Genomic DNA, 72089 nt, shown 5'->3' with positions numbered 1-72089 from the left:
GCTGCTGTGTTTAAGAAAGTAATCAAGGCTGGGAATGTGGTTTACTTTTTCACCTCCCATGAGTTGCTTGGGGTTCTGTCATTCTTGATGTAGCTGTGTTTTGATCAGAGGATATTTCCTGCTCAGTCCAGCATAAAAGACCCACAGGGACTCTGCGAGTTCAAAACCTTGGTCTCTTGATGAAAAGTTTCTATTAATTTTTCATAAAGCAATTTTAAAGTAATGAGTTTATGTTCAGAGAATAAGTAAAAATAACTCAGAGAAAAAGAAATATGTGTTGAAGGAATCATGAAAGTAGTTTAGCTTTTTCCTTTCTATGTCTTGGCTCTGATCTTTTCTCAGTGATCAAGATAGCTCCCCTCCACAGCACTGAATGTGTCAAGGGTTTGTAAAGCCCCCTTTCCCTTCTTGATCATAGGTTATTCTTGTATACTTTTTCTTTCTTTTTTTCTTTTTTTTTTCAGTTTACTCACTACTTATAGTTCCCACATTCAGCTATGGGAAGAAACTGAAGCCACATCCTTTTGCTACTCTGCAAGGACTTCAGGGTCTTTCTCAAAACAGAGAGTAGCTTGTGTTTTTCCAGTTAACATTTTCCTTTTTTAACATGGGACTTCCTGTTACTAAAGAATGACTTGTAGAAGGAAACACCAAAGCAAATGTTCAGCTCATTAAGACTGCAGTTTTTGTAGGGCTAAATTGATTTTGCTGTGGTTTGCTGTCCTTTGGGAGACTATTGACTAATCCATAAGAAATGAAAAATAACAGTAGTCTTATCTGGATAAGGTAGAAAGTGAGCTACATATGGAAATAACAATAAAAGTTTTTACATTCCTCTCACTTACCAACCTTACAATGTAATCTTAACACAATAGATGTATAAGAATTATGTTGCATTTGCAACTCCTTTACTGCTATCCTCTCAGCAGTGCACGCACGCAGAGGCACACACAGCTGCAGCAGTGGACGTGTGTTACCAGTTGATCCTGTAGACAGCATGAACACAGATAAGCCTAAGTTCTCAATGAGGAATTGGATCCAGAAATGTGGCCCAGACATTACAGGGTTGCTTCGTGGCTTTTTGGGTATATTTCTTTGTTGTTGTTCATTGTTTGTTTTTCATTGAGATTTTTGCTTCCTCCTCTGCCCACCAGAAAGTGCTGTGGAGTCTTTTTGAACTTCAAATATGGGGCATTCTGTATTTTCCTTACAATGATTGTACAATTCTGTATTTTCCTTACAATGACTTAAGACTGCCAAAAAGTTCAGTAGAGAACTATGCAAAGCAAAACCTCAGTGCTTGTGTTTGGTGGGTGCAGTTTTACTCATCCTTCAGCATTACAGGAAAAAATGTGGAGTGAATTGCACTGGAGACCAACTGGGTTGAGCAGGCTGACTGCGGCAGCAGGGTCTGTGCCATACTGCCCAGTCATGCAGCGGCGTGTGCCTGCGTCCTTGCTCTGTCCTCAGGTATGAAGCAGAAATGCACAAGGGATGTCACGTGGCCCACCTATCCAACAGCTGTGGTTGGGAAGTCTAGCTCCAAACTTCTGACAACACGGAGTAAAACCATACCAGTATGTTTGGCAGGGTCTGAGTTTCTCACCCTGTGGATTGTGATTCCTGAGGTGATGACAAAAGGCTTTGCAGAGGGTCACGCAGGATTTTATACCAGGTGACTCGGCAGCAGCCCAGCTCTTCCATGGCAGAAGAGTGAAAGCAAGCCTAACTACTGCCTAACTACTGGCAGTGAGTCCAATTTCCCCAGACAAAGCAATGCTGTAGCTGCTGGAGGCTGAGCAGCTCCTACAGGTATCTCCAAGGTTGCAGGGGCTGGAGAGAAAACCCCCAAAATTAGGCACAAGTTTTCTTGCCTCCTCCCTTAGTAGCTCATCTGATTCAGAGATGTCACTTTGGGTCCCAATGGTGACCCAAAAGAGGCTGTGCTTTCTAAAAAGTTTGAAAGCCCCTGATCTAGTGCAATCTCATCTGGCTGCCTCAGAAAGCTTGCCAATGCTTTTCTGCCTTTAATTCTGTTAATGTTTCCATTCAGAAATATTTGCATTAGACAAGGAATGTGAGATCAATCACGGCCTTTTAGCGTGGCAAACTCAGAGACAGGCAGCAGAGGTTTGTGAGCTCTTTGTTAGATAACATGAGCCAAAAGTAGAAAAAAAAATATTGTAAATGCTCTATTGAAAAACTAATATTTAAAACTTCTAAAAACCACTTATTTTAAGCACAAAAAGTTTATGTAGCTTGTGGGAAATCAGTTTTTGGGACACTAAATATCTGTTTCTATAGTTCTTTTATGTCATTTATGCCTTTTCCCCTACCAGCAATAAAACACAGAAATGCCTATAAATTAGCTGGTAGAACCAGTAAAATAACTTATTTCCTTACAGAATATGCTACATCCAAGTGTCTTTATTTTTTTTGTAACACGTACTGTACTGTCTGTCATGCGCTAGCGTGTCTTCTTCCCCTCGGTGGCAGGAAGATGTCTGATCCAATTCAGACAGATCATCAGTTAACTATTTTTAAGAGTGGCATTGTTTTCACATGGACAGCATTGAAACCATATGGTCTTTCCCTTTCTTGTCTCGTGCTTTCATCTAACAGATATTTATGTTTGAAAGTACTGGAAAGCATTTAGCTTTAGAATCTATCCCTACCTTCTGGCACTCTGCTTAATTTCCAAGTTTTAACAACAATGAAAGCAGTATTTCAGCATGAAGTATTTTTTTTTCTTTTTCTTTCTCCTTTCCACCTTCCAAGAGAAGTGATCTGTGCTATTGAGGAATTAAACAGCTGAGGACGCTGAAAATGGGCAGTTTTATTTAAAAGGTTTTAAGACCTTTTGTGTGAACTAGTATATCAAAATACTTTTTTCAAAATAATGCATTATTTTAATAAGTGCTATGCAGTAAAAATAATAATAATAAGATAATAAAATAAAAAAAGGAAGAAGAAGAAAATTAAATTGTGTACTGGATGGAAAAAGATCTAAAAATACAAATTTGTTTATCTGGAATAATTTTGTACTTGAAATAAATGAAAACATTTTTTATGAATAAGCACATGACAGAGTCTTATTCAGCAGACTACTTCAGTACATGTATGCACATAACTGCAATTAGTCTGAAGAATGAGAGTTACTCTGGGCTTGTTTACTTGCCAATCTGATGTGTCATCATCAGTGTTTTCTGAGGCTGAAACAAGGCTGATCACACCCCTCCTTCTCTGAGCCAGCAGCTCCTTGCATGATCTGTGCTGGGGATGTGGTGATTCGTGCTTGGGGTCACAAGGGGATGAAGCAGAGCCCTGTGCCCTAAACAGAATTTAATCTTGGTTCCACCCGCCTATTTGCCAGCCTGCAGGTTAAAAAAAGTTCAAGGCGTGGGCAGTGAATGAGCACATTTAGGGAAACACGAGTTGAACCATGATCCTTGTTGTGTCGATGAATGCTTAGCTATACGTTCTGCCATCTGCCTCTGATAATCATGGTCATGCATCATTAGGGATCTATGAAGGGGCAATCATGCAAGAATAAGTTAGTCCCTGCCTTCTTATCTTGTGCATTACATTTGCTTTGTTGAAATGTACACAGTCCAGCCCTGCAGGATCAAGCTCCAATTACTTCCTTGTCTTCAGAAACTTTTATTTCTTTTTTATAGATTTTGCACATGGGTTGCAAACATTTTTATGAATGTCGGTAGCTAAGTTTTGGGTGTTAAATACAGGAAATCCAGTACACAGTGGTGCACCTGAGATCTGAAGAGGCTGTGGGCCACCCAGGAGGAGGATGGAAGTTTGCAGGGGAAGTGAGGGACACCAGGCAAGCAAACCAAGAAGACCTGGCAAGGCATTTCTTGAGTGTCTTAGCTGACCACCGCATAGCAAGGAGAGTCTCTGGATAAATGAAAAGACATATAAAAGGAAGAGTATGCATGGAGGTACTATTCATCATCATTTCCAGCTTCAAAAGGGTTCAGGAAGCTACATTTTTGCATTATCTTTCCACACAGCTCTGACTTGTGACCTTTTAAGATGCTTACCCATCACCAGTTATATACTTTATTTATGTTTTAAATTGAATTCCCTTTCTTGACACCAGGAAAAGCTAGCTTCTTTCCTATGAAAGAGCAGCAGAAGCAAATTTTATGCAGAGGAAGTCCAGTTCATATGCACTGTCATTGTTACTGTCACTACCAGGCCACTTAGCTGGCAGGACGAGCCTGGCCAGCTCTCAGAGAACTTAGAGCTGGTGCTGGTGGCATGAAACAGGACTGCTGTACTGGAGCTGCCACAGCTTTGGGAAGAGACTCCTGCCTTAGCTTATCTAATATTGCAACTGGTTGGTTTCATGTAAATGCAAAAGGAGGGCATTTAAGTAAAATCAAGACCTTAACAACTAACTGCTCTATTTGGAAACATTGCACGCTGACCCCCAGAGAAAGAGAAGGATGCCAAAGAATCAAGCTCTAGAGAATCTTTTTTTTTTTTTTTTTCAAAGACTTGGTTTTAAAAGAGCTATACTGAGCACATTAATGGCAGAATACAGAAATAAATGAAAATAACGTACTACTAGCCTATTAGATATGCACAGATACATACAACACTAAGGAAGTGGAAGCATACTTCCAAATGCCCATTGGAAATAAATCTTAGCCATGCTGCAGAAGTTAAGATGCAGAGACTGAGAGTGTCTACACCTGCAGGCAGTAAACTCAGCATAAGCATGAGGTCAGTGTCAGAAAACACCAACCTATTTGTCACCGGTCTTTTGAGAGATTAGATCTGAGACACAGCCTACCTTTGTTACTCTGGGTTACTGAATCATGGGGGTCTCGTTCCCTGATGACAACTTTAACTATCCGTGGTTAAAAATACACTGCTGTTACATCCATGTCTCTGTTACCTTTTTCTTCAAGATCTCCCTTTGGTGCAACTAAGGATAAAAGCTCTCTCCTGTGTCATGGGAGCAAACCTCAGGGGAAAGACAAGAACAGCCTATGCTGCAGGCAGAGCAGCAGTGGGCTCTGGCTCACCAAGTGCACATGCGAATGGCTGGGTTTTGCGAGACCCTTTTTGATTATGCAGATTAAAGATTGTATTATATGTAATATGTAATATTTGATTATGCAGTTAAAGATTGTAGAGAGACTGACCTACTATACATTTCTTTCCAGGCTGACTCCTGTTTTTAAAGGTGACTAGAAGTGTCTAAATCTTGATTTTACAGATAAAATAACAGAGACTATGTGAAGATGTGAATGTTTGCGTGTTCAGGTGTTCCTTTCTGGAGTTTGCCCAAAGAGCTGCTAGAGCTTCCCCGTAGAATCACAGGGCTTGAAACTGGCTGAGTGATGCCAGAGGAAGATGCTACCTTGCAATGCAGAGCCAGAACGTTTCCACAGTGAGGAGAAAAAAATAAATAAATTGCTAACAGTTTGGGAGGCTTTTTGAAACTCTTTCCATATAAAGCTGTTTTTCAATCTGTCATCAATCTGCAGTAACTCAGTGAAGAAAAACAGAGCTGTGGTATCAGTTTGGATGTCAGATCCAGTTGTAAAAAGCTGCTAAAAACATGCAAAGCCAAATTTGGAAGATCTCAATTTCATATTCCTGGAAAAGGATACATTGGCAGAGACGTGAGCAGAAGTTTTAAGTTATACAAAGAGACTTCCCTAAAACATATTTATGCTCCTCATTTGACCAGTCTTTGGAGTTCAAATTATCCTGTCTTTTTGCCTGAGCAGCCAGGTTTGCTCTCACAGAGAATGAGAGCTCTTAATCTGCCACTGGCATGGTTAAACTCAGAAGCATTACACATCTTGGTTTAACATATCCTGACCGATCCTCTCATACAATTACAGAGAAACATTTCACAAAGTAAATACTGGGAAACTCTTATGACTAGTGATCAAAAAACTTCAAAAGATTTAAAAGCCCATCTTGGAGCCTGCTGTTATGGACACTTTTCAAAAGCTTCCATAAAAGCTTTTATAGACTCTTTCTACAGTAATTTTGTGTTGGCGTTGCCTGCCTGCAGTTTTGTCTTCTCAAATTAAATTGATTTTTCTTTATTTCCTGATCATATTTCCTTCTTCTTACAACTCTCCAGATAGCCCCTTCTTTTTCTTCCTATAGTACATCCTTTTTATTATTATTTATTTATGTTTTCCCTTGAGATCGTAGAAACTGGATCTCAAAGGAAAAAGGCTTTTTTGTCACATGGAATAGATCGTTAGAAATACAAATCGTTTTCACCGAGCTCCAGTAATTTCAGTGGCAGAAGAGGATAGGGCTTCCACTCCTTTTTCTTAGATACTACTCTTCCCCAGAACTTCCTCAGGTTGCTGGTAGCACCTCTGACCTAGCTGATGGCCCCAGACACAAACACACACTGTCAACAGGGGAAGAGCAGGAGAATGCCTCTGCACTGTTCCACAGATTCTTGTTCAACACTTGGTTACTGCCCCAAACCCATTTAGTGGCAATTTTTTGGTCTATGCTGACAGCTTCCTATCATCTCAACTAGGAACCTTATGTAATCATGAGTAAATACCTGGGCTCTGCTTATTCTGTACAGAGCATTAAAAACTTTTGCTTGTGTAAACTGCCATGTCTACTTGTGAATAACAAATTAATATTATGTTCCCTTGTTTGTGAAGCATTTCACAGTGTTTCCAGGTAAGTCAGAAGTTTATCAATTATGTTGCAATATGACCCTACTTATGCTGTATCATAGGGAACTCACATAGCATCAAATGCAGCAGTAAAAGATCATGCAGAAGTCTTCCTTTGGTGTTTCCATTAACACACTGAATTTCACACCCACGTGTAAGCCTTGGAATATCATAAAAGTGTCACAGCTGCTGTTAGACTTTAAGCTTAAACTTCAACATCTGAAGAATCACAAAGTCTACTGTAAGATGATAAACATAGATGCTTAGATGTTTGGGGCATATGGAAGATATGCATTTTTTCTTTTATGCAGTCCTAAATATACCATCTATTTAAAAGGTCATCGTGATGTTAGAAAACTATGTCTAAAAAGAATGAAATAAAGTGAATAAAATATATTTCTGGTTGCTCTTGGCTCTTTGAAACTGGACAGTAAGCCCAATTAGTAAGTCTTGGATAAAAGCAGTTGTTAAACATTTACAAGTGTTATATTTTGGATTCAAATCAGGTAACTGCATCTCCAGTTCCACTTTTAATTAAAGGATAAAGTTCATATTTTACTGCCACAAAAGGAGGATTTTCAGAAGGGTACATTTAACCAATTTTCTTGGTCTTATAGCTTTCAGAAGATAATATTTTTTCAGCCTTCTCTGAAGCTTCTGCATGTTAGAGAGGTCAAATGCAGATGTACAATGTGCTCTGGGCTGCTGATCCTGCTCGCAGGCTGTCCCCGACTCATCTCCACCTTGTAAACTGCCCGAAGGCTGAGTGTTTGCCACAGCAGCAGTTCTCTGGCAGACTGTAAGCCCTTCTGTCTTCGAGAAATGTCTCATGCAAAACAGCATTGGTCAGTGGATCTTGTTTTCAATTATATCACGAAAATGAAAATCTGGACAAGGTTTGGGATAAGCTATTTCTATGGATTTCTAAAATTGCAATGTAAAGAAACAATATTCAAGAATTTTGGAAGGATTATAAATCCTCATGTTTGCATAACAGGGTTCAAAAGAACTGTTGAACAACAATGGGAAAAATATTTCTAGCGAACTTTAGGAGGACTACAAATTTTCCTGTACATTTTCCTAAAGCAAGTGCTATAGTAATCTTGAAATTTATACTATTGTCTTTAATTATTTTTATTGCATTACTACTACAAAATTTTGTAAGAACTAGCATTAATAATTATACAGAGACAAAAGATAAGATTTCACTGGATTGCAAGTTTGCAGAGTGGCACCATCATCTCTGGCTCATTGTAAAAGGAAGTCAGTGGAAGTGAAGAAGCATAATTCAAGTATATTGGATTTCTTCCCAGTTCCTAATTTTCCATTTCTATTGAGTCTGTGAGAATTGGTCTCAATCCAATTCCCATGGTATTTAAAGAACTAGCTTAAATACAGATATATTTGTGAATACATATTATGATCAACTCACACACACAGAAAAGAAGGTGCCCCACAGGAGATTATAAAAACTGGTTTTCTGTGCCCTTCTTGAGATCAGAAGTGGGAGTCTTGGGAAGTCCAAACATTCAGCATCTGCTCTCCACATAGCAAACCCATGGAATTGTAACATTGGACAGTACTGTAGATTTATATAAACACTGAGAAACTCCCTACCTAGACCTGAAGAATTAGCAAAACTAATGAGAAGAGCAACTGTCTGTACAACAGCCAGAAGATAGAGGAATGGCCACAGTGTGCATTTGGTACTTCAAATTTGTTCTTGTTACAGTCTAAGTCTGTAGTGTATTTGTCATTCAGTGATGATTTTATGGAAACAGAAGCAGCAAGGAATCTTTGTAATAATCACTCTGGACCTTCAGTGCTGCCCTCTAAGCTGTGCTTACATCCATCCTTGGCTTTATTTGGATGGAATCACAGAGGCAACAGTGCCTTCAGGATCAGAAAGCTTTAAAAGCCTCATATGTGTGAAAGCACAAATCTTGCTCCTGTCACAAAAACCACCATGCTAGAATCGTGCAAGAGTAATATAAGACTCCTCTCAAATACCACATAAGAAAAGATCTAATAATTCTAAAATTGAAATTATTCTATATAATAAAATTATTCACTTTTACTATTAAAAAATGAAATTATTCTAAAAATGAAAATGCATAAAATATAAAACTTCTCCCTGTTCAGTTGAGAAGAAATCAGAAACTTATATCTGATGTTTCTGAATGAACTTTGACTCTGAGAATTTCCTCTGTATACGGTTGGCTAAAGGAAGAGCTATGAAACTGAGCACAAGAAATAGTGTCACACATACCAGTTTAAACTGATTATATTTTTGCTACACTTTTTTTTTTTTAATAAGCCACAGCAACTTGAATATGAGATGAGGACCTCAACGATATGACTGAAATTGGGACTTGAGGATGATGAGGTTAAAAGCAATTTCTTCTGTCTACCCAAAATGGGGAGGCAGACTCTCTGAGCTGTGCTCTTCCTTACCAGAGGTATTTATCATGAGAATCCGAGAGCAAAGTGAACATATGATAACTAATGAGCTGCAAAATACAGCATGCCAAGTAGAAGAAAGGAGAGAAGAAGCTATGTGAAGATCAGACTGCTTTTTTGGAACACTTCATGCTGTCTCAGTATCTCTTATTTTTATGCTGGTATATTAGATCTGACTGCATGAGTCAAAGTGTCTGGCAGCTCTCATGCCAAGAGAACTACAAGTGGTTTCATGGAAAAGAAAGAGATACTGATTCTGTTCCTTTCTCACTGGTACCGTTTATTTGCAATGGTAAAAGCAGCAGCAACGATACTATGAGATGCTCCCTTCGTACAAGGGAAGTGAAAGGTAACAGTGACAGGGGGAGGGACCTGAACATGCAGTCCTTACAGTGGCAAAAGCTGCAGCCCAAATGAGTGAGCCCTACCCTGCCCCGAAGGGATGGCAGAATGGTGCCAGCACAGTCCTTACTGCAGAACCACAGCGCTGCCTGCGAACAAGGAGCAGAGCCTTTGGAAAGCAGGCAGTTTTTACAAAGAGGCATGTCCCACAGCGCGGGAGCTTACATTTGGGTTGACAGTAACCCACCTGATTTACGGACACCCGCTGCTGTGGTGGTGTCTGTCAGTGGCAGTGGAGGAGTACCTGGGTTTCCAAGCAATTTATGGTAATAGAAATAACCTGTTTCTTGTGAGTACTCACCGCCCTTCCATCTGCTGAACATTTGGAAGAGAGAGTTTCCATCCAAATTGGATAAGACACTAACTGTGTTGGGCACAAATGAAATACTACAGCCAGCTATTCCTGCCTTGCAAAATTTGTCCCAGACAAAGCATGAAACCTTCCTCCACTTACAACATTTGACATGCTCTGTTTGTTCCAGCAAAATAGGTCCTGTGTAATGAAATAGAGGATTTTGTAAAGGCTATTTGTAACACCACTCAAAACCCACAGCTCTCCGTTTTCCTGAAGCTAAGAAAATCATGAAATTGCAAACACCTCCAGTGAGAAAACAATGCAAATATTACTGATAGTAACAAAGAAGTATTTACAGGATTGCAAAATATGCATTTTAGCCTATAACAAATTTAGATGTGCTCTAGGGAAATTTTCAACTGTCCCATTGTAATTTAGTCTCCGAAACTTACTTGTGGCAGCCAGGCTTTACAGTAACCCCCTGATTTTAAATGCAGGTTTTGCAGAATGCAAATAGTGCCAAGATGCTTCTCTACACTCTCCACACATTCAAGTTCATCTATCTTTTTTAAGTGCCAGTTTCCATCAATAAACTTCTGTTCATGAACTTTTGTGTTTCTGTCTAGGTTATGTAATAGCTTTCAAGCCTCCGACAATGTATATAAAAGTATAGCACGCTGGTTTTCTGAAAAATTGACCTTTTTAATTATTACTATTATTTTTTATTTATTTTTGCACCATATAACATAGCTCTGAGATCTATGTGAAGGGTGCAGTCTGTCACACTCTGGTATTCCTCAAGGTGAGAATCACAGCTTTTAAAACACATGGAGACTTTTAGTTTCTTTCATAAATAAAGATTCAGTAATAGCAGCTGATTTTTTTAGGTACTATAGTGAATGAAGATTAAAGCCTCTCCTAATAAAGATGCATATTTACTTTTTTTTCTTTCCTTCCCTGACATCCTTTTGTTTTCTAGTCCAACCTCTTGCTTTTCATTAAAACTTTGTAGAAAATGTGGTCCCATTATGCACCATTCACACACATTTTAGTATTTGTAGAAGTACAGCTCCAGATAGGCTCTCATGATTGTTTAAGTTGATGCTGGGACTTCAGAAAACAGTGTATTTTGTTCCAGTTATATTTTTGCTCTTTCATTGAGTTTTAATGCAAAACATGAGATTTTGAACATTAATACCTGATGCTGTTTGTGACCCAGCTGGCATATATCTGATGGAATGTATCTATTGTCCACTAATAACTAACATGTACAAATATTAGGTACTTTCTCATGATTCAGTACCTCAAGCAATCAAAACATGATACTATTTTTTTCTTTACATGGTAGAATCAGAAACTATTTGTAGGCTGGTGCTTTTTTTTCTATACTTGATGAAAAAAGTAGATTGATGAGGTTTGGGGGTGGCTCGGGAGACTTGGTTGGTTTTTTAGATAATTGGCACAGCATGTTTTCTGGGGCAAAGAGTTTTCTTTTCACTCTACTTTTATTTCCTTCCTTGCTGTCTTCGAGCAGATGTCATTAACAATGTCTAATTCCAGATGACTTTCTTAATGCTTCTTACTTTAATGACCAAAAAAATATACTTTGCCACTAAACATTCACAAGAGCACACAAACAAATACCCATGTTTTCACTTTTTGCAATTCTGTAGCACTCTCATTGATCTTGTACTAAATATTTAAATTCACTAACTTTTAACCTTGTCCCTACTCTGCTTCTGAACACAAAACTTTAGCTCTCTGGAAAAAGCAGTTTTTCAAGGATGCTTAAAATTAATTTAGACATTTACAGCTCACTCACTGCATTCAGCAGTGTTTGGTGATTTAACAGTATGGTTCCAGAATTCAAGTGCCAAGCTTGTTTTTCTTTTTTTTTTTTTTTTTGAGATAATGGAGATATGTGTTTCTACTTATTAATGAATGGCTTAAAATTTAAAACAAAATGTATTAATCTCTTAATCTGACTTACTTTAATAGTATTTTTAAAGGTTCCATAAGCCAACTAATTGTGGGAAAAGTTTATTGTTTGTTAGTCTCAAGAGATCACAAGAAGGTGGAGGTATAAAATTAACTTTTCACAGGGACACGAATAAGAGAACTCTTAGCAACTTAGGTCACCCACCAATCAGCAGTAAAATAGTATTCCTTTCTGATAAGTATTTCTTCAGCAACATCAGGCCTTCATTAAGAGTTTGATGATAACAAATGACCCTAAGGAGGACTCTATGGTTCAGCTCAAGATCTTTTCTAATAATCCACAGCTGTTTGAAGAGCGATGGTGGTGGGAGCTGTTGGGAGCTGCCCTGAAGGAGTTTAAATAGCTTTTCAGGTGGCTTCTATGGTTTCTTTGTGGTAAGCAGCCTGGTGCATCAGCTCAGCTGCAGAGGCCTGTTCCTGGTTTCTTCTCAGTTCTTGACTGTGTATTTTTCCCCATTACCCTCATGAAATTAACTCTTCCCATGGAAAGAAGGCAGGGAGGTAGGTAGGTGTACTGTTTCAAAATGATGCCAACATACTGCAAAGAAGATAAGTTTTGTGAAATCCAACAGTTATTTGTTTCCCTCTCTGTTATTGGTCTCTCCCTCTCAAAAGTAAATTTTTATCTAACTTCTGAGATAGAACAACTGTTTGATGCTGTTATGCTATCTTGTAAATTTATGTAGAGTATAAAAAGAGCGGAATGAAGCCTGCTAGTAATGATCCTTAAAGTGAATTAGGGATTTAGCTGGTGCATGTAATCTAAGAAGAAATGACAAGGAGTATACTGAAGTAAAAGAGTGAAGAATATGGTTAAAGATATGATTTTTTTCAGCTTAATGTAAGTGTTAAAAAGTTGGACTTAGTTATTGAGTCATAAAAATATAACAAGTGATACACAGTAATTTTTCCATATAATTATGTGAGAATAAGAACATGAATGATATGGTTTATACTAGAAAGACAATATTATAGATTCATGGTTACACATCACAGTGGAAAAGTGTTACTTAATTCATATTTCTGTACAAAATTAAATCCATGAACGCACACAAACTATGTGTTGTATACAGAGCCATAGAAAAAAAAAAAGGCCCAAATTCTAATTTAGACTCCTACTCCATAGCATGTTGTTTAACCTGATAGTGAATTCTTTTGATCTGTTTCTAAACTGGCCTGAAAAGGCAGTGCTATGAACAGGCTAGAACTTCTCAGTCTTTGGCTGACCCTGTTATGACATAACACGACCACACTGTTGCACGAAGATGACTTAATTGCATCAATATTCTCATATGTTGTCTATTTATTGTTACTTTAATATTGTTCTAAATGGATTTAACAAACTGCACAGCACTTATTAAAAAAAAAAAAAGCTAAAAAGCTGCCCCCCTGCCCCCTTTTTTTTGATTAAATTGTTAGCCAGCTCATATATCAACTGAGTGGTTTAAAATCCTGCCTGTATTGTAGTTAATGTAATTTCAGTTAGACCAAAACTTCACATTTATAGTAGCTCTTGCACTTCACTTCATATAAGTTATGATGGCTGGCAGGAGGCATATTCCAGATGTGGTTCAGGTTTGCCTCAAAAAAAAAAATCATCAGAAGAAGCTACCCACAGCATGGTTCCACATTTCCAAAGGACAAACTGGGGCCAAAGGCAATTTTTTCCACATTTACTTTAATCAACACAAAGAAACTTGTTTCTAATAGGAGAAGGATGAATACTTCTGCCTGAGATGTTATTTTTTTGCCCCAAATTACCAATTTGAGTTGAACAAAGCATTTCCTGAGTTCATTTCGATCATTTCCAGTGAAGAAAAACAGAACTCCAAGACCATCCAATGTTGAAACATCTTGTTGCAAAACTAAAAGCAAAGTATTTACACTATCAAAACAACTTTGTTTGTAGGAATTTAATTTCTTATGTAAAAATAGATCTATGTTGTTACCTTTTAGAGACCTAAAAATATTAAAAAAAAAAAAAGCATTCTGTGTAAACATCAGTGAGCATTTCACTGTTTAAAAAAGTTGAGTTTTCCTTTTATTTCTTAATTCCAGCTTGTCTTAAATTATTTATGTCCCAATTCACTCAAACACATTCAGCTATTCACAGGGCTCTGATTCTAGCCATTTGCAATTGTTTCTCATGTTGTTTGCAATTAGGGGATAGAAGCCAAATCATAGAGGAACAGAACAAGATGGAAAGAGGGGTTATAAAAAGGAAAAGGCAGGTTGGTGCAATGGAGGCAGAGGCCAAGGAATTCTCTTGTCAGATGATACATCAGCAAGTGTTACCGGAGAGCCTGAGAAAACTGCCAGGTTTATTAAGTAGTCCATTATTTAATGTACAGGTGCAACATGGAGAGATGAGCTGTCTGTAGAAGAGGTAAGGTCAGAATTCAGATCAGTGACTAAATCCCTTTTATTTTTTCCCCTTGTTCACAATTCATAATGTGTTACCCATGGGCCATTCTATATCATACAACTCCAACATCAGGTCAAATAGAGAGAGACTCTTTTGGCTCTGGTACCAGTTAGGCTAGTCAACGATACAAACTTTGTTTCAAGCTGCTTTAATGTGGAGATAAAGCAGCTATATGCAAGCAACAAAGGCGTCTCCATCCACTGATTTTGAGTGGCATGCAGCTAGGCTGGTGCTGCAGGGCCATGCAGAAGGACCTGTTGAATTTTCCAAAGAGCTGTGGCACCTCCAGCTTCTGGGCAAGCTGTAGTAAGTAAAGATGCTATCAAGAGGTGAGTAACAGCACCTCTTCTTTACTCCTCCTCCAAGTCCTGCTGGGCTCCCACAGTAACGTTTGGCTTGGAGGTGGTGGAAGAACAAAATATAGCAAGCACCTCACCCTGCCAAATTGTTGCCATTTTCCTCAGTCAGAGCAGGGTTCACTATCTCGTTGAGATGTCCTGTCCATTTGAGTTGCTCTGACTCTGGTCCTTGCCACCCTGAAATGCTCTTCCCCAGGAGAAAACAGAGACTGTAGCTACCCAACGAAGAGAGCTTTTTAGAAAATGAAGAGTGGAACAGGGCCAGGACCTGGCTGCTTACTTAAAGCTTTGACCAAGGTAGTGTCAGCATCTAGATTTTCCTTAAATTATGACATAAGGAAGTGTCCTTTCACAGCTTATTCAGCTGGGGGAAAAGAAGAAACAATAGTATGACATTTTCTAATCAGATTTTTTCCCACTTTTCCAAAAGACAGCGTCCATCTGTTTTAGCATCTGCTCAGTGTAGTTTAAAATCCTACTAAAAACAACAAATAAGTGAAATGGCTTCACTGCCTTCAAAATGTCAAGATCTAAGGATTTCCTGGGGGGAAAAAAGTTGCACATGTTGTCATTATTACTGCAATAAAGTGTTTCTGACCCCTGTCTCTTTAAATACAGTGTGCAATCTCACCTTATTTCAGCAAGTCTGAGAGATGTTCTTCATTCAGTTTTGATGTTTCTAAACACACCAAAAAAAAAAGTGCAAAAATTTGCCCTACTCTAGACTCATGATAAAGGTGCTGATCTTTCATTGTGCTTTCCTTGGAGCAATTACAGCAGTAATGAAGGAGCTGACTATGCCCTTGAAATGAAATACCACTTACAATACAAAACATCTGATAGAAAAACTTGAAGTCATAAATCAATCTGGACACATTTTGTTTCCACATGTCTTCAACAGAAGATGATGGGAAGGAGTTATCTGTAAAAGGCTCATGCTGGCCATCTTTCTCTCATTCTCTCTCAGTGCCCACTGGCCATACCCTGCTCTAGTGAGTTCTAGTTCCCCAGACATGCAAAGCAGATACCTTCACTCCTGCTGAACACTGAAAACATTATATTTTCCTGTCACTTTCACTAATACTCCTGGGAGGGCACTTTCAGGGTTACATTTTTGCCTTCAAGTGCGCTCATTCTGCAGTTCCAGTGATCTAGGGCACTGCACAGAAGTAATTTGATCTAGATATTCATAAAATAATTTTAGTTGGAAGGGACCTTTGGTGCTCATTCAGCAGTTAATCAACTCACATGCTATGTTCATAAAATAATTTTATCTCAGTGGTCATAACCTGGTGGCATATCAGATGCATGTCTAGCTGGCATATGAATTTCTGCTGAGTGCTACATTTATAAAATCATTTATGTTTTCATCCCCATTTTAGAATGTTCTGTCAGACTGAATTTATCTCTAAGTTGTAGTTCATTGAATAAGTATTGTCTCTGGATATGACAAAAAAATATTGCCAAAATGTATCGTTTCAGGCAAAAGAAGTAGAAAGGAATACGCTTAGAACAAAAAACACTTTAGTTTGGGATGTCTTTTATTCAGTGTGACTAATTCTAGGAAAATGTAAATATTTGTGTATGTACGCTTTATGCTCAACTTTTAACTGCATCTTACAAAGTTCCTTTAAGGAAAGGAGCATGCCTATCCTAGTGTGGCAAAAGACAGATGCAGCAAAATTTCTTATTGCATCTTATGTTCCCTAGTCTCCTTCCTATGTGTGCTGACCCATCTTCTGCCTCATACGTTATGGATTCCAAAAATGATCTTCCAGCTTGTGTTTCTATTGTTTCACGTTGTCAGTCTGATAGTACCTGCTTGAATGAGGAAGGGTGGCCCAGGTCCAGCTTTCCTGAAAGGATCAGCCAGTGTCTGACAGATATTACTTGAACGAGGTAATCAAACAGTAAACTACCAAGAGAATTGAAGGATTTCAGTTTCACAGATTCTCTGTGGGAGACAGACAAGGTTCCAATTGAACCAGACAATAATATGAAAGGATACTTATGAAAGAAAGAGATTTTTTTTCCTCAAAAAATGGAGCAAATAGATTTCCAATCAGAATAACCCTCACAGCCATGTTACCTGGGGGGTTTAGAATTAAGGAAAGAGATCTACTCCATTGCCTTTATTAATGCTGAGCTATCTGTCCATTTTGTTGAATATCAGTGGTCCACACTTAGCACATCACAGCAAAAGATAAAAGATTTGGTTTTGCTTATGTTTTTACCACTGAGCAGAATGAAAGGTCTGCAAGTAGGGAAAGTTGTTCATGCACATGTACTGACATCTGCATTATTAAGCAATGAAGTCTGACTTCTCCCACCTATTTCTGTTCCTTCCTTTCCCCTTTTACCCACAGTTAAAGTTCTTGCTGGTTCCACTTAGCATTTGTACATTTCCACGAAAATCAATATATTAGAAAACAAGGGGTTTGGAAATAGTAAGAGATAAAAACAACTGGTGACTGATAAATTAATTGTGTTAACATTGCTGACAAATGTCAGGGTGGATAGTAAAGCATGGTTAGAAGCAGCAAGAGAGATGAAATATCATGTAGAGGTTTCAAATAATACCTAGACATGGTAATTTCATATCGAAACAAATGCATCTAAATAGCTGACCTTATTTATAGAAGGAATGGCATTTATACGGCAAAAGCAATGGAATTTAAATTATTGTCTGTAAATGGCAGTAATTAAAGATTACAAGGCTACAGCAGTCTTCTGTAGAAATAGATGGATATCTGATAGCATGAATTAGTGATGGAAAAGCCTCTATTCATTGTATAATTCTCATCAGATTTTCTTTATATGAAAACAGTGTTATAGCTCTATCATCAGTGACTAAAATGGAACGAATTAAAATGTCATCTGGAATTAAGTCTATCCTTTTGTTGTTATTCATTTTATCTATCAGTGGAATTTTTGCATGAGGAAGGAAAATATCAGTTTATCTGATAAAGTCAGTTTTACTAGCAGTTTCAGCCTAAAATGATTATTGTTTTCAGTAACTTGATTAAAATATGAGCTGTGTTAAGGATTTCTGCTTTTTAACTATATGGATAAATTCATTGAATCAAAAGGATTATACTTGTTTTTGAAAGTGTACAAAAGGTAGTCTATACATAGGTTTTGGCGAGAAGTACAAGCAGCATACTTAGCTACAAATTTTAGTGCAGATTTAGTTTAAAATAATGTGAAAAACTTATTTACTGTGGTATATTAAGTATTCTTCTTCTTTCTCTTTTTGTACAATAAATTCTGTGGAAGCTGGGCTCCTTGGTTGGTTGCTTTGAAATTCACTTTGTAAGTAAATAATGAATTTGGGAGAACAGCCCATGGAAAAATGAAATGTCTTTTACAAATTATGTAAGTGTTGATATCAAACCAGGAAGCTGGGTTACAGCTGAAGTTGTGAGTGCAAAATGTATTCCCTATGCAGATAGCAAAAAGGATTTATCCGTAGATCAGATTCATATATGTATAGATTTTTAAAGAAACTCCCATTTCTGAATATTAGTGAAAGTAGAGATAATTCTTTCCCTTTTAACACAACTTTGTGACAACAGAAATATGAATAAACTCCCTTTTCTAGCTCAAGTTCTATGGTCACAGGAGCAGTTGTATTTATTTCTTATATCCTTTCATTGCTTTTTACCTTGGAGCACTCTGAAAGCCCTTGCTGTGAGTTTGCTAGCCCAGCAGAGGGTTTGCATTCAGAGGGGATTTGCAGCAGTGCGTGTCCTGGGGGTGGCTGCTCCCCTGTCACTGGCAGTGCGGAAGCAGGACACAGTGCTCTGGAAGTGCAGTAAGGACAGTGCTTTGCTCAGGGGATCCGACTAAGGAAGCGACTAAAGCTTTCCGTGTAAGGAAAAGGTTGCTTTTAAATTAAACTACCGATCTTCAGTGTGTTTAACTAATCTTATAACAGGAAGGAAGGAGGAAAGCAGGGAATATATTTGAATTTTTCTTTTACATTCCCACTAAGAATAAATCAAGGAAACTACAACAAGGTGCCAGTTTTGTACATCCTGGAGTGCTGTGCACTGTTCTTTAGAGCACCTGGGAACTGCTGCTTCTGGACCCCAAGTATGCAATCCCAAATATTCTGCATGAGTTGTTTTAGGGGACCTTATATACAGGAAAAGTATCCAATAGTGTATTTAAACCTAAGCATAGATGAAGTATAATGAACAATCTGTTAAATGTTAATGCAATTTATCCTTTCTTAATTTACAAACATGACATATTGCATGTATTTAGTGTTAATCTGTTTTAGACACTCATTTGTTTTGACCTATGTCCATAATATATTATGTACCTTGAGATATTTATCTTGTCACTTTGAAACAAGATTACAATTAATATGACACACATGAGTTTAAATTAGTACTCCAACTAGAGATGTGTGAGTAATGAATTAGCCACAGTCTTGAACTGTTGGCAGACAATTTAAATTGCCTGCCTCTTTCCGATGCACGATCTGGAATTGCTAAATATGTACATGGTCTTAAGTCAACATGTTTTTTAGATCATTGACTATTTAAACACTTTTTCTAGTAGAAATTGACAAAAAAAAAAAAAGTTAGTTTGGGACTGTATAGTCAGATGTCTGACCGTGAACAATTCTTCCACAGATTTATTTTGTCACACCACATTTGGTTTGCTATTGTAAGGTCAAGGCTAAAAAGTTAAGTGGTTGTCTATAGGAAGCAGGACTGTAATTGTGATATCATTAGAAATACTGAATTGTGGATAATACTTTATATTTGTACTTGTCACTTGTCTGGTTTTTGACAAGAGGAGGCAGTTTTGATGGGCTTCCTGTGGTCCTTGTGTTTTTTATCCTGTTATCCAATTTTCTGCTGCACTGCTTTCCTTCTGTCACACTGACTGCTAGCCAGCCTTGCCTCCTTTGCTGGAAGGGCATACAAAGCTTTTCGCTATAGTGGACAGAAATAAAGGGAGAGGCAATAACAGGGCTGAATTTTGATAAGTACCTTATGTCCCCTGCCCAGGGTAAGTCATACATGATCTATGCATCACCTGAAGGTCTTTCAAATATTATAGAAAAAGTAAAATTTATGGAATTTGTATAGATAACCCAATATATACCCAATATATACTTTTTGAAATTAAATAAGTCCTGAAGAGTGAGAAAACAGTATGTAACTTCAACAGCTATTTGTAGGTGACAGGGAAGTACTTGAGTGATCCTGTATTCTTTGAAAAAAACAGAAGGAAAAAAAAATCATAATGTAAATCCTAGTACATAAGTAAGTGAATACTACCCACTAAACCTTTACTCTTCATTCAATTTATAACATCCACTAGTCTTTTGGATATGAATTTCCACTAGGTTTCCATTGTTTATATTTGGAATTTAGCATGAACAAGATCAAACATATACAAGGCTTATACTCTTTGCTCATGCTTGCATGCTGATTTAGATGTATCTTGTACAAAACTGCCTTAGTCTTTGCTAACAGCCACATTTGCTCCTATTCACTGAAAACAAGTTCCCTAACATCGTCCTTTCCCAGGTTCAGCAGTTGATGGCACTTTCATGCTTTCACCTGTCCCTCTGAAAGGTCACACACAAATGTAGGCAGTTTGCATCAAGCTGAACAGCAGCCTCCTGAGTGTCCTGTAGTGTTGGCCCTGACTTTGCATGAACCCCTGGCTTTTTCTTATGCCTGTTGTATTTTAATACACTTATAAACCTCAGGACACAGGTGTAATTATATGAGCAAGATATTGAGGCTAAGTCTGAACTGGCAAAGCTTGGAGTGCTTCGCGTTCCTGCACTCAGATTCATGCTTCATTCGGCCTCTGCCATGAGGTGAGGCAGAGCTTGCAAGAGCTGCCACCTCCCACCACGCCTGTCTCCTTTGGTAGGGATCTGGTCAGCAGGGGAGTGGTGGCACACATCTGGATACCCTGGAGACAGGACAATTGGTGTGCCTTGGGATGCTTCTAAGCACAGCTCAGGAGAGCTATGTTTCCTTCCCAATGCACCTACTAGCCCAGTCTGTCTCCTCAGAAGGCTCCCAGGTACATTGTTTACTTTTGCATAGCTGAGGTAGGAATGCTCTTGCTACAGGCTATTTTGCCATATGCCATAGACTGCTAATACTCTAGCCACTGCTATAATACCATAATAGATAATGTAGTTGATATGAAAATTATGAATAACTTTTGTTTCCTTCTAATAAGGGTACAAGAGTAGACTCTTACATTTCTTAAAATACAACTTGATAGAGGGGTGTGAGCTACTGGAACATACTAGAATATACTGGAAAAAAAGGTCCCAGATTTTCTCCACTTTGAAAGAAATAACAGACAAACATTATTGTAGCTGGACAAGCTGTGGAAGTTTGAAATGCATGCTGCTGTTTGCACAGCCCAGGCATTCATGTTTTCAGTTAAGTGGTCGCACTTGCTACATTCTGCCTGCTGTGGGTGATACTTGCTAGAAAGATGTTAAATGGAAAAAAAATAGGTTCAGTAAGCTAGCAGCCATAGCTGTGTTACCGAAAGCAAGAACATCTATGTGCTCCCTTCATCATTGATATGTATTAAGAGAACACATTCCTCCTATACGTTTAATCATTAAAATACATTTTCAGCACAGGGAATTTCTGGCTTATGTAGAACATTTTTGTGTACGTTATTTTCTCTATTATTCCTCTTGTTATACTCAATATGAACATATACTGTGAAGGAAGAAATAATATCCCTGAACATTTGGGAAATCTTGACAATGCTGTTTTTGGAAAACAAGGCAGTGTCCCAAAGAAGCATCTGAATCCTTGATAGTCAGTACTTTTAAAACTAGTTTGAATAATGCAATAAGTTATAGAATTATAAATGAAAACACTACTTTAATCAGAGGTTGAGCTATGAGTTCGTAGATCCCTTTATAACTTTGTTTTAAAAAGTGTTTTGGTTTTTTTTTTAATGTGCCATATGGGGTGTAGGATGGAGCTGGAACAGATTGGTACTCATTAATCAGTAATTCATACTTCATACAGAGCAGAATTAGTGTTAAAAGTAATGAACTCTCTAAGTTAACATTCTCAGTCAGGGACAGCGAACACAAGAATAATGGTTACTGTCCTTACAGGGTTTCTTCCACAACCTCCTCCTTCATTCCCACAGTACGGCAGGGGTGTATGCAGTTTTAGGCTTGGAAATGAGTGGCTGCAGGAGCCAACATTCATGCTGAGGTATTAAGAGGCAAAGGTGATACAGAGAACCATGGACTGAGAACAGTCAGTCACACCACAAGCAAATCTGGGATGAGACGGCAGGAGTTACATGATATCATAAGAAAACTGACCACATGAAAGAAACTTTAAGGGCATCAACAAGATCTGATAAGCCAAGAAAAAGGAAATCAGATCAATTTAATGCTCAAAGGTTTGGTTAAAAAAAGAAAAAAGTTGGATCATATACTGGAACTAGAACTAGAATGGACTGCCCAATATATTAGCAAGGTATTTATATATATTTTTATCTTATTTTATACTACTGGTGGTCTTAAGAAATCTTGCTTCTTGTTAGACCACTTAATGAAGGGATGCCATCTGGTACCTCCCATGCCCAGGACTGCAGTCAGTAGAGCATGCACAATGGAGTCCTCTGCAAGGTATGGAAGATGCCCAGGAAGTGCCTTCAGGCAATAAACTGGAAAGTCTCTGAATTCTTAATTACTGCTGTGACTTTCTTCCCTACTGGTTTTATCCTTACATATAATAAGGCACCATCCTATTGACCTGGTTGTAGTGGTACATCTCTTTTACTTTTATTCGATTCCTTCATATATTTTGTGTGTTTCTTCTCATGGGAAATAAGCATTAGGGTCTTTTAAATATTTTTGTTTTACTCCAGGCATAAATTTGTGTGCAGACCTGTGCTAAAATGTGTTCTTTGTGTTCAGGTACAGTATCACAAATCCTACTAACTGGAAAAGCTAAAGAAGATGAACTTAAGACAAAATAGGTGCTCTTATCCTTAGTGTGCTGCAGAATAGCTCTGCATCCATGCCTGTGAAAGAGCTCTTATGAATTCTTAGATTCAGTTAAGTACAGGCTGGATGTCCTGTATTTATTTCTTTTTATATCAACAGGCAACATAAACAGGCATAAACATAACACAGGCGACATAAAGGTCTACTCTGTTCAAAAGCTCACCTATATTAAGACCATGTTTTCTGTTTTAATGTTTCTCATTTTAAGCTGGCTTTTATAGACTCCCACGGTTCAGTGCTGGTAAGTCATATCTGACTGTGGTACACGTCTGAACTTCTGGATACTTATTCATACTGAAACTCCAGATGTCTCATGTCTTGTGGTTTTGTGCCACAGTAAGATGGTGCAAGGCACTTCATGTTGTCACAGCTCACCTGGGATGTGAGCAAAATGTTACGTATCTGGATTTGAACAGCCCAGTTCACAAATAATCAGGGCTTTTTTTGGCCCAGTGACTACGGTCTAGTAATTTCAGTAGCATTATAACTGTACACTCCCTGGACTCAACCACCATAATAAGGTTTTGAGTTTCCTTAGGAGTAAATGATTGCAAGAGACAATTCCTCTTCTAAACAACAATTAGAGCATTAGCTGAACAAAGAGCTTCATCTGGCAATTAGTATTCCTGTGGTGAACAGGGAGAGAATTAGTCAGAGATGCAAGAGGCTCAGGCTGCAAGAGCTGGAGCAAAAGGCTCAGTGCGCAAGCTTTCTGATGCTCTGATGCCTTTTCTCCTCCCAGTTTGAGAATCTCTTGCATTTATTTTTCACAATAGGTTAATGCTCTCATGTTGAAAGAATACATTATGGCTCAAACATTCATCTCTGCTTCAAAAGATAGGCAACAGCTACTGGAAGCAGCAGGGCTCTCTGCTGTGTTTTCAGTCCTGAGGCTGATCAATAAACTCTGGTGACACAAGGGAGGAAGGGGTAACGCACTCACACACTGTTCAGCCCCAGGAATGCAGAAAGGATGAATAGAAAGCTAAATGTTTCTTTAAGGAAAGAGACCCAAGCACAGATGGCACTCTGTATTCATGGAAGGCTCCCACATGGTGCAAAGAATTAGAGCCTGCAGGGCCTCATAAAAATAATGGAATCACCTATATTCAAAATCTTCAGCCTGATTCACTCTCAGCTACATTGCTGTAAGATAGTAGGAGTAAAGGTATTAAAGTCATTGGATTAACGCAGTCTAACGCTGTCCTTACAGCTGAAGCTCACGCCCACTGTGCAAACTGGTTATCTAAAGGGCTTGTAGTGACTGTGTCATGAATAAACTAGTCAAGAAACCTAAAACTTCATTTTTAGCCCCTCGGAACCAGATCTTGGATACTATCTGGGGCTACTGATACTCCTGGTTGAGGTGGAAACAACCCAGAAATCTAGTTTAGCAGAGCACTTGGGGATTTCACAGCAGTGGGAACTAGCTCTTGCATTAGCCATTACTACAGTGCTATCTCTATATTTCTTTTCTTTAGCTTGAGTAGTGTGAAGTCATGAGGAAAAACAAAAGAAAAAAGAAAAATCTTGCTCTTTCCATCTAGTAATCATCAGATGTCTGAAGCTCCTTTAGGAAAAAAAATGAACTAATGTCATTCTTTGCTTTCTAAGTTGCCAGTCAGAAGAAGAAATTTCCAGATATTCCAGAATCTCAGATGTCCTGGAACGGATTAAAATCTTGGTTCTGTAGGAACTTAGCTAATTCCAGGAATCTGTACCTTAAATGGAAATGAGCAGAATTTATCTGGTAAACATATGTAGTGGATACAAATAATCCATGCCACGTAGAGTCAAATATTTGTATTACTTTCAGCCAATTAAGTCTTTCTACAATTTCTGGATCACTAAGTTCACTTGGGGTACTTATTTCAGTGCCACAGAAGACATAAGAAGAAAATAAAATTGTCTTGATTTTGATTCAGTACAAAGGCTGGTGGTTTAGGTGTGTCTTTGCAATGTTCACTAGTAGGTCATTTAGCAAATAGCACCACTTCTTCAGATTTTAGGTCCTGTGGGTGTGTCAGTTCCGAATTCTCCCTTGGTAATGGGAAATACTAGTTATATGTCAGTACTGTATTTGCTGCCTGCTTGTAAACGAACATGTATTTGAACTTCTGAAACTGCAGAGCGGTGAAGTTGAAGCAATCTGCGGAGACAAAACCTCTTTATCAACTCCGCTGCACACCCAAATCTGCCAGACTGCTCTCAAGGCAGCCAAGCAGCGAGAAGGGTGATGTGGCTGTGTCTCTAGCTCGGGCAGACACCAGGAATTGTATCTGTTCCTGCCTAAGGAATCTTCCTTGCCTGAGATTCTACCAAGGAAAGGACAGATGGAAAGGAGCCCTATTCACCCCACACTGTACGTCTTCCCAATCTCCAACTCCTCAGCCATGAGTGAATTGTTCTGTTGTGGTTTTCTGCTTAAGAAGGCCCTTTGGTCTGGGACATGCCTTGAGCTATGCTCCAGCAGGGTCTGGCCCAGGGAGGCCTTTGGGAAGTCATGACTTGCCATAAATCCACTGTGACTGGACCTTGCATTTCTGGTAGAAAGGGTTGTTGGTGAGGTAACAGCTGTAAGAAATGTGTGGTTTTGAAATACACAACTGGCTTTGGAGGAAAGAAGCATTATCAGATGAGAGTCAGGGCCCACCGCAAATATTGCCAGGTATGTTTTGAATGTTTGAATTTAGGATAAAATTGGAGACTGAGGAAGAAGAGAAGATCGTTATGTGAATGGCAATAGGATTTTTGCCATTTATAAATAATAGTGTGTGTTTCAACTACCATGTCAAATGGAGGCACTCTTACCTCTGTACGGCTCCAGAGCATCATCCTGCAAGCCCTCATCCTGCCTGGCCACATATTGGCCCTTAGAAAACCACTTTTTCAGAAGCAGGAGGACCCTCAGCCTAGAGAGGCAGCCTGCAGCATCCCTCTGTGCCACTACTAGCTGCAGCTGTTGCTGCTACAAGGACACTTAAGTACAATACATTACTAACCAGTCAGATTTTCTTCAGGTGCTACAGTTTCCTAGGTGGATGCTAGGTTGTTCGTTTGATGGAAATGCATCCAAGGGCAAAATTAAGTGTAACAGGTCTGTCTGCTTTTAGGCATGTAGCTTAAATGCTTGGTTTTAGATACTTGAGTGTGGCTAGATTAAGCACTGCTGAATTTGGAGATCATAGAAATGACTATCCTACAAATATACATGCTTATTAGGCATTATAGAGCCAGCACATAAACTAAGTTGGAGTAATTAAATAAGAGGAAGGCGAAGGGGTGAAAGAAAACACCATCTGCTAACTCTCGATCAGTCACTTATAAGCAAACTGGAGTATAATGAAGACCATTGCATTCTGATCATGAATGGATCCTTCTGCTCGCCTTGTGTTATTTTTCCTCAAAAATAGTGCATATGTTTTGTCACAGTTTGGTAAACACATGAAAAAGGGAGGAAAAAGAAAGCTAAAAAACTCTGTTGAACTGTATGAAAAGCAGCAATTTGATGCTTCATAACTTTTTAATATTTATTTTATAGGCATTTTTAAGAACATTTACAATATCAATAGTTTGATTTGGAAGCTAAGGGCTTGATTATCCACTGTCAGCAGTTTCACATCATCATAAGATCATTGCATTTGACAGAGTGACCGTGATTTGTCCAGATCAACACTCATTCATGACCTTCCATTCCCAGTTATTTATAGCCGTTAACTCACACACTGATTTTATTAGCTGGCTGTTAAATGTAGGGTATTCATGGAATCTCCTCTAGGGTTGAAATAGCAATTGTTTTTTAAGTGTGTGCATTTTCCAAAATGAATGATGACTTTCTATGCTATTAATATAGAAGAATGATATAAAATGACATAACCACCTGTTGTCAACTACTCTTAGCCAGTAACATATGTTAACACAAGGCCAATATTCTTTAATAGTTACAAAATGAAAGAAATCAATATTTTGATTAGATGCAAGTAATTGAATTATTACAAAAAGTAAGCATTGTCATGGGCATTCAAATCCTACTCCTGAAACACTTAAGCAGATGAATGACTTTATATGAGAAGGAACAAGCCACAGTGTGTGGGACAATGTGTATGAAATACACTTGTGCTTGCTTGGGTTTTTTGGAAGAGATTATATTGAGACATGCAATCACAGATACAATCTTTTAAGGGGACTTTAAAGGCGAGGAACTCTCAGCCACACCTGTGGTAAGGTCCAGTGATGTTAGTTCAGCTCAGCTATGTAACTGAGAGAGAATCTTAAGAATCTTTTCAGAAATTGTGAGGTTGGTTACTTTAAATAATATTGAAAATTCAGTGTCCCTAATAAAGGATTTCTCATTTATTTTTTTATCTGGAGAGCCTTTTAGTCAGACCTCATCAGAAAATAAAAACCTCTAATTGTGCCAGGAATCATCTATTTTCATTGCAAATTTCATTTGAATGGAATTTTGAAAACCAGCTCATCATTAGGTCATTTAGAATGAAAATACTGCATGCCATTTTCACTTTTGGAAGTTGATTTTGCTCTCTGCTTAAGCTCATACTGTGCCTCTTCTGACATTGCCAGAATACAGTATGATGAATAGCAGTGTAGGATCAGTGTCAGATTCCTCATTGTTTATCTTTGGGTCTGGAGTTACCAACAATCAAGTCCTTGTTCTTACGGAGTCTATCAAAGCACCCCTTTGCAGGGAAGGCAGACTCCTACAACTGTGGAAGGTCCAATTATGCCTGCTGGTGTAATGGGGCTGTACAATCTGAGGCTGACAAACTGCAGTGAAAACGTGCCTGGGGGAAATGTCCAGTCTGCCCCTAAAATGCGTGTATTTTCCTGCTCACAACTTCTTGAGGAAAGGCAATATGTTACTTAAAAGTAAGGAAAATAAACCCAAAACATGGTGTATGTACACGAGGCATTAATTAGGACTTCAAAGTACTTGAAACACTTGACTTGGTGTTAAGAAGAATTTATATGATAACCGTTATGTTTTGCTGCTTGCAAGTGCTCTTCTTCTGGCCTAATTTCCGTTAATGACCTTTAACTGTGAAAAGCAAACTTAAGAGACACAGATACAAATGTGCTTGAGATGTGCTATTAATGTTCTCATTAGAGTCAGCATGTTTGTGTCTTTGCCAGCTCTTAGAATGCTTTTAAAGTTATGTTCCCAGAGATTACAAAGTCATTTCAGTGCATCTCAAATTGGTTTTAAGGCTGTTAAGGCTGGAGGATTAAAGCACGACTGCATTTCAGCCCAACAAACCAGGACAGATCAAGCTCACATATGAATCAGAAGCATGCCTGCCTCTCTGTGCACTCATGTAAAATTGGAGGACTCCAAAACAGAGAAAAGAAAAAGTCCGTCTGGAGAGCTTAAGGGAATGGCTTTCTCCAACAGCTAATTCTTGTTTCTGAAATTGTATTGCCCGCTTTACACTCAGGGTAGCATAGCTATCACCAGATATATTTTTTTCAACTGATAGGGCTCTCTGAGGACCCTTTCCCTAGCTCCAAAATTATTTGCCTTGCAACATCCACAAAAAGAAATGAAAAGCACTACAGGGGTCTTTAAACATGAGTCTTGGGGAGCTGCTTTCTAATCTGCAAAGTACAGTAGGAGAATGTCAGAGCTACATGATGATAAATGTGCAGGGGCTGAGTCTCTCTTGCTTTATCATAAAGGTTTCTTTTTTCCCTATATTTAACTTACATCACATAGTCATCAGGGACGAGTGGGTGCTGTGGAAGAACTATGTGGGAGCAAATTCCTTAGCTAAACTCTTGGGTATCTTATAACTTAATACAGAAAATGTATCTTTGCTGTGATTGTACAGTCTCACTGGAGTTATTTTGGCTAAGCTGAATGCTACAGTGAATTCTCTGTTGCAAAATAACCTCCCGCTTGCCTATTTGACATCCAGAAAGTTGAAGGGGGTTAGTTGCCGCCTTATGTCATAGTCAATTACTTTTTAAAAGACAATTTTACCAGTTGGCACCCAGCTAACTGACTGTAGCTGCCCTTTCCTTGGAGGCAGTCTCCCTAGGTCAGTTCTGCAGTACATGGGGGAAGTATGTGCACCGTATCTGTGAGAAATAAATAAACATCTCCACTTAAGGAAAAATCTGATTTATCCTGTTTTTCTTATGCTGATTTATATAAAGGCAGGGATAGGAGGTTTGTAGCTACCCCTTATTTCACCACAGAGCTCCTGTTATGCTCCCATTTCTATTAAAAATTGAAAGAAGGGAGGGAGGGGGAAGTATATTTTGGCATCATGAAACACACCATTACTTGCATATCATTTCAAAGCAGAGGAACCACGGTCCCTGTCACACATATGTTACTGGGAGAAAAAGATAGGAGTCATAGCATAGTCAGCCAGGCCACAACAGTGATAATACAAAGCTATCTTGCCCTTAATATTTAAAAGTCCAAGAATGTTCTAGAAACTGAAAAGGAACAAATTGGCTGTGTGTGGTTTAACTGACCAGGAAGAGGGGCAGGAAGATGACGCAGCCCAGTAAATGGGATCCTCCAGATAAAATAAATGAATAACTGCTCTTTCAGAGGAATTATAGAATCATTCAGGTTGGAGAAGACCCTCCCAATATCATCCAGTCCAACCTTTATCCTAGTACTAAAGTCCACCACTAAACTAAGCTCCAAATCTACACGTTTCTTGAAAACCTCCAGGGATGGTGACTCAACCACTTCCCTGGGCAGCCTACTCCAAAGCTGCACAACCCTTTCAGTAACAAAATGTCTCCTAATATCCAACCTAAACTTTCCCTGGTGCAACTTGAGGCCATTTCGCCTCATCTCAAATGTAGGTGACATCATTCTTGTTTTTAACAGGAACACACGAGGCATTTCACCACTGTGTATTCTTTCCTTGACCGTATTGGTCTAAATAACTGTTATGCACTGAGGTTTGAGATGCATTTATTGATGTTGTGCTTCTTTAACAGTCCATGCCCTCCCCTAATTCAAATCCATTTGTTCTCCTTTGCGTAAGTATCTAATATGATTTATAGGAAATTATTCTTGTTCTAAAAGAAAACAATAGTTAGGTTCTGTTCAAAGAAAAGAATTATGAAATATTTTTTTGAAAAGCAACTATTGCTACATGTGGAAAAATGCAGAAAAACATAGTACTTCTTTTCTTTCATATCTTTTAGGGAATGGTATGGACTATTCAGACTATATAATATTTAGCTAGGTGAGGAACATTAACAATTAACCTTTTTCTGGTATGTAATTGATGTAGCAGTTAGCAGTGAGTACTCAGATAAATTTGCTTGCAGGAAATCATCCTCTTTCTTCCTTTTTATTCTAATAAAGGGTCGAGATTTAACTATCCTTAAGTAGACCAGATTTAGAGCCAGCATCGTCTGTAACCTGACTTACACACATTTTCATTTTACTAACTCTCATAAATGGTTTATATTAAAGAAACTGAACTATGGAATTTCAAGTGTTTTTGTCCTACCAGGTGTTAGTAGATCAAAAATGAAAAATAATAGTATGAAAGAAAATTGAAGAGAGCTCCATAGGTGTTTTGGACCTATAACCAGACAACCTTGGACTGTATTTTTGAAACTGAAAGGAGGAGCTCAACACAATGAGTTACAATAAGAATCTCCTCTTGAAGTTAATGGATTCTCCCTTTCCTTTCAACATCTGCAGAGGACTGCTGATTAACATCTGCTTGGTAAATTCATAAGAAACGCACACATGGTCCATCTAGCTTAGTCATCTGTTTTAAACAGAGGCAATGGGAGACTGAAATGGAATTTAGGCAATGGGAATTTAGGATTTATCTAGTTACTTATTTAAAGGTAGAACTCAAGCCTGGCCTGTTTGTGATGTAGTCTGTCAGTATTCTCCAGCAACCAGAACCGTTGTGTCAGGGATATTAGGAAGTACACCCCTCCTCAGAACTTCTACTATTCAGCTGTTGACTTGCTGTTGATGAATTTACCTCATCCTTTTTTCACCCTGCTAACAGTTTCTGCCTTTCTATGGCAAAAAGTTCCAGAAATTCATTATCTGCTGCATGAAGGATTTTCTTTTTTCTGTTTACAGATCACTTTTAAGTTTCATAAAAACAATCCTATCTATTTTCCTCATTTGAATATATTACCTCTTCCTACATCTTCACGCCCTGCTTCTTTCCATGCAGAAGTGCTGTTTAGATGCATGAAGGACACACACTGCTCATTTTTCAGGTTACTCGTCACTGTATTGCAATTTTCTGCATTTGTTTTACCTAATCCTCAGATGCCATGCACACTTCTGAATGATTAAGCTGCAAACAATATGTGATGGACAGATTTTATTTTCTCAGAATTTGAAATACTGTAGATGCTCTGAACATAGACTGCTCCTACTGATGAGGAACCAAGGTGGTTCTGTGGTTTCAGACTAGAGGTGTGTATTTGCTGCCTCTCAAAAACATATTATACATGGCTTGCAGCAAGAATATCTTTCTTTTGTTAAAAAAAAAAAAAAAAGCCTTTTCATATGTAGAAAAAAGTAGATGTAGGCTGCTGGCACAGAAGGATTCCTGTGCAATTTGGTATATAAACAGTTGCTTTAACTACTTGCTCCTTTCCACCTCACCAATTAAGAGCTTAAATAAACCTAGAAAGTGAATCCCTGCTGCGAGGCAGACATACACAGACAAAAGATTAAGAAAAATAATGAACAGAATAGACCAAGTATTTTTAACAAAGGATTTTATGTGGAGATGTAAAAGGGAAGCAAAATGTGATGAAGGTAGCTGTGCATCAGTGGGAAGGTAAAAGTTTTATCTACTTAAGTTTTCACGATCTATCTTTGACCTGTTTGAGTCAGAAATATAACACGCTGTGACCTCCACAGTTTCCCAGGGGAGACTTCTGTACACCACAATTCCCCTACTGTTCTTGGCATAAGGGACTTCTCATGAGCAAAGATGTAAGCTTGTTCAGTGTAGTCAAAGACAATGTAAAATGATTTAATCCCATAGGAACTGTGCGGTTCCGTACATTGTCTGTGAAAAAAATCCAAGCATCTCCTTCACAAACGAAGAGCCATCCTGTGCAAGCAGGAACCAGGAGACTGTCGGTTATCTGTTATGGTGGGTTTTGTTTGTTTGTTTGTTTGTTTGTTTGTTTTTCCTATCTGTGGGATTGCATGGAGCAGATCTGTAACTCTTGGAAGGCCCCTTTGAGATGCATCTCAGAAGTGGTGTAGACACAGGTAGTTTTCAATAAGTATGAGCATCTATTTTTGACTTAGAGGCTGGGTTAACTCCACTGGGAGCTGGTGGCAGCATGCAATAAATAGGAAGAAAAACTCTTAGGGACTTAGAGCTCTTATAAAAATCAGTGGATCCCATAGGCTATTCAAGATACATGCACAATTTCAGACCATTTCCACCTCCCCGAATGCAGTGATTTTGAATCCTGCGCTTACAAGCCCTGCACTGTACAAGACAAAAACCTGAGCTCTAACATTTAAAATGTTTACACAGAAATATATGGAAAGATAAACAAGCTTTTAAACATGTATAAGTAAACCACTTAAATCTCTTTCTATTCACCTTAATTTCATTTAAAAACACCTAATGTGGATGAGAGTATACATACATTGGAAGTTTAGGTAATGTAACTAACTGACTTCAAATGCCACCTTTAGTCGCTTCAGGTGAATCTTTTTGTGTGAAAACAAGCCCTGAATTTTAACTAATACATGCAAGGTTGCCCTGTGAATCACTTGCCTGACTGCTGGAAAGCCTGAGAGCAGATGAAAATATGTTAAAATAAATGAGTTAAAAAGAATACCTACCTATTATTAGAAATAGTTAGGATGTACTCCTCATGGTATTCCAGATAAAAGTTTACCTTCACTGTATTGATGGTGTTCAAAGTCATTCTTGTGTTGTGTGTCATATATTATTTTTATAATGATATGCTTTTTAATATTATTTTCATTTTCTACCTAAAAAGTAATGCACTTAAATATCAGACAAGAATATTTTCAGAAAGCATGCACTGCTATTTAATTTTTCTTTTTGTATACCTCTAATGCAACATTTTCCAAGCAAATTTAATCTCTGATAAACTTACACAGAAATGGGAAAATTCACTGAAAATAGCAACGCTATTCAGCGTTGCATTAGAGTGTGGGGTTGAACAGAGTGACCTGCTGTGATCTCTAAACTCAGGGGAGTGGGAGTTCTTAAAAGGATGTGTAACCAAAGCCTGATCTGTGTTTAATTAACAGTTCCATAAGTCTGGGAACTTTCTGAAATATATTCTCATTTAGTTAATGCTTTGTATGGTAAAGACGTACATTTTAATGACAATGAGTGATAACAAAGCACTAATTTTAAAAAACATATGAACTAAACGAAATTAACATTGTTTTGCTCATAAATTACACATATTATTAGAAGTAGCCATACTGGGCTCATATTTAATATCTGGAATATTTTAAGAAAAAATTAGGTACATTCAAGTACCTTTTATCGTAAGAAAACAGAAAACCCGATTTTAAGTATTCCTTTTCATGTTATTCATGATTTTAATATGCCATAACACATTCTAGAGTTCCTCTTTTTTAAGTCTACCACATAGTCACATAGAAAAAAAAATCAGTTATGCATAGCAAAAATCAGTCTCTATTTTTTGGTGGCATACAGAACTATGCACCTCCTTTGTAGACCTGTGTCTTAGTCAATATTTCTGAGGGAGCTTTGTGATATCATTAAAACAATAGCAAAATTATAGAACTATTTCAAGTGTCTTTGCATTTTCTTCCATATTGATATTGCAGCTGGTAAACCACTAAACCAAGTGTGAGATATTTGCCAAAAAAAAGATGTGATCTCACTGCCGGTCTTAAAGATGGTTTCCAGCTGATGTTCTCAGCATTGCTGCCTTATACTAACAAAAGCAAAACAAACAAATGGAGATTAAAATAACAAAAGTCATTATTAAGAAGTCACATCTATAATTAAAATGATTTTAAAGTACTGCTATATTCCTATGATCAGGGACAAATTGTGAAAGGTAAGAAATATCTGTAAAGTTATAATATGAATCACGTACTAAATGCTACAATTTTTTGTTAGTTTATGGTTCAAATTGGAAGTGTCATTGTATGTGATAACCATACATAAAAATGGGCTAATTCTTGTTTTCCTGAATGCACCACGAGACTGTACTCTGTAACAAGTTATTCGATACGGCCTGGGCTCCAAGCTTGCCATTCTCACCCAAACCAAGAACTACAAGGCCTCAGCCGAGTTCCTTTAAATAGTTTCCTCTAGGTTTAGTGAACTTTTAATCAGATCCTTGGATCAGAACATTATGATAACTGTCACCACCTGCCTTCTCAAAAGAAATAGGATATTCGAAGTGAGTTTACATATGCACCAGTTTTCAGTGGGTCTGTACACAGTTTATGAACACTAAAGAGTTCAGATTGCAAATTCTAAGATCATTCCGAGGGTTCAGATGGTTAAAATTTATTTTTAATAGAGTAACCTCAAGGGATACCAACTAAGACATCTTTTTTTTTTTTTCTTTTCTCCTGCTTATTTTTGTTTTGTTTTTCATTTCCCCAAGTGTAAGATTATATTGTGGAAATTAAAGGGAAGCACTTTCCATGCATTATCCACTTGACAGTATTTGGTCTTTACTTTGTTTCAGCTGTTTCCCATCCTTATAGTGAAATGTTTCTTCTGTTTTGTTGTTGTTGTTGTTGTTTATTTGTTTTTTGTTTTTAAACTGCTTTTTTCCACAGCAACAAAGGCAGTGAAGAAGTATAAAAAAAGGGCAAGATCTAATTGCAACAAAACCCCAGAAGTATTATAAATTGTTAAAGAATTCCAAAAGCCTAAAAAACCCTCTCCTGCAGCTCCACAGACTAGCTTCTTATAAGAGCAATAGAATATGTTGACTTTGGTGGAAGTTTATTGAACATACTGATTGCTGCAAAGTTTGTCTCATTGCTAAAGGGGGAGGCAGACATATTTATAAGTTGTTTTTTTTTCAAGGGTGAAAATAAATAAATTCCATGAAGATGTAAAGAAAAATACTTCAACAAACATGCTACTAAAAAACTTATGTCTGACTGGGGATTTCAAAATGTCAAACTTCATGGAAGAATTACAAAATCATGCCATGAAATTTGCATCCTTTTAGGAGCAGTGAGAAGGATGCAACATATTTATGACTCAGGATATTTACTTCTCCCAGAGGACTTGCAGGTGCAGGGCACCCCAACAGTTCACTTGGAGGCACCGTGAGCACTTCTCCTGCTGCTCTTCATGCTCTGCTCTTCTTTAGCCTAGAAAGAGGCTGAGTTTGGAGCACTGGAAATTTTCCTGAATAAAAGATGCCTCATTTACGTTCCTTGCTGTGCCTCTTTAGGCACCATCTTAGCATTACAAAAAGCCTATATGGCAGTTTAAATCACAACATTTAACAGCATAGTGTCACCAAAATTTTATTTCATCTCTGTTTTGCCATACGTTTTAGGTTCACACTGCATGAAAAATGTTGTAATGTTAATGGCAGATACATATTGGTTAATAATTGGCACATAAGCATCCTTAAAAAATCCTTGTTGTGCATGAAATTTCGGTAAGATTGTCTTTACAGTAGGCTTTTGGTGAAAAAAAATAATTATGTGTATAAAAATGTGCAATACATAATTTGAATTTTAAGCACTGCCAAAGCGTAAAGGAGCGAAGCATGTTTTGGCCTGGGCAGTTACATGGAGAGTGACTAGTTCTGTTAAACAAGTCTGTAAGCAATCACTGAAGTAAGTTGGTAGTTGTATTAACAGTTTAAGTTCATCCAGAACAGAAATTCATAGTGTACCCTTGAGTAGAATAAAAGAATGTTTAACATCAATACATAATCATGTTTGCATTCATATGAATGAGTTTCATTGTTTCCATTAGCAGAAGCAGGAACAGACTGGGTATTTTAAATTCCTTTGATCAAAGTATATAAACAAGCCATGTTAAAATTACCCTGGGAGGTGAATCTAGTCAAAAGAAAATATGTAATGAAGAAAATTTTCTTCTTCTTTTGACTGTGAAGAGGATGTCTTCAGAAACATTCACAAGTTTTTTTGTGTTGTTTTGTTTCGTTTTTATAGTCTTCACAGAAATAATAAATATCTCCTGGGAAAGTTCCCATATAGTAAGTTATGTCCAAGATGGATATTAAGAGAAGTCCTGCTGCGGGTCACTGGGAGAAAAGGACGTTTAGATGACTTTTATCTCCCATGGATCTATTTTTAGAAGGGGGGTCACTTAAAATTATTTTATGAAGTTTTTTTTATTATCATCTGGATACTGTGAGCCTCATTCTGAACACAGCACAAAGAATATAGTAATGTTCTTTGATCAAACTTCTTCTTTCTCTATTCTGTATTTTCACATGATAAATTTTCTCCATGGCATATAGTCTTATTCTTAAAAGGCTAGTCTCTAGTCTTAAAATACACAAGATAATTGTAACTGATCACTCAAAATGCTATGAAAAGCAGGCAAACTTGAAAGATAAACCACACATCAGAAAATAGTGAAAAGATAGAAAACATGGCATTAATAATTATTTCAAGAAATCAGTCTGCTTCCTTAGGAAATGCTTTTACTTTGGGTATCAGGGAAGGCTGGACTGGACAAACTCTTCTGGTGTAGCGTGGCACTTAAATGTAGCTACTGGAACAAATGCATAGAAATTGTAACTATATTTTGTAGTCCCATTAGAAGGGCTACAGACATTTCTCATTTCAAGTGTATGTTTAAGCATATTAAAGATGTAAACTCATGGCCTGTACCCCTTTGTACCTTCATCTGCCCTGTTTTGCAGTAGTTATCTACAGTGCATGAGAAGAAAGCCAGTCAAGGCACTGGGGAAAAAAAGGGATTTGATGAGTTCATTCTGTAATATTCAATCAGAAGATGGAAAATTGCATCTTGTGTCCTTTTATTCATTTAATCCCTGTAAAATTCTGTTCCATACCCAGTGGAGTGTTTTGTTTGTGTTTTCTGTACAACCCTGGGGGAGTATCTATCCATCATCCAAACATGTACAATACATAACTTGAATAAACACAAGTTGAATTCACCAGAAGCTTTGCCAACAATACAATAAAATATCATGACACATCTTCAGATACACTTGCCGTTTCCTATGTGTTTTTCTCGTATGATTTACCTTCTGGGGAAAGTAATATGTGATAAACTTGTTGCAGGTGGTAATAAATTAGTAAATGCAGAACTGATTCAGAGCAGCCACGTCCGCCCATCGCTAGCACAGATGTTCTGCAAAAGATTTAGAGACTGCTCAGCCGGCATTCAGCCCCTGAGGTGAATTAGTTGCATGCTTGCAAGGAAAAATGGAAACAGTCCTTTTTTGCATGCAGTCCCATGATTATTTGCTTTTTCCTTCCTTCACACTCCTTCACAGAGCCTCTCCCAAGTACAGTATGTCCATGTGCTTAGGCTGAGCACAGTTTTTAATCTGCAACACAGTCTTGCTTCTGGTGCAAAATTATCTTACTTTAAAGCATCTTGTAGTATCTTTACTTGGACTTGTAATAATTTCAGTAAATGTACTCACTAGAAATGTACTCGTCAGAAAGTACTTATTTTTCTAAGAATTGTTACTAGATTAGAGCAGCACAACTTTTGTGGTCTGAAGGGCTGGTTGTTCTATCAGGTTATAATTATCCTGTCATAACTAGGATTATAGTTACAGGTAAGGATCACCAGACTGTTCTTATGCTTAACTCCCACTGCTCCTTTGCTTAAGGAGGACCTCTGTTAGTATAATTTTTGAGAATGGTGGCTATTTCAGAGTTGACGCAACACTGCCTTGTCAATCTTACTGATGTTTACTACATTATTCTTTTTCTTGGCACTGGCCTTTAATCTCAGAAATCTCATTTAGAATCCAAACAGACTGAGAAAGGTCTGTCTGGGCTCTCCTATGACAGCTGAAAAAGGTTAGATGTAATGTACTCAGATAGGTTCAGCAAAGCTGTCCCTCTCTAAATTCAAATAATTAATCTTTTCCAGATTGGCAGTAATTCAACAATGAGTACATAGAAGCTCAAGCTTTGATATTCATGTGGCTCTTCAGCACTTCAGGATAATATATTACTAGGTTAAGGCACATTGAAGATGAATATTTCAGTCCTTGCAGTGTCATTTCCCTCATGTTGTCCTATCTTTAAACTAAAAATATAATGGTGACAGATAATGCTTACAACTTGATGTTGAACTTGCCTCACGATGTCAGTGGCATTTCTATTAACAGCAGACAGCAACCTTGCTGATCAAATGAATAAAGGCTACATTGCCTGGCAGAAATGGTGAATAACCTAAAAACACACAGCCAGGGGAACCTGGCAGTAGTCACACCCACTGAGAATTTGGAGACCCCGTGAACGACTTTTTCATCTCTGTTCTCAGAGGGCACCATGCCACAGAGCAAAGTAAGCTCATACAGAGGCTAACCCTACTTTACTGCCTGCTGTAGCTACAAATTAAGGCCCCGATCCGCAGAGGTATATAGGTACTCTAAGTGCCTTCTACTTTAATTTCAGTTCTTAGACCTTCTTCGCTGGGTGTATTTGAGTAACTTTGTAGATGTGCACTAACTTCACTAAATGCAGGATCAATTCTAAAGTTACTGATTTATTTGTTATACATGATTTTAAAACACCTCCATAATTGCTGTGATCTAGCTTTGTATCTTTAATAACAGAAGCATCAAAACCAAGCAACCAACACAAAAAAAATTAAAAGTAATTGCATCACATCTTGGTCTCATGATGTAAAATATCCACAGCTCACCATAGATTTACAAAGGTACGAATAAATCCTGCAAATGCAAGTTTTGCTCTTGTAAGACCTCACAGCATAAATGCACATACAGCGACTGCTCAGCCTGCTGCTGGATTTATATTTTTTGATACTTCACAGCCAGGGAACCACAGCTCTAGAGCATCCCCAAAGAGTTACTGTTATGCTTGGAGTCAAAAACAAAGAAAAAGTATGCTTGTTGTGGGGACACAGAAACCTCTTCTAGGTCTCTAGGTCTGTATGTTCTCTGCTTCCCAGTACAACTCTGTATAGATGCAATCTGCAATGTTCTGCAATCTGTGCAGAACATTTATTTATTTATTTATTTATTTATTTTTGCAGTTCAGGTGCTATTCCCTTACACAACCGAGCAAGCTAACCATGTTAAACTCTGAGGGAGACAACTTCAGCTCACAGTTGAGCCAATTCACCATCAGCCACAGAAACAATTCTTTTCATACCTCAGTTTTTAGTAGCATTACATGCTGGGAGAGTCCACGAGGAGAGGTACTTATTGAGTTGTGTCCTGATGAATGTCACCTCTGCTTAGCAGGTGTCATCAGTGATGAAGGTACCTGGTACGTTACCTTCCACTGTGCACAGTGAACTGCTGGATGCTTCAATGGAAAAGGAGCCTGACTCCTCATTTAGCACCAGCTATAGGAATGTCCAGGATTCACACTTTCATCTGGATGAACACATGGACTATCTAACCTGTCTTTTAAAATGGTGAGTGACAGCAAATATATCACAGTCCTTGGATAACTGCCATTGCTGATAACAACACAGGTTTTATTTTGGTCCGAGCTGTTCTAGCTTTAACGTCAGCCCTCTGCATCTGTTCCCTCCTACTTGGTATTTGCCTGTAGCACACTGACAGCATCTACAGATGTGAGCTCATATTTGCAAGTATGAGACTCCTACCCATTTCCTCTAGCTTAATGCTTCCATACTCTGTCTGAAAAATGTTGTCATGAACCCCTTTCACTTTTATTCAAGCAATCCTATTCTCAAACAGGTGTAAAGCACCAACACCTTTTTCTATGCTGAAATGGTCTGTAAAGTCAAGGGGAGCCCAATTCTAAGCAAACCTCCAACTACATGATCACAATTGAGGTGACTACCAGTGGTGTGTCCTCACTATCAGAAAGCTGAGGAGATCAGCATCCAGTATAGGGAATTTTCTGAGGTGCAACCAACAGAGAGAAGCATCTCAAAAGCATCTGGCAGGGGCTTCCAGCTTCTGCTGAGGCACTGCTGTGCAGGCAGTAGGATTTGAGAGCCTTCGCACCCCACCCCCCCAAGAAGACGACTTTTTCATGTGCTGTAGGAGTGCAAACCAAGCTGCCCTGAGCACCAAAATGTCTTGCTGTCTGTGATATAGTATACTGATGCTAAAATTGCACATAATTTAATATGGCAGACAGCTTGTGATTCACAGCTGAACAGACCTACAAAGAATCATATTATTACGCACAGAGGAAACCATGTATGATATGAATGTGATCTGACACAACTGACAAAACCAGACAGTATGTATCAAGCTAATCATGCAGACAACAAATATGGGCAGCTTTCAGAGAACAGGTTTTTGATGTTTAGTTATTTTCCACAATAAGACATAAAAGCCTTTTTTTTCTGTTGTTTTGACCTTTTGCCCCTTCACTGAAAGTGATGGAAAAATCTTCTTTGATTTCATGGGTTGTTGGATCAGGCCCAGGGACCACAGTAGTGTAGCAATTTAAGTCTGAAGGGCACCATCAGAGTCGTGCAGAGGCAGAGGGTTAGGACAGTTGAAGAGATTCAGAACAGAGCTGAGATTCATAGGGAGAATCACCAATGTGAAGCTCGCCAGGACCTTCTCCCACTGAGTATACCTCTGTTTAGCAAGATCAATCACTCACTTCCACATCAACCAAATTTTTCCAAGATTAGGAAGATAGTAATAATAAATAATTAGCATTTACATCACACCTTTCATCTTCAAAGCATCTTACAAACATTCACTAATTAATCCTCAAAACAGCCTTGTGAGTTTGGAATTTTCATCCCACTTTTACAGCATTCATTAAGGACTCAAAATCTACAAAGTAAAAAAAAAAAAAAAAAAAAAAAAAGGGCAGCAAAGCCCAAGCTCCCTCATCCCTGACTATATGAGTGTTTACTGTCCACCAGTATGTGGGAAAATGTAGAAATGCACTGTGTCTTGGGAACATTTCTTTCCCAGTAATTATTGCATTCTCTGAAAGGTAAATACATATGTATCATAAGCTCATGAATGAAACATGGAGTAAAGTAAACCCTATTATTTTAGGAGTCTTTGTGATTGTAAAAAGTATTAAATACATGAATTCTGAAACAATTACACAATTATTTAATCTTTTACCAGTTACTCTGAGCATCAATTATGCTTTCCTATTACAGATCCCTGAAATATCAAGAGAACCTTTGCAAGTATCTATTAACTATCTATTTGTCAGATGAGTGCTGGGAACATAAATGCAGTGGTCCTAAGAGACTGTAAAGCAGCTGTGTTTCTCAAAGCAGCTAAAAGGACTCGTGAAATATTGCTTGCAGTATCTTTTATATCCAGTTTTACATTCATTCTGTGCAAGAAGAAGCTGCTAATGGGGAAAGGAGGAAATGTTAATGAATTCCATCCCTACCTCTTAATGCAGGTTACTTAGAAACAAATGCTATCTTCAAATCTTCTGGTTAGTATGCAGCATGGAGAACGAGTTATAGCAAAAGATAAAAAACTGCACAGAACTACAATGCTGGTGTCTCCCTGCTCCCTGTTGTGTGTAAATCGGAATAGATCAACTGAAGGAGATGGGGCTCAGCTGATTCATGTGAGGCAAAAATGCGGTGTGCCTTTGTGGTTTATAGACACCCTTTGTCTTAGAGAGTCTCTCCAATAAGCAGCTCTGCATTTTTCCAAATGAAAAAGAACGTGCTGAGAAACTGCTTAACAGAAAGCCAGTTTTGCTTTGCAGTTGTTTCTTAGATCTTCATTTTACCCGTGGTCAGAAGAGGAAAGCTAAACAGGTAGCTTCTTAAGAGATAGGATCGTGTACTTCTGCAGTATTCACACAAAGAAAATTACTACTACTTCAAGGTGAATATAGTTTCATTTAGCAGGTTACAAAGCTTTTCTTGCACTGAAACCTAAAAAGAAAACCTCATTCTTGGGAAACACATTGAAATAATGTTTTTACTTTGTATTCTGCTTCTACAGAGGTAGTTCATGAACTATTCAAGCTAGTGGTTTTCATATTAAAAATTGCTATAACGTATGGCTACAAAAATGAAATGTTATTCACTGAATAGCTGCATCAGCTCAGATTGTGTTGGAGGTGTCTGGGGCTGTGTTGGTAAGAGCTAGTTTCTGAGCTGAATGTTAACTATCTCCAGAAATATCTAATCCCTTTTGTCATCTGTCCTCTCTTGGAAGTTATAAAGCTTCATAAATCTGCTGAGTTCTGCAAGTGACTCCTCTCCCTGCTTCCTTGCCTATCTGCTTAGGTTCAAACCTGTAAATCTGGCTTCCCTGCTCTCTGACTTCACCCTTGGATCTGCCTGTTCCTTGCCTGTTGCCCACCTCCTGTGCTCTTCCCTCCTAAACTTAGGCCATCATTTACATAGGGAGTTTTTGCAGACTATATTTTTATACAGATTTGTTTTTGGAATCAATGTCATTCAGATCACTATATATGCCAGCTTCAAATGCTTACCCACTTCCTTTCCAATTCATTGCACATAGCACTGTTCTGGGCTTTTTCTGGTTTGATGTTGTATTTTGTTTTTGTTGCTGTCATTGTTTGTTGTTGTTGTTGTTGTTTTGGGGGGTGTTGTGTTTGTTTCTTGGAGCCAAGGGAGTGGCACAAATGAGTTCAGGAGACATTCTGGGTCATGTCATGTTACGCATTGCCAGAAGCTCATTAGAAGTTGCTGGAGCCCAGTCTGAGTGCCCAGTTAATGCTCCCCCATCCCGTATCCTATCAACGTGAGAATGCTATGCAGAATGTAAGGGACAAAGTTCCCCTATTACAGATCTTTCTTAGAAGCTCAGCTTCTTTTCAACATCAACACAGTTCATCTGTGGTGAGATATGGCATTAGACCACTGACCGCACATACATGTAGCACAGATAGCACTATATCCATACACATATGTTTATAGTCTGTACGTGTAGCATGCATACTAAGAGACGTATACACTCTGCTATTCTGAATTACAAAGACTTTACAAATGGATAACTGGACAGCAGAAAATTGCTAACTCAAATAGGAAGAGACGACAGGAAAGAAAGTTTGCTGGACTTCCTGGAACACATCTTGGCATATCCTACTGTATATTGTACCTATGGGAAAACAAGGGGATGCTTCACTGATGGAAAGAGGACAGAGATGGAGTCTTCCAAGGAAGTTTGAAAAACTTCATAGAATTTCAAAGAAAACTCTAGGAAATCACCCTAGCTATGGATGTCAAGTGTTAGGACAATTGTAATATTAATAAAATGCATATATTTGGTTATTATATATATATTAACATTAGCTTTGGTCCTAAGTAATGTTCACTATCATACTCGAACATACAGTAACAAAACAAAACCACGCACATTTTATCTGTAGGACAAACCCAGCATTAAACTCTGGACACTTTTAAACAAACTTTGGAACCATGTAAGCAAATGGCTCTTTTCCTTTCAGTGCTGACCAGTATTATGTTTGTGCTGTGCCAATCAGAAAGATGTAATTATGAGATTTGCCTGCTTGATCGCCCTCACGGAATCAAGTATTCCCCTAGAGGAATCCTCTCTTCCTCTCCTACGAGGACCTCTCACTTCAGATTATGGGATGTGACTGGGTGTCAGGAATTCACTGAATCCCAGGCTTTCACTTTTTTGGGAGCTTGAGTGGGCAATGGGGATAGCCAGGAGATAGAGGTGGATAAAAGTGACTGCCCTCTGTATCAGCCAGAGCTGCATAGTGAGCGTAGGTTTGTGGTTAAGGTCAAGAAGCAAGACAAAAATGGACTATAAAATAGGGACTAAATGAAAATAAGATATTTTAAAAAATATATTATTATTCAGAACAATAAAATGATTCCAAATGTACTGAAGAACAGTTGCATTGTTCCTCAAGCACTAAGGAGAAACTAACACCTTTGTGGTGAACTTCTCTTGAATTTGATGTTTCAAAATCTGGAAGGTGTGTGTGGTTTGGAGATTGATCATAATCATTTTACAAGTTTATTCATTTTTCCCGACCCATAGATTTTCTCTCAGAAAAATTATTGCTCCATTTTGTCAAAGACTTAAATTAGTCTTCATTTTGTGAATTTCTTCACTAAAGCAATTTGGACGGTTTGTATTCAGCAGCAGAACTCATTTTGAACAATACGTAGGTAATGGAGCAAAAGATGTATAAGGTAAAAAACATGTGCTGAACATATGTACCCCTGTGATGCATGCCAAACTTAATTAAAAATCAGACCCTAATTTGCTGTGGGATCTAGACAGCGTACTGCTTTGTCCAGATGTTTTCAAAATGAAAAAAATATATTCTCTATTGTAAGTTTGCGTTTTGCAGACTCTGGGAAACTATTGTCCAAGCACTATACAGTCTCTGTTCCTTAAACAGCAACAGCCACATTGTTGATGGTATAGCTTATAAAGCTCAAATACAATTGAGGCCCTCTGAGGACTGCTCATTTTACATTAGGGATACTGAATGTATAATGATGAATAGAAGTCTTAACAGACCCCTCTGAGAATACAGGTTCTTAGGCTATTCAACAGGAGCCTATCAGCCTTTCTTCTAAAGTACAATGTAAGCAATAATTTCAGATTGCCTGATATTACTTTTGTATACATCATGATAAATGGAGAAAAACATTTTATTTAATATTTGATTTAATTGTATACAGTTTATTAATATATCTGCTTCCTGCAACTATTTCAGCATACTAGTTTACTGACACTGTCCTTTATTTCTGCAGTGTAAGAGAGAGAATGATTGGAGGACTTTGTAATCCAGCATATTGCTGGATGTACTCATTAAATGCAATTTTGAAATTTTATTAATAGCTATTCATGCTATAAAAATATATGTATTTCAATGAAAAAAATCCATTTTGAAATACTTATTTGCATCGTTTGTGGTGGCCTACTCAAGAAGAGAAATTAACTGCAAAAATTATTCTGGGAGTTATTTAGGTAACAAGTCCATCAAGTCACATTTTGGTTTTAGAGAACTTAAGGAAGAGGGGGGGAAACTGTTGTACACTGCTTAAATGTTTCTTCCACATAATTATTTATTTTTAAGATTGTTAGTTTTTGATAAAATATTAACAAAGGTGTAGTTTATAACTGATAGTATTCACTGAGCATAGTGGAATATGGAAAATATGGAAAATTCCTGGCCCCTGTGGAAATCACTGACAAAATTTGACACGGTGTTTTGCATCTTTGAGGCACCTCCATTGTCAAACAGAAGAGGAATTATCCTTACACGAGCTTTAATTGGCATGCAGGTAAAATTTTATACTTGCCAACAGAATCAACTTAATATTTAACAAATTTAATTATTTCATTTATTATACAGCATATTTTAATGCACCTCTTGCTGCAAAAAACAATTACTATTTAAGAATCTTAAACTACCACATTTTTTCCCCTTTGTTTAATATTTACCTCTCTACACTGCCAATAATATCCAATCATGCAGACTGAGTTCAGTAACAATATCTGACATTGAATGAATTATCTGAGGCCTAGCTGATAGGCTCACAATGAGAGTAATGGATCTCATTAGTAGATGGGAGCTCCTAATCTAAGACCAAGGTCTTGCAATGCTTAGAGACAGCTGAAGTTGTGACCTCTGCTCCTTGCATGGTTCAGTACTAGCTCCATAATATCTTTGGACTTTCCACAGGTCTGGATCCAACCCCCTGACTTCGTCTTTTACTGAGGTTGTGAGCTCTTTAAAAAAGTCACTCTTGTCATGCTCTTTGTTCAGCACTTAGCAGAAAAACACACCCTTCCCAGGCTATCTTCTGGGAAAAAAATAAGAAATATAACTGCTTATATAAAATAAGAAAAATAACTGCTCCTTTATTTCTGGGGAAAGACTTCTTGCTGGAAGGGAGTTTCTCTCTGTTCCCTTTTGACTGTGTGAAGAACATCCCAGGAAGATTTTGGATGAAGTAACAGATTCTTTACAGTCACAGAAATATCATGAAAACCTACCAGATTGTAGCTTGCTAAGAATACTGTGAACAAGAAAGCAGCCTTGACTCAGACAACACTGACAGGAATAAAAATGATGAAAGTTCTCAGGGTATTAATAAACCACAGAATTTCTCAATACCTCTGAATACATTTTTCTGTATATATTGTTACAGAACCTCATATATAAAAGGACTGATTCACTAATTGTTTTCCTTCACACAATTTCTATTAACAAACACACTTTTAATATTTTCCTGTTATTTTAACCCTTATTTAACTCTTTGCCACAATGGAATTCTATGGCCTATTGTGCTATTTCCTGGAAGACCACAAGCATTCTTTCATTTGTCTTCAGGACTGACAAATAATTGCTTCTACTGATCTGCTGTGTGTGTGTACACGAGTTCAGTGGAGACTCAGCTCAGAAGAACAATGAAGAAGACACTGAAGGCCCAGTTACAAAGCCTTTCCTAACAGCTGTCTGTGCAGGAATGAACAAATGAGGAAAAGCAATAAGATAGCAGGAAAAAATCTCCTGGTGCCACCTGATCCTCTCACCTGATATTTAAGAACTTGCTCCCAGGAACACCACTGCTTATACTTCATCTTCTGTTAATCTGTCATTTTTCCTTCAAGTACGTGTCATGCAAGGAAAGGTAAACCTTGTTTCGCACATTTGTAAGTCAAAGGAGAACCTTTTGGACATGAAGTGCTCATAGCATAGCACTCGTGTCAGCATCAAAAACACTATCCACTGTCATCAAACAGGGCACCCCCTCCAACACTGTAGTGAGAACCTTAGTGATTCCCACCCCACAGAGCTTGGGTGAAATCCTGCCCATTGCAAAGCCGGTTGAAGTGGGAAGGGGGAAAGCTTTCAGACTGGGAGCACAGAGCCACACAAAGAAGTGATTCTTACTGGTAATGGAGAAGACATCTGTTGAGAGCTTCGCTACTGCCCAGGTGGGTGCTCTGACTCTCTCTCAGAAGACCTGGGGATGAAAAGTGGGCACCTGCAGCTAAGCAGTATGGATAACACCTCAGCATTTCCCCATGGGTTTAATGAGAGCAGGATCCCACTTTCTTTGTGTATCAATATTTCCATGTGATGCTAATATAGGTTTGTTATCAAGAAAATGATATTTTCTTGACACATTACAAAATATTAAATAGAAATGAAATACATAAATTGTTAAACACTCAAGCAAAACAAGATTTTGTATGAAGATAAATTTGAAAGAGAACTGGTCTGGTTCATCACTAATCGTGGTTCTACGTTTTAATGCTATGCTTCTTACTAGGTATGATTCACAGCTCAGAGTTTTAGGTGTAATCATAAGCTTAATGAGAAGCAATATTTTTCCTGACAAAGTAGTTATCCCGACAACTCTCTGAAGAGTGGTTACGAGCAGCATAGACAAGGAGTATGGCCTGCCCTCTCAAACTCGGCAGCAGCTTCCACACATCAGGGGTTCAGGCATTCTGGCAAGGCAACACAGAGCCAGCCAGTGCTGGTGCCTGATGTTCAGTGGATTAATACTAAACCTCTGATTCCACTGTAGTTAATGACGATTTGAAGAGGTCTCAGTGGTGAGTCACATCTAAAGTGTATAGATCTAATTCTCTGTAAAAACCATTTCTCTGTCTCTTAGATGAATGCATTTTCCTTCATATAAAGGACTATTGGATTCTTTCACATAGTAAGCAATAAGACTTACTTTAAAACTAATTAGTTTGGTATCTTTCTCATTACTGTCCATCAGATTAAGAACAGAGAAGTAACCCCTTGCCAGCAGATGCTCAGAAAAAGTATTCAATAGTCACTGCTACCCACTGTGGTGCACTGAAAAGGCGAGTGAATAGACTTGGGCGATGCTGAAATATCCACGTATCTATAGCTAGACCAAATTATGGGGTGCCGTACTGTTGACCAAAGAACATATGCTAAAGTGAAGATATTTTGTGCAGTGGGAATATTGAGTACTTGTACAGGGATAACAGAATCTAAAGATCTTGAATACTGAAATGTCAACAGAAATGGTTACATTTTGAAAGAAGGATATAGTTAATAGCTAGGGCCCTTCCACCTAGAATCTTTATTTGTGGCAACTCATTATATTTCCTAAACTACTTATTTTTTAAAGAATTCCCCAAGGGTGAAAATACTAATCTATTATTTATGTATTGTATTCCCTGGTATTGATGGAGATTTAGTATTTGTATGTAAAAGAATAATTTGTGTGAGAGAACAAGACTTATCTCTTCCAAAGTTTCAGTATTCTAGAAATTATAACTGTCAAATACTGTAACCAGTAAAAATAAAATAAATAAAATAAAATAAAATAAAATAAAATAAAATAAAATAAAATAAAATAAAATAAAATAAAATAAAATAAAATAAAATAAAATTGTAGTCACCAAAATTATAACTTGTGAAAAATAGATCATTTGTTTATCTCAGTACAATGCTGACATATCTATACCATAACATTTTTGACTTACGTTCAACTAACTTATACGTATTCTGATTTTTACTCTTTGGTATTTGTCACTGCAAATATGTAGTGTAGCTATATAATCCACTGGAACAAATGAAAGGCTATATACCTAGGCAGAAACAATTGAGAAGCTTGAAACTGTGGTTAATATTTTCAGCTGGCTACTAGAAAAGCTGCCAGCACATAACTTTCCTGTGAGTGTAAAAGACCAGGAAGTGACTCTTAGACTATGTGAGGCAGTAGCACAGTGGGCCCTGATGATGGGAATTCTCAGCCAAGAGGGCGTATTTTGGACAAAAAGTCACAATCATGCCATCTACTATTACCATAGTGAGAAAACAGCTTGGGGAAAATCTTTGGCTGAAGCAGCAGAAGGAGAGATAATTCCCCTGGGCAAAGAAAGAATGAATGGAGCAGAATATAGTCCCAGAAACAGTGGAGAGGCAAAATTTAGCTAACATTCACTTAACCCTTCAAAAAAACATCATTTCAGACTGAGATTTCAGAACATGATGTATAGGGGTTCTGAACCCTGTCTTCCAAATTAAACACTTATTTGCCTGCAAGAGTAAGCAGGTTAAACAGTAACTTTTAACAGTCTTATCTTCTGGTTTTTGTGTGTTGTTTTTTTTTTTGGCCTTTTTTTTTGGGGGGGGGGGGTGTTTTTCTGGTTAGTTTAGTTTGTTGGTTCGTTTTTGGTTGTTGTTGTTTTTTAATATCATAGTCTTCAACACTACTTTCACAGCTACCTCACAAACATTTCAAACACTAAAAAAAGATCTTGAAATTTTATGCAGGTTGTTACCTAGCTTCATTACCATGCCTGTACAGAAACTGCTATGAGCTATACTTAGCATTGTAAGCCCATTTCCTCATGTCTTTTAGGGCTGCAGAGAACCACCTGTCTGACTGTGGCAGTAAGCCAGAAAACAACTGTATGATTTACGCCCACTGCTTTCCTACAAGCTGTGGGAGTGTAACCTTAACCACCAAGTTCTTGCACAAAAGATCCTGAGAACCACTTTATTTATTTTTTTACTATTTTTTCCAGAAGGGCATACTCTGAATTAGAGATTTAATACACTTCCTGCCTTCACATTCTCAGAGTCTGACATGGATAGTATCTCTTTAAGAAAGTATCCACTATTTTTCATGCAACTTGAGAAATGCTAACCGAGTCAAGAATTTCTGTGCTATGGCAAGAGGCCAATTGTATACAGCCAGCTCTACAAAGGTAGTCAGACCTAAATCTCAGTGGTATTAGTGTAATTAGGCATCTAAACGCTTTTCAAAATGTGACTCATGCTGCAGTCAGTCTTACTGCAGAACCCAGCTCCAGCCCTGAAATAGTAAACTAAGCTTCATAAGCATCCATCTCTACTAAAGGATTTGTTTGTGACATATTGCTTATATTAGGTGATAATTCATTATATAGACAGTTACAGAATTGAATGGAAGAAATTATGAAGAGTTATAATATTTAGTAAAGTTTAAAAAAATTGTAAACATTTTCTCTGTGAGAAAAAATACAGCGACACTAAAATATCAAAAAAGACAAATCATATGGTAAACCATGTGCACTACTGGCATATCAGTCAAGGTAATTATTTAACAGAGACTTCTCAAAATCCCAAACCTTTATAAAATGATAGGTCAGAGCAATGTGCAGATCAGCTTGGATGTCAGGGATAGAGAGGGATAGAGTTTCCTTTCAGACTTTGTGTTGTGACTGGTTATGTGCACAGTGCCCCCCACAGCTAATGCCAAAGAGTCCTTTTGTTATTCCCTACTCACTGTCTAGGGGGAATCTTCTCCCATAGATACAGAACGGAGAAATATTTGGTTCCCTGATTCACAAGTGAAAGCTCATTTATGAATCTCTAAAACCATTTCCTCCAGAAGCACTCCAGCTTTCTTCCTTGAACGTGTTAATGGGGAACCAGTAAAGTACATCCTGACTGCAGACCTCCCCATCTGAGGACTTCCTAACAATTCAGGTATCTGTTTAGGAAAACCAGAGGGGGGAAAAAAGGGGGGGGGGGGGGGAGGGGGTGGAGAGGAGGGAAGATACAAAGGGAGAGGTGGTGCTGGAGGATTAACTTGTTTACGTGATGTTCTGTGTAGCTCTCTGAAGACCTAAGACTAATTCTTTTGCGTACTACTACTCTATGCAGTTCACTCCTTCAAAAAGATGCACAAGCTGGATAGCATGAAATGCATTTATTGCAGATGCACAACAAAGCCTTCTTCCCAGCTGTCTGAAACCCTATCTCTGCTCTTCTGTGGTTAGAAGACTTTCAAAATACAAATACTTCCCTTGAAATTAGAATGAGTAAAGGAACCGCCTTTACTGGTGATCAAAGGCAATCAAAAGTGATCAAAGGTGATCAAAATCATCCTACACTTGAATCATGGCTAGTGACAGGAACTTCTTTAACCACTTGAGGTCCTGGGAATGTGTTAAGCTTTTCTTCCCAGATCCACCCGATAACTGCAGAGTTACGTGCTCACATTCCGTGTTCATACAACTGAATGAAGACAGCTTATCACTTTGAAAAGTCCTTATACCCTTTCTCATTTGTGGCCTGCAAACTATCACAAAAATAAAGTTCTTCCAAAGCAGTTTTTATCAGATACAAACCTACATAAGCCCTATTCCTCGCAAGAAGATTCAGCACACAGGATGCTTTAAACCATCTCCAGTTGTCCTCAACATTTCTCAATAGTTTCAACTATGGCATTTTATCTGCATTTATCTCCCCTGATTTTCCACTCAGAATATTTCCTTAGCTCATTTTACTCCCAGTACCATGTGTTTTCAGTAATCGTTCAGAGTCAGATAGTGTTTCATTCAGCGCCTGTGCCCTACCCCACCAGCACGGCTAAGCACAGGCTCCCATCTCAGCACAACAACTGGTTCCAGCTGGCTCACGCTGGGGACCCTTGGAGGTATACCCTGCCCAGGGGAGCCGGCTGGCTGTGAGCACGCTGCAGCCCTTGTGATACACGGCAGCTGTTGGGGCACAGCACTCTGGGAGGGGGAAACATCCCTGGTGCTCTCTGCAGGCAGCGCAGCTCTGCTGCAGTGCTCGTACCCCGCGAGTCGTACCCCAGGTATGGTGTGCGGCTCTTAGTGCCCCGTGAGACAGCAGCTGTTGCAGGGGAAGAAAGAGAAAGCGGCACATCTTTTTGTTAGGTTACAAAAATGAGTCTGACTTCAGCTAATTAGATAAGCTAGGGTGCAACATTTGAAATCAATAAGGCTTTAAAAGACTATACATACTTAACCTCTTTTTTACCTTCTATTCTCTCATCCCTACACAGGTCAATGTTCAAATGGTATCCTACAACCCTACCCGATAATCTAACTTTTTTTCTGTTTTTATCACTGTGTGTAGCAATGGAAAGTTGCTTCATCCAGCCCAAGATGGCTTTGTATTTTTTACTTCCCAAGCGTGCATTATTTTGCCTCCTTTAGCCCTCTGCATGCCAGGTATAAGGATCTCACAGGAGAAGGTCAGATATGCAGTAGCTCACAGTTATTTCTTTGCTGACAGAGGGATTTAGTGCAGGGGGAATGACAGCTGCTGCGTGTATCTTTTCATGAATGGGCTTTACCAGGAAGGAACAAAACCATTATGCCAGAAGTGACATGAGGGTGGAAGATGGGGACGTCTGTCACATCCCCCAACTTGATTCCTTCTTTGATACATTTTTGGCCAGCTGTCAGGGTCTCACATGGCAACTCTGACGTGCCTTCCCTCTCCCTCTCTCTCATTCATGTCTACCCACAAACAATTTTTTTTTTTTTGGGGGGGGGGAGAGGAGTTAACAGAAATGTTGTTTCTTTGTCGTTAATCAGCGAGTCTTCTCCTTGACAGAGGTTTCTATCCTGTAGCTGTCGCCTACATCTCCTCCACATGGCAGTTGTCCCTATATTCTGCTCTCGGTCAGGTTGCTTACCTGGGCTCTGTGATCTGGAGGGAAGTGCTTGTCATGCTGGGGGTTTTCCTCACTGGCAGTTTCCTGGCTATAATTTAGAAGGTGTCATTTTTTACTGAGAAAGGGCCAGAATTTATAGACAACAATAGAATCTTTTATCCTAGGAAATGGCACCATCAGGTACTTGGTGCTTGATCACTGGGAAAATTTAAGTGATTCAAACTGACGATACCTGTGGGTGGGGGAACACAGGCACGTAACACAAGACCTCACAGATTTTATAAGAGCTCTTCTGTATTTTTTGTTATTATTGAAACTATGTCAGGAAAAAAAAAAAAAACAGTAATACTGTACAAAAGGATGTTCCTAGTGTTCAGACCTCATACTTCCTTCTCTCATTTGTTTTATGTTCATAGCATTAGGCTTCACTAAGTTACATGGATTGCATACGTTATTGTTGTAAACAGCTGTGCTTGAACAGCAGTCAGTTTTCATAACTAATGGGTATGTTTTTATGGTAGGATGTGTTGTAAATGTAACTGGTATTTTTAATTTAAAAGCACATCTCCAGCACTGTGGATCTAATGCTGTGCCTTCAGCTCTACTTAGAGCTTTGTCATTCCAAAGATCAAGCACTTAATACTTGCAAACTGCCTTTCAAAACATTAGCATAAGGAGTTAAGCAAATGGATATCTGCAATACACACACTCCCATAAATATGTCCAAGTTTTTGCAAAGCTCTTTTGTTGATGTTCACAACCAAGCTGGGTTTTGATTGTCTATTTTTATTCAAATTACATGCAGAAAACTTGATCTTTCTAACCCACTCTGGCCAAGGGAGGGAGGGAACAACTTGTAACATTAACAACCTAATCAGCAACGAACAACTAATACAAGTTTTAACTTGCAGGCTCCTTAGCATGTTTTTTGTCTTGCAAATGCGAGAGCCTGGTTTTCACAAGGCTGCATATCTGAGGGAAAAAAAAATATTTACTGTATAAGTCACAGGTAGAGGTCAGCTTCTCTCAGAAAGCTGCATCTAATGGTGTACAAATGATATCCTCAAGGTAATGCATGGATGATAAGCATGCTAAGGAGAGCTGAAAATGACAGAGAGCACCTTAAAAAACTCTGTGGAGAACACACCCACCTGCAGCAAATAGGTGATGGGAATATGCTACCAAAACACACAATAACGCACAGGAACATAAGTTACTTGATCAGTTTAAGGAGTCACAGAATGGTCCTTGATTTCTGTACAGTACATGAACATGCCTTGTTAAATGCTTTTGCTTTACAGTTAGCACAATAGAAACCTGCAGGTACAGCGAAGCAAATTTACTTGTGAATGTCGCAGTGAATCTCGACGCCATATTTCAGTTCTATTATTCTGTTTTGCACTGAAATAATCAGTAAGTCCCACATCAAGACATGAAGCCTTCTCCAAGATAAAGAAAAGCTAGGGAAATTATTCACAAATGTTTGCTTGAATTCTAAATTGCTTTTCTATTCAGAAGTGTTCACACCCCTTTTGGTGATTAATCCATGAACATTTGTGCTAATGGACATCTGCCCACACAAATGTTTGGCTCTTCACTAAGTGACAACTTATTTTATTTGCAAATAAGGTATTTGTGCCCCAATAGGGCACTCACCATCATCCAGTCAAAGAGTAGGAACAGTGCCATGTGATTTAGGTTACTAATCTTATATAATGAATTGTGAATAGGCAAAGATATAGTAGGATTAACAGTTGAGGAATACCACATGAGTATAAATGTGCTCTGGCTGGGTGTTTAGCATTTTAAACAACTAAAACTAAAAATAAAAATAGACTGTTGTGAAAATGGAAAAAGGGCTGCATCAAATTAAAGTGTTTCTGTAAGCAGTACAACCTGTTACAGCCATACTACAACAGCCTGGTTTCAGCCAGGTCTGAAACTTGTTGGCTTGGAGTTCTAGAAGAGAATGTAAGGGGGAAGGGGGAAGAAGAAACAACAGATTTTTGAAATACATTCAAAGCAAGACTGAAGAATTTAGATAACTAGGTGCACATAACTTACAGGCACACTACTGAACTGCTGAAACAAACTTTCCAAGCTATTAATAGTTATTACTGGGTTCAGAAAAGCAGCGAAAAGCCAACATATATTTTGCAGCTTTCAGTCTTAGAAGTGTATTTAAACTTAGAAGTTTTTGTTTGTTTGTTTGTTTGTTTTGCAAGGTTGGCAATATCATAGATCTATTCACTTAGCTCTGGGGTTCTCAGGTGGCAGTCATCACAAAGATGATCACATAGATATTTAACTAGCAGATTCAAGAAAGTGCTCTTTTCATCCATCTTTTTCATCAACATTTCATCAAAGAACTTTCAGCTGTAACTCTGAGCTTACCGGACATTCTGTAAGTGCGTCCAGCAAAGAAGAGTTTTAAAACTCCCAGTTTTCAGTGACCAGCTACCGAGAAGCAATTCCTTTCTTTTCCAAGACATGTCAGATTTCTACATTTACAAGCTCAAACAGTTGCCTTATAGATACTCCAGTACATTTGCATTTTTGATTGATATCAGATATCAGGGAAGGTCAGGCCTAATCGGTTCTTGGATGGGCAAACTCTGATGGAGAGCAGGTTGTGGTGATGCAGCATAAGGGACTTGATGCAGCATAAAGGACTTAGCAAGAGCTGGTAAGTAGAATGTTCCTGTCCACAATTGTGGCAGTTTCTAGTTTGCTGCTCCTGCAGCTCTCTTTGTTATTGTTAAGATATTAGCTGTCACACCTGGATCAAACCTTCAATGGGAAATTATAGCAGGCCTAATGTTAAAATAGTTGAACAGGTTTTAGCAGATGCAGGATGAAGTTATCAACTATAAATTATCATAAACCTAACAATTTCTGCTTAATTTTGTTTTGATAGATAACTTTTACTTCTTGTCCTGCGCTATTGGGTGGTGTTATGTCCCTTTTAAACAGCTCTCCTCTTGTAGTATATGCAGTATATGTATATATATATATACAGTATATGTATATACTGTATATATGTATATGACTATATAGTATATATAGTCATGCAGTATATGGTGTGCTTATGTGCACAAGAAGTTCTGGGCTATTATACCACCATCACTGCTTCTATTGTCAGCTTACAGACTTAATATCCTCCCAGCTACAGCAGCACTTAGCTCAGTTTCAGTTGTAATAGAAAAGAAACACAACCAGAAGTTAGGCGAAAGCTGCTGAGACTGCTCTTGTGACTTGAATGACTGCTCTTCAGTCTGCATGAGCATGCCAGCAGTATTTGCAATACTCTGCTAAATATGTTTAACAGTGAGGTTGACAGACTGTTTTGGTTATTTTCGCTTTAGCTCCTTGAAGCCACTTTCTATACGTGCCCCTTTTGTATATGCTTTACAATAGCATCCGCTAACTGCTAATATTAAAGAGTGTAACAGGCAAGATGGATGTCTGGTCTAACCCAACGTGTCCACTCTTGTCTTCTGATCTTGCCCCCAACAAGAGTTGGACAAGCAATTTTCTCACTTCTTCCTTCTATGCCAACCTTATTTTTTGGAGGGGGTTCTTCATAAGCCAGATCTCTTCCTTCCTGCCCACTGCACAAACACAGTCTTGTGAAACGTGCAATGAGGAACAAGGATGGAGCTGGCTTCCCCTCTTTGCCCCCTGCTACTCTCATTCTCTTGTTCACTGAAAGCTCCGATTGACTTTGAATCAGTTCCATGGGGCTTTGTGATGACAGAAGTTTGCCCAGAGACAATTTGGGTGAATTTTGTTTTTAGACTTCAAAGAACATTGTGCTTGTACATGTAGTTCAGACAGAATTATTGATAAAGTTGGAGTGGGATTAACAAAAAGTGCTGCTGGGGCCATGGCTGTAAACTCTGAACCTATGATGTGCCACGAAACATTGGATTTTAAATCTGACCTTTAGGGCTTCCCATATCATTATGAATTTGAGGCAAAATTTTATTTGTATTGTTAGTTTTCAACTTTCTGCTTGTTTTAGGATTTCAAATTTTACACACAGAGTTTTGTGTGCATCTGTTACTGCAGAAGTTTTAGCCTGAGGATGCTCATCACAGTCAAAAGAGATAAATCTAAGACCTAGTAACATGTAAAAACAGGCATTGCCCTTATACTGTATTATCTTTCTGTTATTATATATAAAGCTTTTCACCATTTGAATCAGATCTGGAAAACTGGTGTGGGAATGGGCAGAGGAGGGAGACTAACACTAAATGTTCTTGTTTGGTTATTTATATTTTTAAAGACTTTTTAAAATGAAAACTTCAAATGTTTCAGAAATGGTGAAATGGCACATGAGTACTCAGAAGCAGGGGAGCTGGTGAGCAGGGGGACCATAATCCAGCTGCTGGTATTTTTAGACATTTTAAGAAAAGTAGGCTCAAGAATTGCCATGCCTCTCATTTATAATCAGGTTAAAGGGCAACAGCTTTTTGTTCTTTCCTTGGGGTGCTTCACCCTTTCATCCTAATGCACATGAACCTTGGGCCTAGGATGAACATTTCTAGTCCCCTGTATGATGCGACCTCAAACTGCATCTTAAGCCCCCTTTTCATCAGTATAATGTCATTATCAGAAATCTTGTGTGACCTCTGTGGCATCAAACTATTCTGTCAATATGCACGGCCATTAGCAAGCTGCTAAAAGGGTTTAGTGCATGATGAGGGATGTTAGAGTGCTTTTTCTTCAGGACTTTTTTTCATGAAACTATTTTTACTGCAAGTCTGCATAGGAAGAGCTTGTATGAATTTAACCCTGAATGATGAGATTAAAAAAATAGCAGGCTGATTGCCCTATGGTGGTTTTCTACTGTAACTTCTCTAAGTAGGTATGGTATTTATAATTAAGAGAATAAGTATATTATAGTTATATAATATAAATGCATATAGATACTGTCTGTATGCCTAGTGACATACATGTATACATCATTTATAATTATACATATTTTGTTTCATTTTTGCATTTATTTTGTTTACCTAAATTTATTTTATACTATTGTATATAATGTATGGCAAAAATTAGAATCATTCTGTGGCTCTTGCTATCTCAGGAGGCTTTCCTGCCTCCATCTCCTGCATTGGGAGCACCCTGCACAACCCCAGCACAGAACAGCGCTCATGAAGAACTGCTTTATACTGGGACTTCTGAGCACACATATCATAACATTAGAACCAAATCCACAGAAGTACTTTCTCACTTCTTTTCTGACTTTACCCCTCTGTGCTGGAGAGAATGGTGTTTCGCTGAGAGGTTGCAGGGTTTGTTTTCCCTGCCCAGCCTCTGTGTTTGCAGACTGAAGCAGACAGATGACCCAGCAAACAGTTTACAAATACCAGTTACTTTGCAGGACATCAGCAGATTTTCCATATGTCTGCCACAGCTGCCATGTAAGCCCAATAGCTCCCTAGTCAAAATCTGACTTCTCTGTTCTGGCATTGCACTATTTTGATCTCTCTGTGACCATAAATGAGCAAAACAGGGCCAAAAAGTCACTGAGTCACACAGCATGAACTTCTTATCACAACCATCCAAGGAGGAAGGTACGAAACATCTTTGCACCTTCACGAGTAGATTATGAAATAACTACTGAGGCTTGGAGAATAAAGCAAAATTTCCCTCAGAAGAGATTAGTGAGAGGATTGTAAAATATCTCTAGGCATCCAGTTGGTGCCTGTAACATGTTTCCTTGGAGAATAATGTAAGTAATTTCTTCCCCGAATGAGTTAAGTTCCGGATAAACTCTTTCGAGAATAAACTCTCACCAAGGTGAGCAAACAAAATCTAGACTAAGGAGTAGAGATTTTTACTCTTTGTGGCAGTTTATGTACCCAGTAATGAAGATATGACACAAGGCACTCTGCATGGTGTGGTAGAGGGGAAGAGGTGTTACATGTTTCTATTTAACTCCTCATTCTTTATCTGTTTTGAAAGGGACTGACAAATTAAACCAATGTTGAACATATTTGCTCTAAGTTCATGACTCAAGTAGAGAATTATCTTGAATGAACTGATTGTCTGAATTAATTAGGAAATGGAAAACATCCTGCAACACAGATGATTTGCATGTCACGGAAAAGGAATAATCAAACTGCCCAATTCATGAGCACTGTGGTATGGGATCTGTTTAACAATGCACCACAAAATGGGTACTAGCTAATACATTAATAACTGATAAAGTTTGCTTAGAAATAATTTCTATTTTTCTATCTGAGGAAGCAAACAAAAAACTATGAGTGCTTAACGTATGTAGCATTAGAAAGCTGGCTTTAGGAGAGACTGTCATCTTAGACAACTATCACATTCTGCTAATGTGAAGAAGAAAAGTGTATGGAGGACTGCACTGATTTTGTAATATCAAATGAAAACCTGAAACTCTGATACATGAGGACTGCCCAGTGCCCAGAAGGTCTGGGTGCAGAAGAAAAATGCAGTTTTCATGTGCCCTCAAAGGCTGACCTAGTCACTTGAATGCTGCCATGAAGTTTCTATTCAAAATGACATAGAATATGGAAAATAAGATACCCAAAAAGCTCCAGTCTAATCAAAAACATATTAAACATTCAGTGGATGGAAGAGAGATCCCTCTTGCAATTTATGGTTGGCTCAGATACCTGCATAAGTCAGTGATGCTTCGATGCTCAGGGGTCAGCTCCTGCCTTGGACCGTACTTGCAGTCAGGTACCACTCTCCAGATTTAAGCATCTATTTCAGAAATTTTATACCAATCCCAGCTAGGCTAACTCCTACAGTGTGCTGAGGATTGCCAAGGATCTGATCTGAATTAAGAACAACACATGAATTCACTGTTTCTAATGCTTTCCAGTTAGAGGAGAGCAGAACTTTCCTTACAATTATTGACTTATATGTCACAACATCAGAAATCAAATTAAAAATTATTAACTTAATAAGCTTAGATGTAATTATTTTTGTACTCATAAAAAGATGAGGATTGAAGACCACATGACTTCAGTACCACAGGCTTGAACAACACTGATCACCACAGGCTGTCATGATTCAGTTGCAAAAGGCAGCAATACCACTGCACTGATTTCTGTGCAACTTGTTTCTAGGACATGCTGCTCCTCTGCTGAAAAGACATAGTCTTTACAGATTTTCAGCTTAGTTTCTCTTTTATATCTAATTTTAAAAACACTAAATAGTATTCAGGAGTTGCTTTAAGTAGCCAACAGTAAGTCACAGTTATAAAATAGTATAGATCACGAAAGCCAAAGCAACTTTTGATACAAGTCCAGATACAAGAGTTATGTCTGTTTCTTCTTAGTACTTGGCTGAAAACAAAATATATTGTAAATATATATATTAAATCTGTTTCAAAATAAAACATTCAATGAAAACCACTGCTTTTTATACATACAAAGCCTCTTTTCTATGTGCTGATGGCAAGTCTATTATCATACAACTACTGAGTGGTTAAGACTGATGGTTTTCACTTTCTGCCTTTCAAAGGCTGTGGCAAAATGTTATTTCCTTGTAACCACATTGGTTCAGTTTATAGCATTCAAAGCTCATGCCAATATTATTTCAAAATGCAGTAGATGTAAGTTCTCCTTTATGGCTTCTTAATACAGATATTAAGAGATGAGTTAATTTTCATATCTATCAGGGCTAATGCAGTTTTAAATCTGGTCTTTCAGACTGTCAATTTGATAAAGTGTTGTCTCTTTTGGATGGTAAAGAGGTTTGGGAAGCCCACTAAAGGAATCAAGATTTTTCTGAGAGTTCGTGGCAGAACTAACAGGGACTATATGTCCTTAAACATGCAAGTCATCAGATCATGCAGCAGTTGCACACGCTTCCTGTGCATGCAGTGACCCGCTCCAGGTGTGAAATTTCTGATCTGGGTGATCTGAAACAGTTGCCCCTACACTATAGAAGAGCACTCTTCTGGCTTATGCCAGCTTTGTGCACATTGTATTCAACAGAGAATAAATTCAGGCTGATAAACGTCCTTAAATACTGGTAGAGGAAATTACTCTCAAGTTCCCAAGCAACTACATCAAATTTGCTGAGCAACCGTGCTGCCTGCTGCTGCATGGACCCCAGTGACAGGGAGTGTGGCGTCCACTCAAGGCCTACATATTGCAAGTGTGTGGAACAGTTCTTAGCTCATGTTCTTACTGCAGGGTTGGGCTGGTGACGTAGGGTTAGATAAATTCCCTGGCTATCACAGTTAGAGGTTGCCTACTCCTTCCCTGAAATCATGGTGAGAATGATCACTCCAGAGCTGCTGGACAGAAGAAATAGCAGAAAAACGGTTTAGAGAGTCAAGAGATTGTGGACAACTTCTGCAGATCTGATGTGTTTGTGCCTTGGGATACCTGTGAAATACAAGTGCAAAATGTGGCCAGAACTTCATGTTAATGTAATGTAAAAGACTTGTGGAAGTAGCCGCGGGAAGCCAAGCTAGCTGGCTGTGTGGTGCATGTGCACAGACCAAGGGTTTCACACAATGCTCTTTCCTAGCCACGCCAAGATGCAGCATCTTCCCGAGAATGAACTAACTGGTATGATACGCCTACAGTGGCTTGGGACCACCTACTCTTTTTTTGTCCCTAATCTGTGCTGTTATCATGTCAGGATTTGGTGCCTGCCTTGTACCATAAACCCATCCGATTCTAGCCTGTGGCATGACCCAAAGGATGAGCAAAGAAAGCCCTGCCTGCCTCAGGCCCTCCCTGTGCAGCAGAGCATTTGTTTTCTTTTCCCCCTTCTCTCTTCTCTCTAGGAATAAGCTGTTAACATTGTAGTTATTATTTACAGGAATTAAATCAAATGACAAATACAGAAATATTTTTTTCCTTACTAGTGTATCACTACAAGTATTGTCATTAATTATCCTTTGCTTTTCATTTAGTATAATCAGTAAAGCTGACTTGTATCTACAATAGTAGAATTTATCTCCAGTTTCAAGTTGAGGCTTTTTTATTTGTCTGATTGTTTTAATTGCATTTCTGATAAGGTACAGTGTGTTGCAAGTACCTCGAGTTAATTGACATTGGCATCGCAAAGACAAATTGGGTAACACTGTGCTAACAGAAATGGGGTATGTGGATGTCTTTGAAAAATGAAAGTGGGAACACCTTGGAAGAAATGGGATCTTTGAACAGTAACATCAAGAAATAGCTTCTAAAGTGAAGACTGTGCTTATTAATTCAACACTGATCACAGCTGATTGATTTTTTTCCTATGATTTTGGAAAGTTTTGAAGAAATCATGTGAAATGAACATTTGTTGAGATTGTTTACCTACTACTGCATTTTTGTGAAAAAGAACCGCACTATGTCTGGAGTCTGACACTTTGGGAGGTCACATACTCTCTTAAAAATGAATGTATGGATTTACTGGCCTGCAGCTGCCAAACAGCTCTTCTCAGTGGTGCCGACGTGTTGTAGCAGGATTACTTTACTTCACCATCGCATTATGAAGAGCAAGACTGAAATCTTCATTGCCCCCTCTTCAGGGCAGTTGTGGTAAAGTGAAGTTATCCACTGAAACTCAGAAGCAACACTAGGTTCTGTGTGCATTTGAGGAAGCTTCTCAATTTTAATAACGCAGCTCTGGCTTTTGAGTCTGAGCATGACTAAAACTCGTTTTGATAAATATTTCTCTTATGTACTTGAATTCCCTGAACACATCCTAATTCGTGCTTAACACTAAGGAAGACTGCAAATTAAAGTAGATGTACCCTTTGTGTTAGATTTATGTAGTTGTATAGATCAGGAAGATTTAACAAGAATCTTAACTGCAACCAGCTTTTACGAATTGGTAAATTAATAATTTTCACTTAGTTTATTGGATGATTTTAGCCTGTTTTCATCATATTGTTTCCTCAAACTTCTTTGTTACTTAAACACATTAGACAGATGTTTTCAAAGATTACTCTGTGGATACTAAAACCATATTCTGTACAGATTCTTAAGTGATCACCTTAGCAGCCACTTGTAGGAAAATATTAAATGATGTAAATAACAATTCCCAGTTTTCTTTCTTCTTCCATAGTTTCCCAAGAGGGAGGTGTGTATACTTTTTGGAGATACTTGTTTTGAAAAGGTTTGTATTTGACAAATGTGTTTGTGCTTAAGCACTATGGGTTAGCATGGCTAGGTTTGTTTAGTTGCTGTGTATTTCTTCTGACAGAGACATTAAAAATTCACTGTGCACTTGAAACAGTAAATAAGAGGTTTAAAGCCCAGGGCAGGTCATTTCATTTCCGTAGATATTATTCTTTCAAGCATTACTTCTTCCACGTTGAATGAAGTTGCTGGACATCACCATTACCTCAGAATCTTTGGGAGAAAATATTTACTTTTAGTATGTCAAACTACAAAGACAGGGACTGAATCTAAATTTGATTCAAAGTTTATGAGAAGTTTTTGAAATGCTTACAGCTTAAAGACTACTGTCCAGTTGCTGTGGTCCACAAAAATAGTGAATGAAAGTGCTTAGCTATATCTAGTTTGAGAAGTAGTCAGTTTTTTGGTCTCAGTAGATGAGTGTTCAAGCATAGGCAGCAAAATTTCATCTGAAGTTGACTTTCTGCTGACATTTATGCAAGCAAAATGGAAAGTCTCATAACGTCATGGAGAAGAACATGGTTGATTCACGTAATGTTTGGGCAGGTTTCTGAATGTATATTTTTTTATTCACCCTGTTGTAATCCTGACCTTGTCTGCACTGCTAAGTACGCTACCTTTGTGAAAGCCAAAGAGTCCACAGAAAGTGTCAGCATCATTTCCATGCATCTCACACAGCAGTCACCCTTCATCAGGTCCTAGCTCAGGAAGCCCCGGGTGGCTATCGACTTACAGTTTTTGTTCTATGGCTTGTGGATTTGTTTGAGCCAAAAGAGACAGGTAGGAGAGGAATGTGTGAGGAAAAAAAAGTAAACTATGCAAATCAGGTTCAGATACATGCTCTGAAATGTATAATGCAGCTTGGCTTGCCTTTCCAAGCCTGCAACTCCAGTCCAAAGTCATTGTCCTTTTTTAAGGGATTTTTTTTCTTTATTCTGTAGTTGTGGATGACCCCTGCAACATTTTACGCTTTACCTGTGTCTGGTAGTTTTTCTCAGATTTTTTGTACACTGTTAGTGCTCCAGGCAACTGGAAGCAGATCATGAGCCCACGCCAAAACAATCTGCCTCTCTGCAAAACCTTTCAGTTGAGGTGTGGCATGATGTTAAACCACAGAAGATCTATGGTTGGGCCAGAGCGAAAGCAGAGCTTACCTTCATGTAATCTTACACAAAGAAGGTAAACAGGCAACAGGCTTTTTGTGCTTCTAGATATCAAAGAAAAATTTAATAGCACATTTAATGGGAACCAGCTTCACTCATATGTGAGAAAAAAGGGTAGTAGACATCTTTCATTTGGCCTTTCAGTAATCAAGTAATCATTCATGGCCTCAAGTATTATTTCAGCAGACTATCCCCACTCAAGCACCTCCATCAGGAAAAACAAACAAACAAAAAAAATTCAAAAGCTAGCTCTGTAGAAGAGGAAATGGTAGAGCTTGTGCCTTTCTACCTCTGCTGCAACAAATATACAGGGCTTTGACTGTTACATGTGTTCACACAGATAAAAAACATTGCTGATATGCACACAACCTCAAAATACTTCTCACTTACCACAGACCACAAACACCTCCTTCACCACTAAGAGAAAAGGGAGCTTTAACATGTTATCTCTCCACTTTCCAGCCTAGCTTTTCCTCCTCCAACGTCTCAGTTTTTGTGCTCAACATCAGGTTTTCAACAGCAAGTGCACTGTAAACTGTTAATGCTGCAGGAATCAACACAGACCTCACTACTGTCCAACCCAGTTGTGGAGTTGTCCTAACTAATGTGGAGTTTCTTATTTCTGGCTGCAAATGCATTAGCAGGCTTGGTCAGTGAGCCAGCTGGCAAGCAATCAAAGGTCTATGAAGTGTCACTCTGAAGATGCTTGAGAAGAACCAAGTGTGGGGGACCAGTTTCACCCTCCCAGCATACACAACAGCACTAAAGGTTACACAGCGACCGTTCTGCTCTGCTGGGTTATTCAAGTCTGTACAAAGGTAGCTTGTATCGACTGGCAGCGAGACAATCTGGAGGTTTTATATGCCCTTTGTGTGAGAAATATGCTAATAATTCAGAGATTTTAGTCATTTAAACCAATTTCATTTTTGTGATGTGACCTCATAATCCTTTTAAACGAGTACTAACACAGTCATTCAGAAACTCCAGCTTAATGACACTAGCTCAAAATTAACTGAACATCTCATTGCCATGCAGATATAGGACTGAAACTTTTTTTAAAAATTTTTTTAAATACATACAGAATTTAATACATACAGAATTTTTGGATGAAAACTTTAGGTTTTCAAGTGTAAACTCGGTGTTTAAACATAAATGAAAGGGCTTGGGTAAAATGTTTAAATGAAGAAAAAACTGTAAAGAATACCGCTTATCTGAAAATCAATGTTTTTTGAAAATTTCAGTTCCAGTAGTTTCAGATGAATTTTTCTTTACTGAAACAAACTAACCGCAGCCAGGGCTGTTGTGAGTACACTTTCTTATAGTAGCAGGGAAAGTTTAATCCTCCACCTGAGCCAGAAAACTCCCATTCTAACATCCACCATGAATTACTTCTAGACAAGAGCTCTTCCTCCCTGTGAGAAGCCATCCACCATCACTGTGTGTCAATATGCCAAAAAAAAAATCCACTCCCAGTACATGGCAGATAGTGTGCCTGATGTACATTTTTCTACTATAGACTGGCTTTCATTAATCAGCTGAAAAACGCAAGGGAGCAGTTAGTCAGAAAAGGAGCCCTGCCTTGCAGCTGTGACAGTCTGCCGCTCTGAATCTATCGAGCCCAAGCCCCCAGTCACAATTTCTTTCCCTCCATCTGGTATAAATATTTAGTAGTTTTGATGTCACTGTTTCAACTGAACTGACTTAGGCTATTTAAATATTCAGGTGTTCCTTGCCTCTGATGTATTTTGAAATAAATGGCATGTCCCCACTCATCATCTACCTGTGCTTTTTTAATGACAGAACAACTATTTAGCGATGGGATTTATGGTGACTGGAACAATGGCAGCCTTGAACCCCTTTGTGAGTATTTAATAACAGCTGCAATATTCTTGTCATTCTCAGCACCAAGAGGGTTTCCTGGATGATTCTGTTCTCTGTTGATGAAAATAAGAACAGCTTTGGGGTTTACCTTCCCTGGCAAAATCTAATTGCCTTCACCAAGAGTAGCAGCATTGCTCTGGAAACCTCTCTGCAAGGTTTTCTGACTTACAGCAGGCTTTCAGGTTTGCCAGTCCTTGGGAGTTCAGTGATTATTGTCAGGCTTTTAACAAAAAGCAACTCTAGAGTCAGTGAACATGAGAGTATCAAAGGGACTGTTTGTCTGTAGAAAGAGGAAATATTTTGCTTGGGACCTAATGTTCTCAACATCTGCTTGTTTGTCCCACATTGTTGCTGAGGAAACTTCTGAAAATAATTGTTAGTAATATTCTGTAAGTAGCATCCACTGTTGCGACATCATTTTAGAGCCTTTGCATTCAGTGTTTGTTACAACTTCATGCCTTTGCTGCCAAGCTGATTCAGGAAGGAAAAGAGATAAATGAAATTTTGAATGATTCAAAATAAAAATAAAAATAAAAAACAAAACCAAGAAACATGCCCTGACCATGTGGCCAGCCTGTTGAGAAGGTCAGCTGGAGCTTCTTGCAAAGGAATTTTATAGTCAGGAAATGGCATCTGTGAAAACCAAATTTTTTTCTTGAACATCCACTTTGCTTTATTACATGAAGCGCTGCACTTTGTTCACTTCTCCAGCTAGTTGGATTAATGCTGTCCCCGCTCTTCTTCCCCAGCATTTTCTGTAAACTACCACCTGCAGAAAGTGCTAGGAAGAGCCTCCTTAATTGTACTGTGACTAACTGCTCTGCAAAGATGCAGAAAAAAAGGAGAAGTCTTTTGTTACTGGTAGTCAATCACTGGGATCAAGATGAGAAGGAAAAAGTGAAATCTTTAGGAATGACAACCCCAGTGCTAGAAAGAGTCTAGTCATCTTCCTCTGAAGGGATGAGGATGTAATGCTCTGCTTTGAGGAAACTGGATTCAAGTAGAAGGAAAACAGACAAAGATAAACAGAGCATGCAGAGGGCTTTAAAGAAAATTGAGATCACTCAGAGTTATTAACCTTTAATGTAATGTTCCCTTAAAAAAAAAAAAAGGCTTCCTTTTCTTGCAAAACAGAAAATGTTTTTGTAGACTGCTTCGGAAGCAGCAAAGATATATTCTTACAGAAGCAATTACAACAAGCCAAGAATTCAAGGGGAACCAGAGGCTTTTGAGTAATGAAACTGCCCAGTACAAACTCCAGCAGGAGGTGGAAGATAGAGAGAAGAGAGTGGAGGCATATATCTGATTTTTTATTTATTTTTTACTGAATACCTGCTATTTTGTCCAGCAGCTATTTTGAAGTAAAGAAGGCAACATCAGGGAACAAAAATTCAGCAAGTGACATGAAGGCAAGGCAAGAGTGCTCCTAGATACAAATCTTGGTGAAAGAGGAAGTTGAATGTGTGCAGCACTGTAGTAAGGAGGCAGCCTGTGCACCTTTCCAAAACTAAATGTTTGATAGTAAGAACAGTGCTGCACACTGAAAACTCACTACTGCACTCGGTAGTATAGACAAAAGGAAGAGTAAACATGAGAGGAGTAGAAGGTACTTTAGAATAAGGTTATTCCAGGGGAATGGGACAAAGTTCTGATTTTGATTTTTCAGTTAGTTAGACTTAAAGTTCAGATTCATTGTATCATTTAGTCTTCATCCTGTCTATTTTATTCAGATTTTGTTGAGAACAAAATGTGGCTCACCTGTACAAATTTGAGAATGAGGTTCCCTCCCTGTCTTTGCAAACTGGTTTGAAAATTCTTCCCCCTCCAAAATGAAGCTATTCTCCATGCTGCACAGAAGTCATTTTGCAGTCCAGACCCAGGCAAAACTTCTATTTATTTGAATTGTATATTTCTAGCTGTGGGTTATAGTTGTTCAGAATTTTTTTAGTGTGTCTACTTTTCCTTAAGAGTATGTGAAGCACAGCTGGATAAAAAAAAAAAAAAAAAAACAGTTTTCAAAGCAGCATTTGTTTTCACGCTTGAAAGGGCAGCTTCAGCTAGAGTTTTATTGTGCCTATATGTGCAAGTATAATCAACGCTTCTTCTGGTGACTTAGTATTATATTGCTTTTTTAAATGGCTTTTAAAATGGTTGATGAAATCATCTTAATTAGATGATTTGCTTTAGCATCTGCTGCTGTTGTCATTTCATTTTCAGTGTTTTCATTTGGTGAAAAGATTTTTCTTTTCCATCTTGCAAAACAACATAATATCAGTGTGCACATATGTAACTGTAGAGTGTATACATGTATTTTTAGTACGCTCTGTTCCTTCAGCTGTGCTTGGGTAACCTGGTAAGCTTCATTTCCTTGTATCTGCATGATCATGATGCACAGCATGGGGGGACTGTAATGTGATAAAAGAGCTGTGAAATCTTGCATTTGCTTGTAGAAATAGAAAAATACATATAAATCTCAACACCAGCAGAGTATTCTGTGGGTTACAAAACATCATTAAAATAAACACTAAATGGGGAGTGGGACCATGGTGTACTGTAAGTGAAAAGAGAATTATGTAAGCTTTGAATAAATCAATATTTAAAACTGTTTCCTGTTATTCCCCTGGGTTATTTTCAACCATTTTTAGATTCAGTCAGCTGCTGAGATGTTTCCTTTGTGTGAGACTTCAGGTTTTCATGAAGAGCTTCTTACAGTTCATTGGAGACAAGTCTAGGAGCTGAACACCAGAGGAACAAATAGGCTGGAAGGCAAGAGGCTGAGGCTATCCTGCAGGCTCACAAAGAGCTAACTGTTTTCTTCTGAGGATAAACGGTGAACATATGAATAAATCTGTCTTGTGTACTCTCCTGAGGATTAGGCGCTCACTTTCAATATAGGAAAAAGTTTTTACTTCAGTTCTCACCCCAACACCACACACTGTACAATTAAGAGACCTATATGGTCCTACTTGTACTATTTCAATAAAAGGAGAATTACATTTTACCTTTGGGGAACACAGAGATTTACTTTGTCTTCAGGGAGGACTCAGACTTTCTGAAAGGAACATGTTATATTACAGTATTACCATTCACACTATTTGCACAAGAAAATCTAGAAAACAGTTTAACTACAAACTTCATCCCTTCCAACTTTGATTTAACTTCAAGGTAGCTTAGTACCTGTGTTAATCTTATCTGTGTATAGTAGCTACTTACAACAATGTTTAGTAACTACGTGCTAAACTAAACAAGTTTGCAAGCCAAAAATATTGGGTTTGCTACCTGCTCCACATGCACACATATTGCACTGACAGTTGGGGTTTTGGGTGGAGTTCAGTTTGGTTTGTTATTGCCTATGGATCACACAGCTCATAGATGTGTATGGCACTGTGTGCATGATGCTACTTTCCCCAGAAGACAACACCTCCAGGTAGATGGTGTAGACACTATCATGTTATCATTAAACAAGTTTGTTCTCTCACTGACTTCAGCTTAAGAGCAGTGTGGGGTTCAGTACAGGCTGTGAAAATCTTTTCAAGACTTTGAACACTTCCATGTTTCTAACACTAAGCACGAATGTAGAAAATTTGTCCCTGCTGAGCTCTGTGCTGCACTGAACGCTGCTAGATGCTGAACAGACTACCACACAACTGTCCCAGTTTAGCAGCAGTGCACAGAGACACTAGACAAAGAGATCAAAAGGATTCATCACCTTTTTCATCACAATTTGTTCCTCCTTTTAAATCATGCTCAATTTCTCCAGCACTGCTGATACATCCTCTCCTTCTTACAGGAAGACAGTGAGACCCTGGCACAGAACCATCACAGATCTCCATTTTCCTTATCAACCAGAGATGAGCATCATGATTATCATAGCCACCTGGCATCTGTGAAAACTTTATCCTAAAAATCCAGGTTGGGAAGGAAATTGAGAAAACGGGATGTGCCACATTTTTGTGTACATAACCCCCCATGCGAAGAAAAAAGTGCAGAGGCGGATGTCTATCCACTGGAAGGAAGTACACTGTGGGAGATGGAGGAGAAGGACAACAGAGGTGTTCGGTACAGCACACAGCTCTGCATTACATTCCCTTTTGTAGTACACATACATACGTCCCACTCCTTTGCAGAGTTGCAGAGTTACAGGTCTGGGGGGCAGTTGTGTGTGTGTCTGCTTTAGCAAAATGAATGGGTGCAAAAACACGGTTCTTTTCTGGGAAGGACTAGTTCAAACTATTGAAACATTAAAATATCACAGTATTACTGAAAGGTTTCACAGATGAGAAAGAAAGTTGAGGCTGAAAGTCATATATAGACTTTCTTAGTCCTTGGATCTGTCACAGAACTGTGTCAAGCTCTGTGCATCTTCAACTATCAGGGAGACACAGGCACAAGAAATTATTTACTCCCTAGCATTAGACACAAAGAAAAGGTTACCTGGTTTGTCAAAATCACAGCGCTATGCTGTGCTAGTAAGATAAACTGATCATAATATAATATGAATCCTAATGCATTTAGTACAGTGGTATTTTTTATTATTATTTCAAATGTTCTCTCTGGGCTTCTTTTTTAGCCCTGAAACATCCCGAGTGAACTTTTAAGATAAGCAAAATATCTAGTATGTAAAGCCAGTAACAGTCTTTCAAGCGATACAATTATTGTATTATGCATTACAGTGATTTTCTTAGACAACATTTTGACACCTAAGTGTCAGTGTTTGTCATGCAGGGTTTAGGCCTGAATTCTAATCCCTAGCTTTGTTCTTTTTCTGTTTCCAGTCTTCACCATGTAACTTCTCTCTAAACAATCTGAATTTTACCCTGTTGTGCCTATGTGTGCTGAAGAAGATTTTGAACACTAGAAGTGAAAATAGAAAAACTTGTTTCTAACATGGAGGTGAAGGAAAGGTCAGGAGACAAGTCAGATGCATGGCTGATGTGGTTTAACCATTCATGTAGGCATAGGGAGAGCAAAACTGTCACAGCCACAATTTAAAGAGAATTAGTAGGAGACAAGACACAAATGTGATCAGAAAATGAGTGGGTGGCTCTCTGAGATGCAATGCCTTCTCATTTCATAGTGACAGCAGTGAGCTAAGAAGTCTCTCCGAGTGGTTTGAAGGAAGTACCAAGCATTTACAGGAACAGACAATTTGCCTCTGCTTTTCTGAAATCACCTCATGCTCAGCAGGAGGAAAGTAGAGAGGAAAATGCACTGCTGCAAGTGTCACAAAGTAAGAAGACCCTCAACAGAGGATAACACAATATATAGATGTAGGTGGACTTAGAGTTAGACCCAAAATATGTTACCTGTAAGACTTCTGAAGATGTAATCTGCTGATCATGATGCAGAAAAAAAAAAAACAAAAACCTAGTGGCTGAGGATAGTAAGAATCGTTTCAGAGAATATGATGGAGAAAACTTTACCAATGAAATATAAACGTTGGTTTCCTGAATATTTCAATGCTTATTGCTTCTGCTGTTGCTTTCAACAATGTGCTACGGGCAGGTAGCAGTCGTGGTTTCATTTGTGTGATCTAGAACCTGTACTTGACAATAACCACAGACTTGTCAGCACCATGTGCCTTCTATCCCCAGCTCCATGCTGCATTTATTATTTTACAGACAAACTGCAGCTCTTCCCTTCTAAATGCTTCCAGGAAAGAGAGAAGTTCAGTAGCTAGGTGGAGATCTTGACTTGCACAAGACAGAAGAAAGGTCAGGTAGCATTTCTGCTGCTTCAGAAATGAGACCTTCATCTGCCTATTGCTTAACCTGACTTCCTGGAAGGTAGCTGATAAAAACTTGCTGTAAAGGCTGTCATGTCTAAATCAGCTTACTAATCTTTCAAATTATCAAATGCCCAACCTATGAAACTTGAATGGTGATGAACAGGTCAATCATACGTCCAATCACATAAGGGATATACTGTTATGGGGGAAACTATGTGTTGGATTATTCCCATGTGTCTGGCAATATAAAGAAAAAGTCAGTTTGTGGTGGTAGGTTAGTATGGGAAACGTCTTCTCACAGGGAAGTGTGATACTGACTTGCAATATCTGATGGGTAGTGGGTAAGAAGCATCACCTGCATGTGCTGCAAACACCATGTTGCTGCTGCTGCTGCTGCTAGGGGCCATGCAGAATCCCATGCTCAGCTCACGAAGCCTGGAAAGGCTTCTGGATGGACTCTTGACAACTACTAAGATTATTTTTTCAAAACACCTAATACCTTAAATACTATAGAATTGCTAAGTAAATGTGCTGCATTAATACTTATTTGAACTACTAATTACAAAATGAAAGGAGGAGATAATAAATCTTAAATAAAAATATAAAACCTTTCAGGGCTTCCTTAGGAGACAATTTTTGGCCTGAAAGTGCTTTTCCAGTATTAGTAATGAAGTACACAGGGCACAGATTCAGCCTGTCAAAACTAGCTGGCACACAACATTGCAATTTCTCTTACTTTCTTCCTCTTTTTTATACCTGAATGCAATTGATTTATCTCCAAGTACTTACTACAAAATCTTGTGTCAAAAGATCAGTCAACTGAAAAAAAGAAAAAAAGAGAAAAAGCACACACAAAAATCCTAAGGATATTAGTTTTTCTTACAAAAAAAAAAATATATATATATAAAATTATAATCCCAGCGCAAGAAGTTCCTGTACAATTGAATG

The 72089-nt window shown here is 38.3% G+C and overlaps 1 long non-coding RNA gene across 1 annotated transcript; it reads left to right on the top strand.

Annotated features, from left to right (window-relative positions):
- Positions 1-54038: 54038 nt before the first annotated feature.
- Positions 54039-60022, top strand: LOC308197767. The gene is made up of 3 exons (XR_013953259.1): positions 54039-54637; positions 54804-54919; positions 59931-60022. It is a non-coding gene; the product is annotated as an uncharacterized lncRNA (long non-coding RNA).
- Positions 60023-72089: the final 12067 nt, after the last annotated feature.

This window comes from Anser brachyrhynchus (assembly GCF_964034855.1).
Source record: "Anser brachyrhynchus genome assembly, chromosome: 7".
In the NCBI taxonomy this organism is placed as follows: Eukaryota; Metazoa; Chordata; class Aves; order Anseriformes; family Anatidae; genus Anser; species Anser brachyrhynchus.
Note: the sequence above shows the minus strand (reverse complement) of the source record. Positions and strands in the feature narration are given on the sequence as shown.